This window comes from Eschrichtius robustus, chromosome 4, assembly GCF_028021215.1.
Source record: "Eschrichtius robustus isolate mEscRob2 chromosome 4, mEscRob2.pri, whole genome shotgun sequence".
In the NCBI taxonomy this organism is placed as follows: domain Eukaryota; kingdom Metazoa; phylum Chordata; class Mammalia; order Artiodactyla; family Eschrichtiidae; genus Eschrichtius; species Eschrichtius robustus.
Genome location: NC_090827.1, coordinates 145,181,522 through 145,253,610, shown reverse-complemented (window position 1 = coordinate 145,253,610; position 72,089 = coordinate 145,181,522).

Sequence of the window (72,089 nt, the reverse complement as noted above, 5' to 3'; positions counted from 1 at the left end):
GACCATCGAAGTGAAAAATGGTATTGAAACAAGGATTGAGTATATGATTGATTATCCCAATGGTGCTTACATCAGGTGTTAAAAAGGAAATCAGTAATGTGGATTAAGTCCCATTAGTCACTTGGGTAAGGATGTGCATGTCCTTGAGCCTAACAGTACCCAGGGTACAGCTATATCCTGTAAGTAAAGCCCAAATTCTTTGGCTTAAGTAGTTAATCCATTATTTTGTTTTTAGTTGGTGTTGGGAGGTGAAGCGAGTTCAGTAGTAGCTTGAACCACAGAGCAAGCAAGTTGGAGCCACATGACCTCACGGTAGGATAATTTCAATGATTTGAGGCACTTCTGTGTTACATATTATGTTGGAATGACCATTGATTATGTGGTTCCTCCATTTCATGACAATAGCCTTGTGGAGGATCTTCTTTTATACTCACCTCTTCTTATTCACAATCTAGAGGATTAATGAGGACATTCTATCAACCATTGGTTTATGAATCATGCCCTTGTGTTTCTCAAGCAATAACCCTAGCAAGAGAGTATAAATTCAGATATCATCTCTTGAGGTGATTTCTTAAAGCAAAGACCAAGTTTTTGTTGCTTGTAGCATTGCTACATGGTTGTGAGCCATAAAGTGGTGGCTTCTGTTCCTTCTGGGACCCACTTTCTCAATTCAACTGCCTAATGGAATGCCATATTTGTCATAAGAACCAGGAATAAATCACTTTTCTTTAATCTGATTTTTGAAAATTAGAAGATAAAATAAAAACCTAGCAGCCATTTTTCACAGGTAGAAATATTTTCTTTGATTTTTTTCTTTTATGCACTTAAATATTTATATATTTTATAGAATATAAATATATTATGGAGCAGAATGCAGAATTTATAAGACATGACACATAATGTACATTTTGTGCTTGAAATAGAGTGCTTTCATTATCCAATGCTATGGTGGATGTTTCAGTGGGGAATTATGTAGTAGGACTGTAGATGGAATTATTACAAATACAACTTCATGTCTTTTAGACTAGTCTGGTTAGGTAATAGTTGATATTTTTCATTCAGATTTCCCTAAATGGTGTTTTAATGATTTTTCTCCCATATCTCATCTTCCGTATCTTCCTTTCCTGCTCCAGAATCTACACACATATCCAAGGGAAGTAAAGGTAAAGAAATGAAGAAGATAGCAGACGTATAGATAAGACAGAAAAACAAAATTCGTGTTGCAAGATAGCAAGTCCAAACGGGGATGTGATAAATCCATTCTGTTTCTAGGCAGGCAAAAAACACCAGGAGTATCTTTAACTGGAGTGTTCAGTACTATTACAATCTAATTATCTTTGATGTTCCACAAAACTCTGGAATATCTTGTAGAACTTAATTTAAAGCATGGTATTTGGGGGAAGGAGGAGATGTTTCCCATGCCAGAGGCTTGTCTTCACTCCACACTAAAGTCAACCTATCTGCTCATGTGCCCAGTGATGCCAGGTGATGCAGTGAACGACTCAACTGTCAATCTGTGGCATTGACTTGTTTCTTAATCTGGTCCCTGGTGTGCCTTTCTGAAATGTAACTCTGTTTTTATTCACATCCTACAGGTATTGTTCAAACAAAATATGTGGAATTTGACATAAGGACCCTTGCTGACCTGCTCTTTGGGCCATTCTGATGCCATACCAGGTCACGATTCCTGAGAGAGGTAGGAAAATGTCTCCAGTCCTCTTGTATCTACACATAAACACCACTGTTCTACTCTACAACTACCACCTAATGACAGCAAGAGTCTTCTTTATTAGTCTTGCTTGTTTCCTGAACTTCACCTAGTGTCTGAGGCATGGGCTCTGACTACTGTAGTTCCTTAAAAATAAAAGTGGAATAAACTTTCTCCCCAGAACCTATTTCCAGGAAGTGGGAGAAGGGTGAAGTGTCCCCTGTAATATGAAATGGTCCTTTTTCTTTGATTTCCCAAGTCTTTGTTATTCGTAGTTCTGTGGGTCTTAATGCATTTAGGAAAAGAGAGAGCAGCAATTATAGTAAGAGTTTTCACTATTTGGTTTATTTCTTAAATATATCAGACTTAAATCTACATCCACGGCTTTTTCCACCCAGAAGTTAAATATTTCTCACATATGTCCTCAGGTCCCTCTCCAACAGCTTCCATTGGCTCATGCTTCATGACAAAAATGAAAAGTGATAGACAGATGGGTGGTGCTGGAGAAAAGAATGCTTCAGTTAACACATCACCATATTATCCTACCATACTGTATTTATTTTTCTTCTGTGTAAGATACAACATGTGGAAGGGCATGAATTCACAGGCTGTGTTTTCTGAAAATGATGGATGCAATAACTAGAATTATTAATAAAACTTACCAAAAGCACAACCCATTTTGAACGTTTTGTAGCTATGGGGAGCAGCATTTCAGTTTCTCTGATAAACTTTTCAGTGACATTCTGCTAACTTCTCATGGCAAAAGACTAGCTCTTGGCCGAAAAAGAAGATCCCAAGGGAAACAAGGATTTGTGTGCCTGTGGGTACCCAGCAGGAAGTTCTGCGGAAGCAATTTGAGGGCTGATCAGCATCTCTGCGCACATATTGGACTGGAGAGTAAGGTCAGAGAAGAAAGGGATGGTTAGGATCTCTCCGCAGATTTCACAGAGGATTTCAAGCCAAGAGGACACTGCCGGGCCCCTCAGTGTCAAGAGCACAATTGTGAATGGTGTCCGCTTAGCATGTTCAGTAATTTTAGCTCTAACCACACAGTTGTATTGCACTTTAGAACTTGTAGTACTATTTTCTTTCTTTTATTCCAGTTAGCATTCTATGCCCTAGTTTATTCTCTTATTATTTGAATTCATTTAAAATTTTTTTGCATATTTATCTTTTCCTTTTAATCTTTTAGTCCTTTTGTTTTTATAATCTCACAGTTAATTGTTCTTAGTTGATTCATCTTTTCTCACTCTTTTGTAAGACTTTTATCTCATGTTTACTTTGTTCTTATATTACTTATTTACCTAGTTTCTTCTTATCACCTTTAGGCTTTGTTTTAATTATTTCCTTTTTATGTTATCTATTTTTCATTGTAGTTTTATATTTTTTATTATCTTCTTTTCTCTTTCTTATCTTTATTTTAGTTTATCTTAATAAAACAAGCATAGAGCAGTAAAACATGTGGGGAGAGAAGTGAGCAGAGCCTCTCTCTGCCCCAAGGCAAGGGAGATTGATTGCTCCCTTTTCCCCTGTCCATTTGGTTGGTCCTATCTCTTCCAGGGGATGAGCATCTATTCTCAAACTTCCCATCTTGAAAGCCTCATTTTTGAAAGGCAGTGTAGTACAGTAGTTAAGGTCTCCGTCTCGGGAATAAAACAAAACTTGATTCACATTAGAACTGTTCTCTCAAGAATGTTATCTAGCCTGTACCACTTAAGGTTTTCTCTTCTATAGTCATAACAATAACTTTTGGATGGTGTGTAGATTAATCCACTTGAAGCATGTTTTCTAATTTCTCATTTCCCTACTCCACTAATAAAAGGACTAGGATATGAATAACACTTAGTCATGTTTCCAGAAGGGCAGCAACCACTGTTTGTTTCTGTATTACCCCTTAAAAACCAAAATCTATCCTGCATTAGTCAACTGATGTTGATCTCCGTTTCTGTCATTTCTGGGCCAAATAGACTATCATGGATGGTTTCATTCTTTCATTAACCTTCTGATTTTTTTTCTCTGACTCCTGTAACTGTTTCCTCACTTTGTCAAGGGAGAGTCTTGTCCTTTAAACAAGGTCTGAAACTCTGAATTTCTGTTAAAATAGCCTAAAACAGCCAAAATGCTGCCTAATGGCTGGTTCCTTTATTCTTGTAATACTTGTCCACTTAGATTGTTCACTGATTCCAACTAGTGCTCATTGAGAGCCATATTCCACTGACAGATTTTAACAATATCCTACATTAACTGACTGTGCTTTCTGCTTGGTCTCAGATTTCTTTGCTGGAAAGCTGTGGAATAAAATATTGAGGAAAATCTCCAACCTGTAATTTTAGAAGTTAATGCCCAGCTCTTACCTTTCGGCAGCATAATTATTAGGATAGTAGATAATATTGTGTGTGAGTTTAACTTGGTTTCCCATGGAAAATGAGGCTGGCATGAGTTCACTGGTATCTATCTCAGCGCACCAATTCTCAAAGTAAAAATATGGATACTATAAATATAGACTGAGCAAATTAATATAAATTATTTTTAGATCATTTAGTCCCAATATGAGCTTGTTTCAACATATGTTTCTTATCCCCATTAAAATAGAAGCTCTATCTTAATGTCTTTTACTTCAAGATATATTCATATTACCTAAAATGTGATTCTCTGGAAAAGGCATTAAGCCATATTAATGTAGCTTGGGAAAGTATCTTTTACAACATTCAACAGATCATTTGCTTGCACAGGTCACATGCATTGTTAATTAACATATTCTAAATAGCACTGCTTTACTTTATTAATTTGAATCTTTTTTTCCCCTTTGCCAAATAATTCTTAAGAAGAGTACAGATATTTTGCATACAATAATATTTGTAATTGTAAACTAGTATTTGGATTTTTCATATAAAGATGATATCCAGTTGGTTTTCCTCCAGATGCTGAGGTATGAGAACAATAATGTCTGAATATCAAGTAATCTGCTCCATAAACGATGCACATTCTTCAATGAATCATGATCAGGTTTCTTACATGAAGTGGAATTCAAGATCTTAGATGTCACAGTCAAATCCAGCTCTTGTATCTTAGTGCTTAGTCTCAGATATTGAATAGAATTTCTAGTAGTCAAGTGACATAGATACTTTCCGCTAACTGCTTTCCAAAAGTATTTGTCATTCTTCATTAGATTTTTTAAAAATTATTTTAATATAGTATCCTCTTTGTCTTTTGACTTCTCAACATTCAAAACTGTACAAAACAATTATTTCTGCATCTGTAGCACTATTCGTCACGTCAACTCTCTTGTCATTTACAACCTACTATATATGACAACTTTTCAGGGATACATGCTGACACATTTTTGAAACTTTAGAATTAAAGCTTTCAAATTATTTTTTCTTTTGGAAAACATTGTTCTGTAACTACAATATGAGAACATAGTTTTCCATTTTCATGAACTGAATTCCAGATATAAATGATATTAAAATGTCTTCTTTTAAGCACTTAGAGTATATCTCTAGTACTATCATGATGAATTAACTTTCTTGAGCTATTTTTATTCTAAGTATATTTCTTAAACTTAATATGCTCCCTTCACCTGATTAAATGAAATGAGTATGAGGTACAAAAAATAGAAAAAGCATTCCTAGACACAATTCTGCTTATTGAGGTTGAGCACTATAATTGCCCAACATGTGAGCAACTTTGAAACTTTTGTATATTTTGGATCCTTTTGGAATCTTTGGGATCTTTTTACACCAAGTGTAAAACCAAGATGGAATCAACCAAAAGATTTCTTTGTTCATTCTTGAATTATCCTAGCTTTGTAGGAGGTAGATAAATAACACTCGGAAAAACCTGTATTACAGTGATGTTTTCCATTAATGGATAACATTGTTTTTTTGATATGTGAGTTTATAGTTGACTAAAAAGTAAGATTAATTTAGCTTACTTTCAATTTTGTAAACATGGCAAAACAGAGCAGACTCATTAGCATTTTCAAATCACTCACAGCATTGTTCATATTTAGTAATTCAGACTTTAGTAGTACCCACATTTGAGAATGCAACTTGATTAAATAATTGTTTTTTTCTTCACATTTAATTCCATATCAAAATTTGAAATGAGAAAGACACCATTCAGTAAGACATAATGCTCATTAAGCTTTATGTGTTCATAAAATCATTTACCTTTCTCATTTGCTTTGGGCTAGAAGGCTCATGTTTATTGTGTTGAACGTCATTAATTTACAAGTAATATGATCTCATTGTCTTTATTTAGGCAGATCCTGGCCATAGAACTATTCAACAAAATTATTTCAATTTGAATGACAAAACTTTTCAGCTGCAATTCTTTTAGAAATTGTGAGACACATAAATAGAGCAGCTGATTATTGTTCTATTTAAAAAAGAAACTTTAGAGTAACAGAGGTGGGATCAACATGGTGGAGTAGGAAGACCCTGAGCTCACCTCCTCCCATGAACACATCAAAACTACAGCTACATATAAAGCAATTCTTGCTGAGAATGACCTGACGACTAACAGCATGGCTCTTCTACAACCAAAGCTGTAAAAAAATTTAAAAAGAAAAGAACCACACAGAGTCTGGGAGGAGGGGAGGAAAAGTGATCTAGTTCAGACCTGCACCCTTAGCAGGTGACCCAGAAGAAGAGTGGGATATCACCGGCTTAGGGGTCTCCCTAAGGAGCAAGGGGTTCAAGCATTATATCGGGCACCCCAGTCCTGGGGTCAAGCACCAGGAAGATGAGTCCCCTTTGATGGTTTGAAAACCAGTGGAGGTTCCCAGAGGGCTGTAAGAAACTGAGACTCTGCTCTTGAAGAGCATGCACACAGACTTGCTTGATCCCAGTTCCAGAATAGAGGCAGCAGATTGAAAACTGCCTGCTGCTTTGGTCAGCCTGCCAGGACTGCAGTAGCACAGTTCCCAGCCCTTACCAAGCTCCTGCCCCAGCCCATTCTGCTCCAGGATTGCTCTTTGCTAAGGCAGAGACTGCCGTTGCAATCATGTGCACTCTCACACTGGGAAAAAGTGGGACCAACTCAAAAGTTCAGCTCAAAGCCCTTGGGCCGTGGCCCTGCCTCCAACCAAATCTGAGATCACCATCGCCATCATGTGCATGCACTGGGGAAAAGCAGAGCCAGCTCAGAAGTGCAGCTCCAAACCCTCAGGACACCAACCCTACCTCTGACCAAGGTGGAGACCACTGCCATGGTTGCATGCACATAGTTGCAACAGAGAAAAAGTGGAGCCAGCTCAGTAATGCGACTCCAACCCCCAAGGCCACAACACCACCTCTGACCAAGGCAAAGACCAACATTGTCATTGCACATGTGCTGCACTGGGGAAAAGTAAAGCCAGCTCAGAAGTGCTGCTGCAGCTCCTTGATCCCTGGCTATGCCCCAACCAAGATGGAGATTTCCAGAGTCTGGGAGAAGCCCCAGCTTGCACCTGGCTCTGGCTCTCATCCCTATGACACCAGCACTACCTTCCACCAAGGGGCAGCTGGCCAGGGCTCACATCAGATCCAGCTCTCCCACAAAAGCCATCAGGCACATACAGACTGCATAGGCATACTCCCACCCAATGACATGCCTTCAAGAGTGGGATAGGTAACTGTTTTGCCTACTTTCACAGAGACAGAGAAAGTAAAAGAAAATGTGAAGACAGAGGAATATGTTTCAAATGAAAGAGCAAAATAAAACCCCAGGGGGGGAAAAAAACTGATGAAATGAAGGTAAATAATTTACGTGATAAAAAGTTCAAAGAAACAGTAATAAAAATGCTTACAGAACTCAGGAAAAGAATAGAGGAACAAAGTGAGAACTTTAAAAAAGAACTAGAAAATATTAAAAAAAACCAATTGGAGCTGAAGAACACAATAACTGAAATGAAAAATACACTGGAAGGAATTAACAGCAGATTGATACAGAAAAATGTATGTGACATGGAAGATAGAATAGTGGAAATCACCCAATCAGAACAGCAAAAAGAAAAACAAAATTTTTTAAATGAAGATAGTTTAAGAGACCTCTGGTACAACATCAAGTGTACTAACATTCACATCATAGGGGTCACAGAAGGAGACGAGAGAGAGAAAGGGACAGGAAATGTATTAGTTGAAGTTGTGGCTGAAAACTTCCCTAACCTAAAGAAAGAAACAGATATCCAGGTCCAGGAAGCACAGAGATTTCCAAACAAGATACACCCAAAGATATCCGCACCAAGATATATAATTAAAATGGCAAAATTTAAGGAGAGAATTTGAAAGACAGCAAGAGAAAAACAATGAGTCACATACAAGGAAACTGTATAAGGCTATCAGCTGATTTTTCAGCAGAAACTTTGCAGGCCAGAAGGGAGTGGCACAATATATTTAAAGTGCTAAAAGAAAAACAAAAACCTACAGCCTAGTATACTCTACCCAGCAAGGTTATCATTCAGAATTGAAGGAGAGAGAAAGAATTTCCCAGACAAGCAAGAACTAAATATTCTTTACCACTAAACTGACCTTACAAAAAAATGTAAAAGGGTCTTCTTTAAGTGAAAAAGAAAAGCTATTTCAAGAAACAAGAAAATATATGGAGGGAGAAAAATCACTCTTATAAAGGCAAATATTTAGTGAAGGCAGTGAATCAGCCACTTAAATAAGCTAGTACAAAGGTTAAAGACAAAAAGAATGTAAAATCAACTGTAATTACAATAAAGAGTAAAAGGATAGACATAAAGATGTAAAATATATAAAACCAGAAAGTGGGGGAAGGGAAAAGTGTAGATCTTTTAGGATGAGTTTGAACTTAAATGACTATCAGTTTAAAACAAGTTGATAAGTTATTTGTCAGTATATATGAACTTCATGGTAAACACAAATCAAAAACCTACAATATTTTTTTTTTAAAAAAGGAAGGAACCCAAACACAACACTAAAAAAAATCATCAAACCACAAGGGAAGAGACTAAAAGAAGAAAAGAACAGAGAAGAACTACAAAAACAGCCAGAAGACAAGTAACAATTACATACAATGGACTAAATGCTCCAATCAAAAGTAAGTCTTTTGTAGTCAGCATATATATGGGTCTTTTTTTGTTGTTGGATAAAAAAATATTTTTAAAAAAGACCCATATATATGCTCACTACAAGAGACTTACTTCAAAGCTAAAGACACAAACTGAAAACATGCAGCTAATGTAAGAGCACCTAAATATACAAAGCAAGTACTAACAAATATAAAGTGAGAAATTGATGGTAATCCAATAATAGTATGGGACCTTAACACCCCATTTCCTTCAATGAATAGATCATCCAGACAGAAAATCAGTAAGGAAACAGTGGCCTTAAATGACACATTAGACCAGATGGACTTAATAGATATCCACAGGACATTCCTTCCCAAAACAGCAGAATATACGTTCTTTTCAAGTGCACATGGAACTTTCTCCAGAAGAAATCACATGCTAGGCCATAAAACAAGTTTCAGTGAATTAAGAAGACTGAAATTACATGAAGCATCTTTTCAGACCACAACAGTATGAAACTAGAAATCAATTACTGAGAGAAAACTGGAAAAGACACAAATATGTGTAGACTAAACAACTTACTACGAAAAGACCAATGGGTAAATGAAGAAATAAAAAAAAACACACACATGAAAAGATGCTCAACATCACTAATCCTCAGGGAAATGCAAAGCAAAACCACAATGAGATATCACCTCACACCTAACAGAATGGCTACCATCGAAAGAAACACAAATAACAAATGTTGGTGAGGATGTGGAGAAAAGGGAACCTTATACACTGTTGGTGGGAATGAAAATTGGTACAGAGGTTAAGGAAAAGAGTATGGAGGTTCCTGTGATCCTGCAATTCCACTCCTGGGTATATATCCAAAATAAATGAAAACATTAATTCAAAAAATATATGCACCCCATTGTTCATAGCAGCATTATTTATAATAGCCAAGATATGGAAGCAACCTAACTGTCCATCAACAGGTAACTTGGTTCAGAAGAATTGGTATACATAATACAATGGAATATTACTCAGTCATAAAAAGAATGAAATTTTGCCATTTAAATGGACCTAGAAGTCCATTATGCTTAGTGAAATAATCTGGATAGAGAAAGACAAATTCTGCATGTGTTCACTTATATGTGAAATCTAAAAAATAAAACCAAAGAACAAATATAGCAAAACAGACTTAGAGATACATAGAACAAACTAGTGACCACCAGAGAGGCAAGGGGTGGAGAGAGGGACAAGATAGGTGAAAGGGATTAAGAGGTAAAAACTACTGAGTATAAAATAAAAATGTTACAGGGATATAATATACAACACAGGGAATATAGCCAATATTTTAAAATAATTTATATGCAGTATAAACTATAAATATATCAAATCACTGTTGTATACTTGCTGCTAATATAATACTGTAAGTCAACTATACTTCAATTAAAAAAGGTAAAAAAATATGAAACTTTATTTTTGCCTTCTTTGTGTAATAAATATAAAAGTTAATTTTAATTTTCATTTATATTTATATATATATATTTTGAATTTTATTTTATTTATTTTTTTATACAGCACGTTGTTATTAGTTATCCATTTTATACATATTAGTGTATATATGTCAATCCCAATCTCCCAATTCATCACACTACCCACCCCCCTGCCACTTTCCCCCCTTGGTGTCCATACGTTTGTTCTCTACATCTTTGTCGCTATTTCTGCCTTGCAAACTGGCTCACCTGTACCATTTTTCTAGGTTCCACATACATGCATTAATATACGATATTTGTTTTTCTCTTTCTGAATTACTTCACTCTGTATGACAGTCTCTAGATCCATCCACATCTCTACAAATGACCCAATTTCATTCCTTTTTATGGCTGAGTAATATTCCATTGTATATATGTACCACAACTTCTTTATCCATTCGTCTGTCCATGGGCATTTAGGTTGCTTTCATGACCTGACTATTGTAAATAGTGCTGCAGTGAACATTGGGGAGCATGTGTCTTTTTGAATGAATGTTTTCTCTGGGTACATGCTCAGTAGTGGGATTGCTGGGTCATATGGTAATTCTATTTTTAGTTTTTTAAGGAACCTCCATACTGTTCTCCATAGTGGCTGTATCAATTTACATTCCCACCAACAGTGCAAGAGGGTTCCCTTTTCTCCACAGCCTCTCCAGCATTTGTTGTTTGTAGATTTTCTGATGATGCCCATTGTAACTGATGTGAGGTGATACCTCATTGTAGTTTTGATTTGCATTTCTCTAATAATTAGTGATGTTGAGCAGCTATTCATGTGCTTCTTGGCCATCTGTATCTCTTCTTTGGAAAAATGTCTATTTAGGTCTTCTGCCCATTTTTGGATTGGGTTGTTTGTTTTTTTAATATTGAGCTGCACGAGCTGTTTATATATTTTGGAGATTAATCCTTTGTCCATTGATTCATTTGCAAATATTTTCTCCCATTCTGATGGTTGCCTTTTCGTCTTGTTTGTAGTTTCCTTTGCTTTGCCAAAGCTTTTAAGTTTCATTAGGTCTCATTTGCTTATTTTTGTTTTTATTTCCATTACTCTAGGAGGTGGATCAAAAAAGATCTTGCTGTCATTTATGTCAAAGAGTGTTCCTCCTATGTTTTTCTCTAAGAGTTTTATAGTGTCCAGTCTTACATTTAGATCTCTAATCCATTTTGAGTTTATTTTTGTGTATGGTGTTAGGGAGTGTTCTAATTTCATTCTTTTACATGTAACTGTCCAGTTTTCCCAGCACCACTTATTGAAAAGACTGTCTTTTCTCCATTGTATATCCTTGCCTCCTTTGTCATAGATTAGTTGACCATAGGTGCGTGGGGTTATCTCTGGGTTTTCTATCCTGTTCCATTGATCTATATTTCTGTTTTTGTGCCAGTACCGTACTGTCTTGATTACTGTAGTTTGTAGTGTAGCCTGAAGTCAGGGAGTCTGATTCCTCCAGCTCCATTTTTTTCCCACAAAACTGCTTTGGCTATTCAGGGTCTTTGGTGCCTCCAAACAAATTTTAAGATATTTTGTTCTAATTCTGTAAAACATGCCATTGGTAATTTGATAGGGATTGCATTGAATCTGTAGATTGCTTTGGGTAGTATAGTCATTTTCACGATGTTGATTTTTTCCAATCCAAAAACATGGTATATCTCTCCATCTGTTTGTATCATCTTTATTTCCTCAGTGCCTTATAGTTTTCTGCATACAGGTCTTTTGTCTCCCTAGGTAGGTTTATTCCTAGGTATTTTATTCTTTTTGTTGCAATGGCAAATGGGAGTGTTTCCTTAATTTCTCTTTCAGATTTTTCATCATTAGTGTATAGGAATGCAAGAGATTTCTGTGCATTAACTTTGTATCCTGCAACTTTACCAAATTCATTGATTAGCTCTAGTAGTTTTCTGGTGGCTTCTTTAGGATTCTTTATGTATAGTATCATGTCATGTGCAAACAGTGACAGTTTTACTTCTTCGTTTCCAGTTTGTATTCCTTTTATTTCTTTTTCTTCTCTGACTGCTGTGGCTAGGACTTCCAAAACTATGTTGAATAATAGTGGAGAGGGTGGACATCCTTGTCTTGTTCCTGATCTTAGAGGAAATGCTTTCAGTTTTTCACCATTGAGAATGATGTTTGCTGTGGGTTTTTTGTATATGGCCTTTATTATGTTGAGGTAGGTTGCCTCTATACCCACTTTCTGGAGAATTTTTATCATAAATGGGTGTTGAATTTTATCAAAAGTTTTTTCTGCATCTATTGCGATATCATATGGTTTTTATTCTTTAATTTGTTGATATGGTGTATCACATTGATTGATTTGCATATATTGAAGAATCCTTGCATCCCTGGGATAAATCCCACTTGATCATGGTGTATGATCCTTTTAAAGTGTTGTTGGATTCTGTTTGCTGGTATTTTGTTGAGGATTTTTGCATCTTTATTTATCAGTGATATTGGTCTGTAATTTTTTTTTTTGCAGTATCTTTGTCTGGTTTTGGTATCAGGGTGATGGTGGCCTCATAGAATGAGTTTGGGAGTGTTCCTTCCTCTGCAATGTTTTGGAAGAGTTTGAGAAGGATGGGTGTTAGCTCTTCTCTAAATGTTTGATAGAATTCACCTGTGAAGCCATCTGGTCCTGGACTTTTGTTTGTTGGAAGATTTTTAATCACAGTTTCAGTTTCAGTGCTTGTGATTGGTCTGTTCGTATTTTCTATTTCTTCCTGGTTCAGTCTTGGAAGGTTATACGTTTCAAAGAATTTGTCCATTTCTTCCAGGTTGTCCATTTTATTGGCATAGAGTTGCTTGTAGTAGTCTCTTAGGATGCTTTGTATTTCTGCGGTGTCTTGTAACTTCTCCTTTTTCATTTCTAATTTTATTGATTTGAGTCCTCTTCCTCTTTTTCTTGATGAGTCTGGCTAGTGGTTTATCAATTTTGTTTATCTTCTCAAAGAACCAGCTTTTAGTTTTATTGATCTTTGCTATTGTTTTCTTTGTTTCTATTTCATTTATTTCTGCTCTGATCTTTATGATATCTTTCCTTCTACTAACTTTGGGTTTTGTTTGTTCTTCTTTCTCTAGTTCCTTCAGGTGTAAGGTTGGATTGTTTATTTGAGATTTTTCTTGTTTCTTGAAGTAGGTTTGTATTTCTATAAACCTCCCTCTTAGAAATGCTTTTGCTGCATCCCATAGGCTTTGGATCATTGTGTTTTGGTTGTAATTTTTCTCTAGGTATTTTTTGATTTCCTTTCGATTTCTTCAGTGATCTCTTGGTTATTTAGTAACGTATTGTTTTGCCTCCAAATGTTTGTGTTTTTTACTTATTTTCCCCTGTAATTGATTTCTAATCTCATAGCATTGTGGTCAGAAAAGACGCTTGATATGATTTCAATTTTCTTAAATTTACTGAGGCTTGATTTGTGACCCAAGATGTGATCTATCCTGGAGAATGTTCTATGTGCACTTGAGAAGAAAGTGTAATCTGCTCTTTTTGGGTGGAATGTCCTATAAATATCAATTAAATCTCTCTGGTCTATTGTGTCGTTTAAAGCTTGTATTTCCTTATTAATTTTCTGTTTGGATGATCTGTCCATTGGTGTAAGTGAGGTGTTAAAGTCCCCCACTATTATTGTGCTACTGTCAGTTTCCTCTTTTATAGCTGTTAGCAGTTGCCTTATGTATTGAGGTGCTCCTATGTTGGGTGCATATATATTTATAATTGTTATATCTTCTTCTAGGATTGATCCCTTGATCATTATGTAGTGTCCTTCCTTGTCTCTTGTAACATTCTTTATTTTAAAGTCTATTTTATCTGATATGAGTATTGCTACTCCAGCTTTCTTTTGGTTTCCATTTTCATGGAGTATCTTTTTCCATCCCCTTGCTTTCAGTCTGTATGTGTCCCTAGGTCTGAAGTGGGTCTCTCATAGACAGCATATATACGGGTCTTGTTTTTGGATCCATTCAGCGAGCCTGTGTCTTTTGGTTGGAGCATATAATCCATTCACGTTTAAGGTGATTATTGATATGTATGTTCCTAAGACCATTTTCTTAATTGTTTTGGGTTTGTTTTTGTAGGTCCTTTTCTTCTCTTGTGTTTCCCACTTAGAGAAGTTCCTTTAACATTTGTTGTAGAGCTGGTTTGTTAGTGCTGAATTCTCTTAGCTTTTGTTTGTCTGTAAAGCTTTTGATTTCTCCATCGAATCTGAATGAGATCCTTGGCAGATTGAGTAATCTTGGTTGTAGGTTCTTCCCTTTCATCACTTTAAATATGTCATGCCACTCTCTTCTGGCTTGTAAAGTTTCTGCTGAGAAATCAGCTGTTAACCTCATGGGAGTTCCCTCATATGTTATTTGTCGTTTTTCCCTTGTTGCTTTCAATAATTTTTCTTGTCTTTAATTTTTGTCAATTTGATTACTATGTGTTTCGGCATGTTACTTGTTAGGTTTATCCTGCCTGGTACTCTCTGCGCTTCTTGGACTTGGGTGGCTATTTCGTTTCCCTTTTTAAGGAAGTTTTCAACTCTAATCTCTTCAAATATTTTCTCGGGTCCTTTCTCTCTCTCTTCTTCTGGGACCCCTATAATGCAAGTGTTGTTGCGTTTAATGTTGTTCCAGCGGTCTCTTAGGCTGTTTTCATTTCTTTTCATTCTTTTTTCTTTATTCTGTTCTGTGGCAGTGAATTCACCATTCTGTCTTCCAGGTCACTTATCCGTTCTTCTGCCTCAGTTATTCTGCTATTGATTCCTTCTAGTGTATTTTTCATTTCAGTTATTGTATTGTTCATCTCTGTTTGTTTGTTCTTTAATTCTTCTGGGTGTTTGTTCTTTAATTCTTCTAGGTCTTTGTTAAACATTTCTTGCATCTTCTTGATCTTTGCCTCCATTCTTTTTCCGAGGTCCTGGATCATCTTCACTATCATTATTCTGAATTCTTTTTCTGGAAGGTTGCATATCTCCACTTCATTTAGTTGTTTTTCTGGGGTTTTATCTTGTTCCTTCATCCGCTACAAAGTCCTCTGCTTTTTCATTTTGTCTATCTTTTTGTGAATGTGGTTTTCCTTCCACAGGCTGCAGAATTGTAGTTCTTCTTTATATTTTTATTTTTGATTATGCATCAGTTTTCTTCCTCCCTTTGTATTTTTTTTTTGTAGACATTTGGGAAGCTCATGTAAAGTGGCTCACACTGTTGTTAAAAAGAAAAAAATATTATACTTCTTTATCAAGGTGAAGATTTTTTATTTTCTTGCATCATCTCAATTTCCTTGTATCACATCAGGTAACATCTGTCCCATTTTCCTTCAGTCTGAGCCTTTTTCCTCCTTCACTTTTCTTTTCCTGTTTTCATCTACCCAGCCTTTCTAGTATTAGAAGCAAAGAATTTCTTATTTTGTTGTTGCTATGGCAACTGGTTCTATTTGATAAGACTAAATTTGGCTGTGAGTAAATAGAAATGATAGTTTTAAACCAATAACTAATTTTATTATTTACACATTATAAGAAGGCTAGAGATATTCAGACTGGGTCTGGAATAGCAGCACCAAATTATCATTGAGAATGCAGACTGTCCCTATCTTTCCACTTAGCCATTGAAGCATATGGCTTTGACCTCATGCTGAACACTTCTTGGTAACTGGTTGGTTGTTTCACTTATGGCATCAAATCCGAATTTTAGGTAAGAAGACATAAGTTAAAGAAGATCCAAGTTTCTTTGTTTATAGAGCTTTATGGGTAAATTCTGTTTATATCTACTCGGCCCAAAGTTGTTCAGATGACCACTCCTAACTGCAGTAGAATCAGGGAAATACAATTTCTTAAATGAGCACATTGACATCAGAAACAGCATCTAGTTTCTGCTAAGAAAGAAGGAGAAAAATGCCCACAGTGGAGCATATTTTAGTAATTTGGCTCTTTTAAATGTATAACTTTGCTTAAAGTGCTTTAAATACCTCCCTGACAAGAATGAATACATTTTGTTTGTTTCAGTTATTCTAAGATTAAATAGACTCATAATTTGCATAAAACTTCTGTAAATATGTTCACCCTGGATTTTTTTTTAAACCAAAACACCAACATTAAAAAAAAGAATGTAAATCTCTATATTTGTAGGTTTTCATCATGAAATGACTCTTTACAGAAAGTAAAAATAACTTTATACAGTGGTCACAATATAATTTCCACCAGCCTCTCACAAGAAACAGATCTTCCCTAAAATTTTCATTATCATCAGACTAAAATACATTTTAATTTAGTACAATAAAGAAATCTACATATGTCTAAAATTAAAGACCAAAAATACAAAGCAAACAAAACATAATTTTAAGAAGTAAAGAAGAATAAAAATCTATTGCTGAAAATTATGCTCAAAACTCAAATTAAATGATAAAGCCAGTGCCAAAATTAAATGAGTAATATCTGATATAGGGATGCTTCAACTTTTTTTTTAACACTTTGACAATGGGAATCCAAATTTTCCAATTTTGTGAATGTTCATTCTTCTGTGCCAATAGAAGAAATTAATACAGGCCAGCCCTAAAACTATGTAACCATTCCTTAGAACAACCATAAAAACAAAAGTTATGAAAGAAAAAACATGAAAACCAAACTGCATATTCATAACCAATATTTTTTTAACATCTTTATTGGAGTATAATTGCTTTACAATGGTGTGTTAGTTTCTGCTTTATAACAAAGTGAATCAGCTATACATATACATATATCCCCATATCTCCTCCCTCTTGCATCTCCCTCTCACCCTCCCTATCCCACCCTCCCTATCACACCCCTCTAGGTGGACATAAAACATCGAGTTGATCTCCCTGTGCTATGCGGCTGCTTCCCACTGGCTATCTTTTACATTTGTTAGTGTATATATGCCCATGCCACTCTCTATGGTTAAAATGTAAATTATGTCTTTGGAATCATTAGCAAAAGTTATTTTAGGCACCCCCTAAGTTTTCAAAAGTCTCTTCAAGGATCTTTTGCTTTGATATCACATTATTTTTGAGTAAACATTACTCTCCTAGGAGTTGTGGGCACATTTTATTGATGAAACAAAACAAATTTCTTTCCACATAAACAGCAAATACATATTTGCCCATAATCTTTCTGTTTCCTTTGCTATATTTCTCATGTCATCTCCTATGTGGCCAAGAAAGTAGAGTACTACATAGAAGATTTTTTTTTTTAAATATATTTATTATTTATTTATTTATGTCTGTGTTGGTCTTCGTTTCTGTGCGAGGGCTTTCTCTAGTTGCGGCAAGTGGGGGCCACTCTTCATCGCGGTGCGCAGGCCTCTCATTATCGCGGCCTCTCTTGTTGCGGAGCACAGGCTCCAGATGCGCAGGCTCAGCAATTGTGGCTCACGGGCCCGGTTGCTCTGCAGTATGTGGGATCTTCCCAGACCAGAGCTCGAACCCGTGTCCCCTGCATTGGCAGGCAGATTCTCAACCACTGCGCCACCAGGGAAGCCCCAACATAGAAGATTTTTAAAAAGTGACAACAGGCCCCAAATAGAGTCACTTGTCCTAAGGCCCATGTCATGAAACCAAGCCTTAATACTTAAACTAATTACATTTAGCCTCTCTCAAGAACGTAATCTTGCGCAGTCAGTCTGGAATTTCCTGGTCAAGACTAGCAAGGAAATCTGCTTGATAGACCCCCACTGTCCCCCAAAGGAAGGTAACCTAGTCTGAAACCATCGATTCTTTGCTAGAATAACTTCCTTGATCTGCCTCCTTTTGCCTAAAAGAGTCTTCCATTTTGTTTGGCTCCTTGGAGCTCCTTTCTGTTTGCTAGATGGAATGCTGCCTGATTCATGAATCATTGAATAAAGCCAATTAGATCTTTAAATTTACTCAGTTGAGTTTTGTTTTTTAAGGTAAGGCCTCCCTTGGTTTCTGGATTAATTTACTTACTCCAGATTTTTGGAGAAATGACACATAATTGTTCAAAGTTATGTCCTGCTAGAAGTTCCCTTTTGCAGTCATTTTGGGATTCAAGTTCCTTCCACTTCTGTAGCTCCTTTATCACCTAGTGCCTTGGAGTGCTCTGAATTTAGCCAGAAGAATAAAAAATAAAAAGAGAAAGAAAGAAAGAAAAAGAGAGAGAGAGAGTATAGAGGAGCCACAGCTAGCTAAATAAGCTAACTAAGGTGTGATAGAGATCACTTCTATTCCCATGGGGTAACCTGACACAGAATGGGAGAATAGATTGAGAAGTCAGGCATGTGCCCGAGGAGTCCTTGGAGAAGAAGCATTGCTTAACATGGGTATCAAATAATCATAAAGTAGCCTGAGGTGGTGGCTCTGATGGTGACCAAGAGCAACAGTTAATTGTTGGAATCACAGTATCTGCCTTCTCAATCTTGAATGGTCTACTCATTAAAAAAAAAAAAATTCTTTTAAAGTAAATAATCAAACACATAAATGAGAGGATTACATAAATAATAGCAATTGCATCGGTGTTGTGTTCATAGAAACAGCTCCTTTCCTAGTTTAATCATGGACTTAGGGGCATTAGATTTCTTGTGATTTTACAACAAACAGCAGAGCAGCACAGAGTATTGAAGTCTAGGTCCCAGACTAATATCTTCAATATTTGCAAAACTGACTAATAAAGTGGTATTTTCACACTTATGAAGACTGTATAATGCATCAGTTTTTGTTATTCTTAAGCTATTTTTACCAAATTAGAGTTTTAGCTTAGATTATAATAAAATTGCGTTTGATAAACTATGCTGTTTTATCTCTCACAGGCTGTTCTAAGAAATTGTCTTACATAATCACCTTCTATTGATCTTCCCTTAAAGACAGTTAAGGTACTAGAATTGAAACCTTTTTAGGATTCCAAGAGCCTTGAGTGAGTTCAGTACTGAGAAGGAGTTGTTTCCAGATTTTGTACAGTTGAACCAAGGGAAATCAGAAAGGCACATCTAGGGCTGAAAGTCCACCAAGAATCAAGAGACAATTTCAAAAAAGTATCCATCCAAATGGGTCAGGCCAAAAGGAAAAGCCCAGGTATGATGGATGGACCTGTAAGATGAAAGAATCTGGTTTAGGAGAAAAATAAGTTAGATTTCATAAAATACTAGAATATGAAGGGAGACGTGACTTTATAAGTAAATTGAGGTCTCCCTTATGAGAGAAATGATGCAGTTGTGAGTCACAGGCCAGCTTGGAAAATTACTGAGTTATATGTAAAAAACATTGTTGAGGGTTATGACAACTACTATTTGACTAAAAAGCAAAATTTATCAATAAGTGTTTCCTTATAACCGGGTAAAGAATACCACAGCATTACTTCTAAAGTCAGTTCATCAAGGTGGAAGTCAAGGTGACAATTGCTCCTCTGACAATCCACAGTATTTTGATATTAACTTAAAATTTTGACAAAAACAAATTTTTAATAAACTTAAGTAGTTTACCATTTCACTAGTGAAAAAGCACAACGTGCGAAATTGAGGAAATGGCTAAATTACTCCAACAAAATGAGAAATAATGTTTATAATAAATTAATTCTTCAGTAAATTGGAGAAGTATGATTATAAGTAATGAATTATCCTTTTTCTCATTAGATTTTGATCATCATCAGATATCCTGACAATAAAAGTTTATTTACTCATGCTTTTCTTGTTTCATTAATGGAAATGTTAACTATTAAAAAGAAAATATGAGATAAAATAAAATAGGAATAGAAAATCAAGACCAGAGAAAAGTGAATCTCATTTATGTTCCTGAGAAAGGCTATCATGATATATTTGAGGTTTAAATTGCTCTCAACTGAACAGCAAGCCTTTAGAGACTAATAATCTCTTCCCTATTTCAAAGTATCTGAAATAAGGAGACATATCTATTCTCTGTGGGGAAGAAGAAGCTTTTCCCAAAACTACATTTTTTTTATTTTTATTTTTATAAATTTATTTATTTGTATTTGGCTGTTTTGGGTCTTCGTTGCTGTGTGTGGGCTTTCTCTAGTTGCGGTGAGCAGGGGCTACTCTTCGCTGTGGTGCATGGGCTTCTCATCGCGGTGGCTTCTCTTGTTGCAGAGCACAGGCTCTAGGCACACAGGCTTCAGTAGTTGTGGCGCACGGGCTTAGTTGCTCTGCGGCATGTGGGATCTTCCCGGACCAGAGCACGAACCTGTCTCCCCTGCATTGGCAGGCAGATTTCCAACCAGTGCGCCACCAGGGAAGTCCCCAAAACTACATTTTAAAATAAATATATATATTCTTAGTTAAATATGTGTGTACTCTGTAGTGTGCGATGTCCTCAACATTTGTATAGTAAAAAAAGAAAATATAAAAAAGAACCAGAAGTAGAAATTTCATTTAATCAGAACATTATTTTGGGGGCTATAGGATGTTAAGGTGTGTATAATGTGTGTGACAAGTTGAATACATCTGCTGTGTATTTCTCTGCCTTCTCATTTTGCTTAACTTACTGTGTTTGGGGTCTCCTTTTCACAGGCTGCAGGTTCGTAGTTCCTGTTGTTTTTGGCGTCTGCCCCCAGTGGCTAAGGTTGGTTCAGTGGGTTGTGTAGGCTGCCTGGTAGAAGGGACTGGTGCCTGTGTTCTGTTGGATGAGGATGGATTGTGTCTTTCTGGTGGGCAGGACCGTCTCCAGTGCTGTGTTTTGGGGGTGTCTGTGACCTTATTATGATTTTAGGCAGCCTCTCTGCTAATGCATGGGATTGTGTTCCTGTCTTTCTAGTTGTTTGGCGTGTGGTGTGCTGCACTGTAGCTTCCTGGTCGTTGAGTGGAGCTGGGTCTTAGCATTGATGTGGAGATCTCTGGGAGAGCTTTCGCTGTTTGATATTATGTGGAGCTGGGAGGTCTCCGGTGGACCAATGTCCTGAACTCAGCTCTCCTACCTCAGAGGCTCAGGCCTGACACCTGGCCGGAGCACCAAGACCCTGTCAGCCACACAGCTCAGAAGAAAAGGGAGAAACAAAGAAAGAGCAAAAAAAGAAATAAAATAAAGTTGTTAAAATAAAAAATAAAGAATAATTATTAAAAATTAAAAAATTAAAAAGTAAGAAAAAAAGAAAAAGAAAGAAGAGAGCAACCAAAACAAAAAACAAATCCACCAAGGATAACAAGCACTAAAAACTATACAAAAAAAAAAAAAAAAAGGACAGACAGAACCCTAGTACAAATGGTAAAAGCAAAGCTATACAGACAAAATCACACACAGAAGCATACATATACACAATCACAAAAAGAGAAAAAATTAAAAAATATATATATCGTTGCTCCCAAAGTCCACTGCCTCAATTTTGGGATGATTCATTGTCTATTCAGGTATTCCAGAGATGCAGGGAACATCAAGTTGATTGTGGAGCTTTAATCCACTGCTTCTGAGGCTGCTGGGAGAGATTTCCCTTTCTCTTCTTTGTTCGCACAGCTCCTGGTGTTCAGGTTTGGACTGGCCCTGTCTCTGCGTGTAGGTCACCTGAGGGCATCTGTTCTTCCCTCAGACAGGCCGGGTTAAAAGAGCAGCTGATTAGGGGGCTCTGGCTTGCTCAGGCCGGGGGGAGGGAGTGGTATGGAATGCGGGGCAAGCCTGCGGTGGCAGAGGCCAGCGTGACGTTGCACCAGCCTGAGGCACCACGTGTTCTCCCAGGGAAGTTGTCCCTGGATCACGGGACCCTGGCAGTGGCGGACTGCACAGGCTCCCGGCAGGGGAGGTGTGGATAGTGACCTGTGCTTGCACACAGGCTTCTTGTGGCTGCAGCAGCAGCCTTAGCGTTTCATGCCCTTCTCTGGTGTCCGCACTGATAGCTGCAGCTCGCGCCCGCCTCTGGGGCTCATTTAGGCGGTGCTCTGGATCCCCTCTCCTCATGCACCACTTGCCTCTTAAGCAGGTCCAGACTCTTTCTGGGACTCCCTCCCGGCTAGCTGTGGCGCACTAGCCCCCTTCAGGCTGTGTTCACACAGCCAACCCCAGTCCTCTCCCTGGGATCTGACCTCCGAAGCCCGAGCCTCAGCTCCCAGCCCCCGCCCGCCCCCGCGGGTGAGCAGACAAGCCTCTCGGGCTGGTGAGTGCTTGGCGGCACCGATCCTCTGTGCAGGAATCTCTCTGCTTTGCCTTCCGCACCCCTGTGGCTGCGCTCTCCTCCGTGGCTCCGAAGCTTACCCGCTCTGCCACCCGCAGTCTCCACGAAGGGGCTTCCTAGCACGTGGAAACCTTTCCTCCTTCATGGCTCCCTCCCACTGGTGCAGGTCCTGTTCCTATTCTTTTGTCTCTGTTATTTCTTTTTTCTTTTGCCCTACCCAAGTACGTGGGGAGTTTCTTGCCTTTTGGGAGGTCTGAGGTCTTCTGCCAGCGTTCAGTAGGTGTTCTGTAGGAGTTGTTCCACATGTAGATGTATTTCTGATGTATTTGTGGGGAGGAAGATGATCTCCATCTCTTACTCTTCCGCCTTCTTGAAGGTCTCCACGCATATCTTTATACAGTGTAACACAGCAGCAATATTAGTAAAGCAGAAATCACAGATGAACATACAAACATCCTAAACATACAGCAATGAGTTGAAACATGTAATATTTTAATTAATATATCAATGTCAAAAATTGTTCTTTCACAAACATCAACCAGCCAGGAAAAGCTCCTAACTCACCTAATCAAGAAAAAAAAGAAAAAGTGGAAACTAAATATGAAATAATAGGGAAATGGTCATAGAAACAAGAAATTATAAGAATCAAATAAAACATTTGCCTTAAAATGTGCAAATAAAGTTGAAAACCTGTTTAAGATAGATAAATTCTAAGAAAATAAATTTCCTAAAACTGACCCAAGAAGAAAATAAAGTGTTTACATAATGATTCCTATAGAGAATATTGACCCAAAACAATGAAATAATACGAAAACTAAATGAAACAAACTGAATCAAACCTCAGGGGATCAGACAGTTTTCTGGGGTAATTTTAGTAAACCTCTAAAAAGCAGATAACTGAAATGCTATGAAAATATTTCCAGAGTACATAAAAAGAGAGCTTCCAAATTCATATTATGAATTGAGTACATATTAATACTAATGTATGACAATAATTTTACATAAAATAAAATCACAAAAATATCACATGAATATTGACCTAAAAATCAGAAATAAACAGATTTTAACAACACAAAGAAATAAATGCAACATGACCTAATAGGGTTTATTCCAGGAATTCAAGGATGTTTCAATATTGTTAACTTGATAGATATTTATTAAATCAATACTCCTAGAAAAATATCAGATAAATTTTTCATATGTAACAAAAAGTATTTGACTAAATTAAAGTCAGTTTTTGAAAATAAGAATTCAAGAAAATAAGAAATAATGAAAATTTTCTTGGAATGGTAAAAGAGATCTATCGCAACCTCAATTCCCCTCTTAAAAGGGTAAGATTTGTACTTGAGTTTCAATCGAAACAATTTAAAAAGGTAAATAAATTGCATGAAGTATAAAAAGTAGAAAAAACAAGGAAAATAGAATTATGTGTTTGTAAATGATATAACTGCATGTGTGTAAAATGTAACAGAATCAACTGAAATCAATCCCCAACACTAAGATAAATCAGTAATATTTTAAGCAATCAAATGTATAAACAGAAATAACCAGTGGTCCTTATACAGTCAATTACAATTTAGAATTTCTAACTATGTAAGGGAACCTATTTAAAACAGCACGAAAATCAAATATACCTATGAGTTACATTAAATAGGAAATACCTAAAATCCATCGGAAGAAAAATTTAAGAAGCTACTGAAGGAAACAAATTGATGCTCTTACAAATGAAAATTATATCACATTCTTGGATATTACAATGACTTTAATTTTCTGCCAAGTGAACTTATTATTATAATGCCATTTTCAAAAAGTTCACATGAAAAATGAGCAGACAAGTATAAAGAAGAAAACTCCAATTCAGAATGGACACTAGCACTGCTAGACACAAAACATATCATAAAGTGTCAACAATAAAGCAGTTTACTATATTAACTGCATAAAAAGACAGATGAATAGAATATAAGAGTAAGTCCAGAAATAGACTGGGTATGAGTTTTTAGGTGTAAAGGAGCCACCTCAAATCAGGGAGAAAAAATGGACTATCCAGGAAATGCTGTTCTGACTACTGTAACCATCTGGGGAAAAAAAGATACACTAAAAAAGTGCCAAATTGATCAAATATTTTAATGCAGAAAATAAGACCATACCAATACTAGAAGAAGACATAGAAGCATTTCCTAATAAGCCAAGAGTGGGAAAGACCTATGTCAACGTGATATAATTCAGAGGCAAAAAGAGAAATAATTGTTAAATTAGACCTTGAGTTATGAGATTTTCCAGGCAGAATGATGAAAGTTTCAGCAGTTCTTATTTATTGTGCATGAGTTACTACAAGAAAGATATGAGCTGAAAAATACTTGGCCCAATGCTGATAAGCAGAATTGAGAGGAAATTTAAAAAGGGCCCAAATATATGTTGACTGTTGTTTGCCACTAAGGTTTTGTGGTTGTTACCAGCATTATTATGTAACAAATAATTAATGCAAGATGTTTCTATTGAGGGTGTTCAGTGTGACAAAAATAGCTATTTGGGACCATGGTCAAAATGTGTTTGAAGCTGTATTCTCCCAAATACTTCTTTAAAATGTTGGACAAGTTACCAAACTTGTTTAAGCCCAAGACTTCTTGTCATGAGAATGAGGACAGTGGCTAGCAATAGTATCTATCTCATAAGGGTTGTTTTAAGACTTAAATGTGAAAATATATCAAACTGCAGAGCAGCAGTAGTTAACACATGGTAAGTGCTAAATATATTCTAGTTATTATTCTTATTTTCCTGTTCTTTTGAAACAATTTATAAAGTGTTTCTGTATAATTATAAAATAATTTTTAAATGAATTGAAGTTTAACATTAAAAATTATATGACATAAACAACATGGCAGGTGTTATAATTGAATATTTTTAAAAATACTTAAGTAAATGAAAAAACAGCCTCCATAAAATACTGTAATTTCTGTAAGAGCAAAGATAAAGTTACATTCGATTATTTTATTTCTATCACTTAGCACATTTACAGCCAGATCGTGGGTGCTTAGTATTTGTTGGATCAAACCTGTACATAATAACCTGGCACAAGGACTTCCTTTTTTGCTGCCATCATATTGAAAATACAATGAATGTAAGCTAAAAATTAATTTTAATTAAATAACCACATTACCTTACACATAGTGGCCTCTCACAAAGAATTTGTTGAATTGACTATGAAATCAAATAGAAAAATACACAAAGGTCATGGAAATTAGGTAATTAGCTTTTGAGAGGTGAATAGGGCAAAGTGAATCATTCAACACCATTCCTGTATTTCTGAATAATTGTTAATAAATGATTTATCAAATGTCAGCAAGACAACACCACTCAAATATGTAAGTAAACACTACTAACAGTGATCTCAGTTAGCCAATAATTTAAAGATTATGTAACAAACATAAAAATATATACTTATTTTCTTAATATGATTTTTTTCAGGGAAAAAAAAATCAAAATTTTGTTGAGTGCCAGGCATTTTACTACATGATAAAGAAAGAAAACAAGTTGAAAAGCAAAAATTTTATTTGGAGAAGTCACAACCTAATGAGAGAGACAAATCCTTAATCAAATAAGTATAATTCCGAGAAAGAGATGCAATATGATATGCCCAAAGGAAATGGAAGCACACGTATTGCAATGACTGTGTCAAAGGGATGGGGGTGGTAAACAAAGGACTTTCTTCACTTGACAGGCAATGCTTATCATGTAGAAGAGAGAAGAGAAGAAGACATATCAAAAAATACTATTATGAGTTAGTAAACGCACTTGGTGATATTTAATTGCAATTTCATCTAGACTATAATAAGACTGAAAGATAGATGTTATTATCTTTATGTGACTAAAATATTTAAAAGAAATGAAAATTTATATATGTTAAAGGATTGGGAATTAAATCCAGGGTCTTCAGGCTTTAAGGGCAATTCACATTCCACCATCCTAGGCAAGAGAATATATAGGAAGGCATAAAAGTGTGGAACAGCACTATTGAAAGTGGCAGGAATAGAGAATGTATTGCAGGCAGGAGGTATGCGGAGATGGCAACCAGTGAGACTGTAAATAAATGTAAGCACATATTTGGACACAAAGAACATCTATGCCATTCTAGCAGGACTGGACTTTCTTTCTAGATGTGACAGAGAATACTACTGAAGAAATGCAGAAAGGAATATATATAATCAACCTGTATGTCAGAAAGAGCTTCTGATGAGAGTTTGAAACATTTGAGGAAGGAAACTCAAAAAGACATGACTGGGAGTATCACTTAGGTAACTAATAAATAGTTAAAGTTCCAAGCAACTGACAAAGGATTAATCTCTAAAACATACAAGCAGCTCATACAGCTCAATATCAAAAAAACAAACAACCCAATCCAAAAATGGGCAGAAGACCTAAATAGACATTTCTCCAAGGAAGATACACAGATTGCCAACAAACATATGAAAGGTTGCTCAACATTACTAATCATTAGAGAAATGCAAATCAAAACCACAATGAGGTATCACCTCGCACCTGTCAGAATGGCCATCATCAAAAAATCTACAAACAATAAATGCTGGAGAGGGTGTGGAGAAAAGGGAACCCTCTTGCACTGTTGGTGGGAATGGAAATTGATACAGCCACTATGGAGAACAGTATGGAGGTTCCTTAAAAAACTAAAAACAGAACTACCATATGACCCAGCAATCCCACTACTGGGCATATACCCTGAGAAAACCATAATTCAAAAGGAGTCATGTACCACAACGTTCATTGCAGCTCTATTTACAATAGCCAGGACATGGAAGCAACCTAAGTGTCCATCGAGAGATGAATGGATAAAGAAGATGTGGCACATATATAGAATGGAATATTACTCAGCCATAAAAAGAAACGAAATTGAGGTATTTGTAGTGAGGTGGATGGACCTAGAGTCTGTCATACAGAGTGAAGTAAGTCAGAAAGAAAAACAAATACCGTATGCTAATACATATATATGGAATCTAAAAAAAGAAAAAAAATGGTTCTGAAGAACCTAGCGGCAGGACAGGAATAAAGACACAGATGTAGAGAATGGTCTTGAGGACGTGGGGAGGGGGAAGGGTAAGCTGGGACGAAGTGAGAGAGTGGCGTGGACTTATATATGCTACCAATTGTAAAATAGATAGCTAGTGGGAAGCAGCTGCATAGCGCAGGGAGGTCAGCTTGGTGCTTTGTGACCACCAAGCGGGGTGGGATAGGGAAGGTGAGAGGGAGACGCAAGAGGGAAGGTATATGGGGATATATGTATATGTATAGCTGATTCACTTTGTTATACAGCAGAAACTAACACACCATTGTAAAGCAATTATACTCCAATTAAGATGTTTAAAAAGATTTTTTTAATAAAATTTATTTGAATAAAAAGAAAAAAGATGGGTCACTGTTTTGTATAAAGATATGCGTAACTGTTTGTCTTCTGTGTGAACTTCAGACTTCAGCATCATGAGGCACTCTTTGACCTCGTGTAGTGGCCATTGGCCTGAATCCTACCTTATTTGATATTAAGGTTATAGTCATACTTCTTTTTTGCTTGCACTTATGTGATGCCTATGTTTCAGCTTTATGAATCACTTTTTACATATGTCTCTTCTATAAAGCATAGGTTTGATATTAAGGTTATAATCCTACTTCTTTTTTGCTTGCACTTACATGATGCCCATTTTTCATCTTTATGAATCACTTTTTACATATGTCTTTTCTATAAAGCATAGGTTTGTGTTTGCTTAGATCTCCAGTCAAGCTATTTTTTTAAAGATGGGTTAACTCTATTAGCCTTTATTGATATTACATTTTGTTATGAAGTTTTGTCCTAATTTTGTTATTTTTCTGTTAACATGCTTTCATCTCTCCTATATGATCTGTTTTCATTGATCCTTTGCTGGTTTTTTTCTGGTATCTCAGGCTCTGCTCTGCCTGCCTCTCTTCATTTAGTGAATTAAATGTTTCCTTCTCTCATTCAAAATGGAGTATGCCTGTGTGATTTCAGAATGAGGAATGGAAAGTGATTCTTGCCAGAATTTCCCAGTAATTCTTGAAAGCACACAGGTCAAGTTTTTTTTATCTTATTATTACAGTGAAGGATCAGATAAAAATATATGGCTGGCCAGGTTTTCAGGGCCACCACACTAGAGAGCTAGAACTGGAACCAGTGCTTTTTCTCTTTATCCTAAGAAGTTGTTCTGAAAGGTGCTTCAGTTAAATAAGATTATCTCTCAGCTGTGCCTGTACAAGCTTATGTTCTTTTTTATTCATAACAAAATAAGTATTTGTAACAACAAACAATTACCAATAATATGACGTCTAGCCATGTCTGTGATCTAACTCTCTAAGACTAAGATTTTCTTGATTGAGTTAACTTGTCTGAAACTTGGGTACATCCATAATTTTTTCCCGTTTTTCATTAGTTCAGGGAAAACCAAAGCTCTGCTTAGTTACATTGCACATATATTCAATTGATGATCTCTTAAACACATATTTATAATAATGTGTTAATTGTACACCACATTGTACATGGAATGTGAAATCCTCTTCCCCATTTTGAGCAGCCATGATTATCTTCCAGGGTTTTGCTGAAAAAGATGGTCCAAAAATGAAAGAGGCATGCTCAAAAATGTGGCATAGTTTGGTGCTTAGGTATAGTGGTGCAGGTGTTCTGATAACCTTCTGATGGGGTTAGCAAAACAGATCTCACATGGAAGACATATAGGGAATGCAGAGTTCAGGCAGGCAGAACACCTATAGAGAAACAAGTTTCTGCTTTGAGAAGCTCATATCTCCACAGTTGATAAGTGATAATCTGTTTGGAGGAACAACTCCAAAGCCAAACAGGCCAGGGATGGGCACATTCTATGCTTATGTGCCATATGTCTTCTCTTTGCGTTTCTATGTTTTGACATAGGAAAAAGATTTAAATACAAACACTCTTAACTTTCTCAAAAGTTTTCCTCTTGGAATGAAATCACACATATGGCAGATTTTTTTTTGAAGACTGTGGAATACAGCCATTAACATTTTGACTTTGAATCACTAGACTGCATTAAGGCACCTGAGAATGTACACAATAAATTTCTAGAATGATATTAGCAAGGGATTGAATTCAAGTAGCATTATATATTTAAAAAAATCAAAGAAATTGTGCTCATTTGTCCACAGGCTGATTAATAACTTTGGGGTTCATATTTTCACATAAATTATTTAATTTGTGTCTAAAATTCATATATTGTCCATTATCCTAAGTTGCAGATCACTGACTTAAAATTAGAATGTGACATTTTAAATAATGTCCCAAAAGTGTTATAGTAAGTAAACTAATATGTCTTTATTAGTCCTTGAGAATCAATTTCAAAAGCTTTTAGATTCTGATGAATATTATGCAAATTCCAGCATACTATCATCCTTACAGTTTATGTTAATTTGACATTAATGTTAGCTGCCTATCTCACTAACAATAATCCATCTGAACTAAATGTCTGGAATACCAATTACCGAAATGAGTGGAGCTCATCCTTGAAGTTTCTTTTCTCTGTTGCAAGTAGACATATGTCAGCACACAGGGAATAGCACAGATGTATCAAAGTCTTTCAAGTAACCAGGCATCTTTGTGTAATGGAGCAGGCTGTGGTTGACATACTAAAACTTAAAAAGAAGAAGTCACTTTGTATTGAGAACAAAAAGAGCTGAAAAAGAGAAAAACTGATGTGAAGATACCTATATTTTTTAGAGTCATTGTCAGAGAATGTTGACCAAGTAGGATCTCTGTTTTACAGTGGATTAGTTATGTATTTTGTTGAATTTGTTTGTGAACAGTTCAGGATACTAATTGGTTTTTTAAATGAGGGTTTTTTCCTGCCTCTTGATTCTGGCTGCTGAGCATGAATTACCTCAATTTGGCTTATAATGAAAGTAAAAGTTTTTAAAAAGGAAAATGACTTTTGCCATTCAAAACACATTGTTATTTGTCTTCAAAGGAAGAGTTAGCTGTAATCTATGAATTTTTGTGCATGTCTTTTCTTATAGTGATGGTATTTTTTTTATGTTAGACTAAATTGAATGACTTGGAAACTCCTTGAATAATTCCCCCAATTTTTCTTCCTCCATGTATTTGGGGAATACTAATGCAAATGATTCAAATAATATATGCCAAATATGAAGTCTCTTTGTAATCACTATGCTACCTGTTTTATGATAGTTAAGAGCTTATTGAAATATAATCCATTTGATATATTTACACATTGCACTGAGTCATTAGCTAAGTTTTTATGTGCATGTTTATGTGCATGTTTCTTTATTTTTCCAAATTGATTATAAGATTCTTAAGATTTAAGACAAAGTTTAATTCTTTTTGTTCCTTCCACTGTGCTTGTGGCAGTAAAAATTTAAGTATTTCCTATACTAACGTGCCACATTATATAAGAGGGCAAGGAACAGTTAAATACACCCGCCACAAAAATGCAGTAACACGTAGACAACTATTCTCACAACTGTATATAAAGAGTAGATGATTGTGACAGAGAAAAGAAAGAGTATAATGACAATTTAGAGGATATAGTTCAAATATCTGGACTGGAAAATTGATCTTGCTATAATTAAAGGTTAGAAAGAAGCTACCAATTAGGAACAGATCTACCAAATGGTAAAAAGGCTCCTGAGATAAGGAATATTCTTGCCATCACACACATTTTTCTCTCCAGTGACTGAATTTTACAGAGACGCTCAGTGATTGCACAAGAATGGGGATTAATTTCAAATTTATGTTGTGAATTATTTTGAATATAGAGAACATAGAGAATCATATAGTGAATATGCATATACCTTCCACCTAGCTACACAACTGTTTGCATTTGCCAAATTGCTTGAGGTATTTTTCGGTGAAGTATTTTAGCATAATTACAGACATCATGATAATTTATTCCTAAATATTTCAGTATGCATCACTAAAATTAAGGACATTTTCTGGTATAACAACAAGGCCATTTGCACAGTAGCAAAATAAATAATGATTCTCTATATTACCTACTATTCCACCTGTATCCAAATTTCAGAATGGAGATTTTAGTGCAATTGCATCTTGATGTGTACTATGGAAAGTCGTGTTCAACCATTTTTCTTTCTGTTTATGAGGAGAGCAAGCCTGTGTTTCTGATGGATGGCCCTGATAGTACTTTCTTAAAGAGCTGACCTGATGTATCATATACTTGAAAGCTGCCAAGAGAGCAGATCATAAATGTTCTTACCATAAAAAAGAGATAGTAATTATGTGACATGATAGAGGTGTCAGCCAGCTCTGGTGGTAACCATATTGCTATCTCTCTTTCTCTCTCTGTGTGTGTGTGTGTGTGTGTGTGTGTGTGTATCATATTAACAGTACACCTTAAACTTACACAATATTACATGTCAATTGTATTTCAGTAGGCTGTGGAAAAAAGAGCTGACTTGGCAGGGAGGGTTGAAAGGCCTTAAGATGAAACCACTGATGATATGAATGCACCTGCCCCCTCAGTAAGTGATGCCGGAAAACAGGCTGTAGCCTCTACTGCCCAGTTCTGGGGCTTCCAACATGATCGGGTGATCCCTGCTGACATTCATTTCCCTTATAAATTTACAAAGTGGCAGAAAATTAAGTTCCTCTTCCTGAAGATAAAGCCAAGCTACCTCTCCATAGGATAATGACAGATGGGAGACTTGGGACAACTTGCCCTTACCAGACTTCTGCCTTTAAGTTTCCCTAGTATATCTGCTTTGGATATGCATCTTCTGTTTGTTTGTTTTTTTTGATATTTACACATGACTTTTGCTCAAAAATTAAATCGAGCTGGGAAGGGGGAGTATAGCGAATAACACACCAGCTGTTATTGAAGGTATTTCTGGGGGTTACGCCAGTAACTGAAGAAATGGGAAAGTTATTGCTCTTCCTACAGATAGTCTTAAAGATAAAACAGAGATTCACGGATTCTTTCCATTTTAAAATTAATTCCAAATGAAAAACAAGAAAAAGCAGAATTTACAGGTTCTGAGATATACTAGGTACAGTCAAAGTGGGTACTGAAATATATAACAAAAAACATTACAAAAGGGATGTATAGGAATTAATGTGTAATTGGTTGTCATTGTTCCCTTGTGAAACAAAGAATGTTTTAAGGAAAGTATTTGCCTTTGTTCTCCCTGAGTAAATGTAAATTTCTTAAAGGAAAGCTCAGCTACAACTCCAATGAACACATTATCCTTTGCTCTTTGTATAAGCTAATGTCATCCTCCAAGTTCACGAAAGGGATGCATGGGGAAGGGAAAGGATATGAACATCAATCTTCTACAAAGCATTATTTAAATGGCCTCCTTTCTGGGGAAGAAAGATGAAAGTGTTGAAAACTGTCTGAAGATTTGTTGGTTGTCCTCTTTGAGTTAAGATCATACTTGCTCCTTCCTATCTGAGGTGCAGTGAGATGTGCTTAAGAGGAACATTACAGTATATCCCAATTGTTCAGATATAATTAGTCTTAGAATTAGGAACATTTTCTTATATTGCTCGAATTCTCGCCATCTGGTTATTTAGCCCTCACCAACCCCCTCCACCACAACCACTTTTATTTTTTCAGCTCTTAGGAAGGTTGGTGGCTGATGGTTCAAAGTCAATAGACTGAATGTTTGTGTCCCATTCCAAAATTCCCATGTTGAAACCCAACTCCCCAGTGTGATGGTATTACGAGGTGGGGCCTTTGAGAGGCAATTAGGATTAGATGAGGTCATGAGGATGGCTCTTATAAATGAGATTAGTGCCCTTATATGAGTCATGAGAGAGCTTGCTTTCCCTCTCTGCTCTCCACCATGGGAGGATACAGTGAGAAGTTGGCACTCTCAACCACAAATAGGACCCTCACCCTGATGTCATATTTCCAGCCTCTAGAACTGTAAGCAATAAATTTCTGCTCTTCATAAGCTACCCAGTCTATGGTACTTTGTTAGATTAGCCCAAAGTGACTAAGACACACTTTATAGAAATTAGTTTTCCCCACAGGGAGCTGACTTGGCCATGGTATGCATCTCCCTGGGGGATTACCCACATCCAATGTTTGGTTGATATGGGGTTCAAAAGTGCAGCCCCCTGTCTCAGGTAAGAAAACTCTTAGGACCATCTTAGTTTCAAAGCTTCCAATGGGGTTGGCTTCCTATGGCACCACATCACAGGTCAGTTTTTTTTTTTTTTTTTGCATCTTTATTGGAGTATAATTGCTTTACAATGTTGTGTTAGTTTCTGCTTTATAACAAAGTGAATCAGCTATATGCATACGTATATCCCCTCCCTCTTGCATCTCCCTCCCACCCTCCTTATCCCACCCCTCTAGGTGGTCACAAAGCACCAAGCTGATCTCCCTGTGCTATGCGGCTGCTTCCCACTAGCTATCTATTTTACATTTGGTAGTATATATATGTCAATGTTACTGTCTCACTTCGTCCCAGCTTACCCTTCCTCCTCCCCATGCCCTCAAGTCCATTCTCTACATCTGTGTCTTTATTCCTCTCCTGCCCCTAGGTTCTTCAGAACCTTTTTTTTTTTTTTTTTTTTTTTTAGATTCCATGTATATGCGTTAGCATACAGTATTTGTTTTTGTCTTTCTGACTTATTTCACTCTGTATGACAGTCTCTGGGTCCATCCACCTCACTACAAATAACTCAATTTCGTTTCTTTTTATGGCTGAGTAATATTCCATTGTATACATGTGCCACATCTTCTTTATCCATTCATCTGTCGATGGACACTTAGGTTGCTTCCATGTCCTGGCTATTGTAAATAGTGCTGCAATGAACACTGTGGTACATGACTCTTTTTTATTATTTATTTTTTTATTTTTATTTTTTAAACATCTTTATTGAAGTATAATTGCCTTACAATGGTGTGTTAGCTTCTGCTTTATAACAAAGTTAATCAGTTATACATATACAATATGTTCCCATATCTCTTCCCTCTTGCATCTCCCTCCCTCCCACCCTCCCCATCCCACCCCTCTAGGTGGTCACAAAGCACCGAGCTGATCTCCCTGTGCTATGCGGCTGCTTCCCACTAGCTATCTATTTTACATTTGGTAGTGTATATATGTCCATGACACTCTCTCACCCTGTGACATCTCACCCCACCCCCTCCCCATATCCTCAAGTCCATTCTCTAGTAGGTCTGTGTCTTTATTCCCGTCTTGCCACTAGGTTCTTCATGGCCTTTTTTTTTTTTTTTCCTTAGATTCCGTATATATGTGTTAGCATACTGTATTTGTTTTTCTCTTTCTGACTTACTTCACTCCGTATGACAGACTCTAACTCCATCCACCTCATTACAAATACCTCCATTTCATTTCTTTTTATGGCTGAGTAATATTCCATTGTATATATGTGCCACATCTTCTTTATCCATTCATCTGTCAATGGACATTTAGTTTGCTTCCATGTCCTGGCTATTGTAAATAGAGCTGCAATGAATATTTTGGTACATGACTCTTTTTGAACTATGGTTTTCTCAGGGTATATGCCCAGTAGTGGGATTGCTGGGTCGTATGGTAGTTCTATTTTTAGTTTTTTAAGGAACCTCCATACTGTTCTCCGTAGTGCCTGTATCAATTTACATTCCCACCAACAGTGCAAGAGTGTTCCCTTTCCTCCACACCCTCTCCAGCATTTATTGTTTCTAGATTTTTTGATGATGGCCATTCTGACCGGTGTGAGATGATATCTCATTGTAGTTTTGATTTGCATTTCTCTAATGATTAATGATGTTGAGCATTCTTTCATGTGTCTGTTGGCAATCTGTATATCTTCTTTGGAGAAATGTCTATTTAGGTCTTCTGCCCATTTTTGGATTGGGTTGTTCGTTTTTTTGTTATTGAGCTGCATGAGCTGCTTGTAAATCTTGGAGATTAATCCTTTGTCAGTTGCTTCATTTGCAAATATTTTCTCCCATTCTGGTGGTTGTCTTTTGGTCTTGTTTATGGTTTCCTTTGCTGTGCAAAAGCTTTTAAGTTTATTAGGTCCCATTTGTTTATTTGTGTTCTTATTTCCATTTCTCTGGGAGCTGGGTCAAAAAGAATCTTGCTGTGATGTATGTCATAGAGTGTTCTGCCTATGTTTTCCTCTAAGAGTTTGATAGCGTCTGGCCTTACACTTAGGTCTTTAATCCATTTTGAGTTTATTTTTGTGTATGGTGTCAGGGAGTGTTCTAATTTCATACTTTTACATGTATCTGTCCAATTTTCCCAGCACCACTTATTGAAGAGGCTGTCTTTTCTCCACTGTATATGCTTGCCTCCTTTATCAGAGATAAGGTGACCATATGTGCGTGGGTTTATCTCTGGGCTTTCTATCCTGTTCCATTGATCTATATTTCTGTTTTTGTGCCAGTACCAAACTGTCTTGATTACTGAAGCTTTGTAATATAGTCTGAAGTCAGGGAGCCTGATTCCCCCAGCTCCATTTTTCGTTCTCAAGATTGCTTTGGCTATTCGGGGTCTTTTGTGTCTCCATACAAATTGTGAAATTTTTCGTTCTAGTTCTGTGAAAAATGCCAGTGGTAGTTTGATACGGATTGCATTGAATCTGTAGATTGCTTTGGGTAGTAGAGTCATTTTCACAATGTTGATTCTTCCAATCCAGGAACATGGTATATCTCTCCATCTATTTGTATCATCTTCAATTTCTTTCATCAGTGTCTTATAATTTTCTGCATACAGGTCTTTTGTCTCCTTAGGTAGGTTTATTCCTAGATATTTTACTCTTTTTGTTGCAGTGGTAAACGGGAGTGTTTTCTTAATTTCACTTTCAGATTTTTCATTAGTGTATAGAAATACAAGAGATTTCTGTGCATTAATTTTGTATCCTGCTACTTTACCAAATTCATTGATTAGCTCTAGGAGTTTTCTGGTAGCATCTTTAGGATTCTCTATGTATAGTATCATGACTCTTTTTGAATTATGGTTTTCTCAGGGTATATGCCCAGTAGTGGGATTGCTGGGTCATCTGGTAGTTCTATTTTTAGTTTTTTAAGGAACCTCCGTACTGTTCTCCATAGTGACTATATCAATTTACATTCCCACCAACAGTGCAAGAGGGTTCCCTTTTCTCCACACCCTCTCCAAAATTTATTGTTTGTAGATTTTTTAATGATGGCCATTCTGACCGGTGTGAGGTGATACCTCATTGTAGTTTTGATTTGCATTTCTCTAATGATAGTGATGTTGAGCATCTTTTCATGTGTTTGTTGGCAATCTGTGTATCTTCTTTGGAGAAATGTCTGTTTAGGTCTTCTGCCCATTTTTGGGTTGAGTTGTTTGGTTTTTTGATATTGAGCTGCATGAGCTGCTTGTATATTTTGGAGATTAATCGTTTGTCAGTTGCTTCATTTGCAAATATTTTCTCCCATTCTGAGCGTTGTCTTTTCCTCTTGTTTATGTTTTCCTTTGCTGTGCAAAAGCTTTTAAGTTTCATTAGGTCCCATTTGTTTATTTTTGTTTTTATTTCCATTTCTGTAGGAGCTGGGTCAAAAATGATCTTGCTATGATTTATGTCATAGGGTGTTCTGCCTATGTTTTCCTCTAAGAGTTTTATAGTGTCTGGCCTTACATTTAGGTCTTTAAACCATTTTGAGTTTATTTTTGTGTATGGTGTTAGGGAGTGTTCTAATTTCATTCTTTTACATGTAGCTGGCCAGTTTTCCCAGCACCACTTATTGAAGAAGCTGTCTTTTCTCCATTGTATATTCTTGCCACCTTTATCAAAAATGAGGTGACACAGGTCAATTTTATTCCTGCCTAATCCTTCCTCTCTCCCTTACAGTGGTTGTTTCTGAGGGCACTTCCCAATAACCTCCTCTACCCAAGCACCTTTTTCAGAATTTGTTTCCAGGGAACACAGACTAAGTCATCTCATATTAGGTAAAGAGAGAAATGAAGATATGATTTTTTTCAATTTATTTCATTTAGTGTCAAGTCTATAATAAAGATAATAGAAACTCTCACATACATACATATGCACATGTGCACCACACATGCATAAACAAACATATATATACTTTTTCTAAACTCTGAGAGCAAGTAGTGTGTCTAAGTATGCTGAGTATTTCAGAGAAAGCTAAATATCCTCTGTATCATATCATGCCTTCCTTTTGGAAACAGAACCCCTATGTGTTAGCATAGCACATAGCCATACAAATATGGTTTACATTTCCCTTCCTCCCATGCAGCTGGATGCAGCCATGTGGCTAATTTGTCTAAAAAGGTATATGAGCAGAAGTGATGTATGTTGTTAACATGCCACATGCTTGAAAGGAAATTGCTTATTCTTCATTTACTTTGTTTGCCCCTTCGATTACCTGGAAATAGTGATGGATGGAATATACTCAGAAGTTATATATAGAGGACAGCCATGCCACTCTGCCAACCTGGACCACTCATATCGAGCCTGTTACCTGAGAGAATAATACATTTCCATCATATTAAAGCCACTGTGTTTTGGGTTCTCTTTTGACAGCAAGTTTCCTTGAAATTTTTACAATGGTATAGACTTTGGGGGTTGGAGCTTGTGTCCTTTATGCTTTATTTTTAATAGGTCTTAATGAATGGAATTCTGCCAGGTATGTAATTTTCCTGGATATAATTCCTATCCTGAACAAGTGGTCCGAAAATAGGGCCCTAGAACTTACCAAGTCATTATTTTCTAGTTATCTACAAAAATTTCAGTATTTCTCTGCAAATTAAATGTAAAAGAAACAAGGGATCTACTAGTATACATGTACTGACACACAATTAGGCATGTTTACAGGATGGTACCACCTTCTTGCTATGCTAATGTGCTGTTTATTAACATATGCTCCTTTCTATGTCCACGGGTTATATTAAGACTATTGCGGGAATGATTGTGGAGGCCAGGCCTGTCTTGAAATGTCTGTGGAGAAAGAAAAGACTTCATTAAAATGGAGAGCCTAATAATATGAAGAGCAGATAAGAGATTGGTAGTTTGACCCAACAATCAGAAAGGTGTCAGAAGCTTTAGAAGATGATATTAGCAGGGAGTTTTTATGCAATTCTGGAACATTTTCAAATGGCAGAGTTCCTGTGTTTTGTTGTATTTTTTTTTTTCTGTAATAAAAACGTCTGTGATGTATTTGATGGTATAGTTGCTTTTGAATTTCATGCTTGTGTGTGTGTGTGTGTGTGTGTGTGTGTGTGTGTTTAGAGTGAGGATCAGAAAACTCTCTTTTATTCCACAGCTGCAATTTATAATACAGGAATTCCCAACAAACAAACAAACCCAGCATCATTGTAAAGGAAAATAGAGTGAGTCATTGGACATTGTAAAATAAATGTGAACAGGTTAATCATATATCCAGCCTAGGAAGGTGCAGTGATTCTGGGATTTAGATGGTAGGAATTTACTTCCTTCATACCTACATGATATTAAATATGATTCTGTGCAAATTTTTCTGGTTATTGCTTGTTTCAAGTGATCCGGTAGGAATTCAGTAGTAAATGCAAGATTTTTTTACCTAGTGTGATAATGATATTTTCATTTGATTTGAAGTTTCCAAAAGAGACCTCCTACTCGTATTATGAGAAAACCATCTCAGTTAGCTCAAGGGTGTAAAGCAGTAAAGGGGAAAAGAGGAAAGCAAAGATAATATTCATGGCTGGACCAATCCTAGCTAAAAAAAGTGGACATGATCCTAGATGACCATATAATTCACTTAATATTGGTGATTTTCACTTTTCTCTTTTCTTCTTCCTCTTGGAAAAAGTAAGACCATAAGAACAATATGATGAGAGAAAATATTTTATTCCATTCTAGACTCTATTGCTGAGAAGGATTGTCTTCCACAGGCCAGAATTTGTTTCAGATTAAATCATTTGTTTTAGATTGAAATCATCTGATGGCTGATTAAGATGTAAGCATAAAGAGTTTAAACCAATTGCTGAAATTTGCATAATTAAAAGTGCCAAAGATGGATTTTAAAACCAAATCTTCCAGACTCCAACACCTTACCTTTCATTTGTTACCACAGCATATTGCCTCATAAATAATTTCTGATTGGATAATTGATTAATTATGACTAAGCATTAATGTTATATCATGCTAAAACTGAATTGGAGAAAATATTCCACACTCTTCTCTGGGAAAATTCCATTTATTTTACTTTTTATTGAATTATAGTTAACGTACAATACCATATTAGTTTCAGGTGTATAACATAATGATTCAATATTTATATATATTATAAAAGAATCACCATGGTGTTCTAGTTACCATCGGTCATTGCACAAAGTTATTACAATATTATTAACTGTATTCCCTATGCTGTGCATTACATCCCCATGACATTTATTTTAAAAAATTTTTTTAACATCTTTATTAGAGTATAATTGCTTTACAATGGTGTGTTAGTTTCTGCTTTATAACAAAGTGAATCAGCTATACGTATACACATATCCCCATATCTCCTCCCTCTTGCATCTCCCTCCTACACTCCCTATCCCACCCCTCTAGGTGGTCACAAAGCACCAAGCTGATTTCCCTGTGCTATGCAGCTGCTTCCCACTAGCTATCTATTTTACATTTGGTAGTATATATAAGTCCATGCAACTCTCACTTCATCCCAGCTTACCCCCCTTCCCCCTCCCTGTGTCCTCAAGTCCACTCTCTACGTCTGCGTCTTTATTCCTCTCCTGCCTGTAGGTTCTTCAGAACCTTTTTTTTTTTTTTTTTTTTTAGATTCCATATATATGTGTTAGCATACGGTCTTTGTTTTTGTCTTTCTGACTTATTTCACTCTGTATGACAGTCTCTGGGTCCATCCACCTCACTACAAATAACTCAATTTTGTTTATTTTTATGGCTGAGTAATATTCCATTGTATACATGTGCCACATCTTCTTTATCCATTCATCTGTCGATGGACACTTAGGTTGCTTCCATATCCTGGCTATTGTAAATAGAGCTGCAATGAATAGTGTGGTACATGACTCTTTTTGAATTATGGTTTTCTCAGGGTATATGCCCAGTAGTGGGATTGCTGGGTCATCTGGTAGTTCTATTTTTAGTTTTTTAAGAAACCTCCATACTGTTCTCCATAGTGGCTGTATCAATTTACATTCTGACCAACAGTGCAAGAGGGTTTCCTTTTCTCCACACCCTCTCCAGCATTTATTGTTTGTAGATTTTTTAATGATGGCCATTCTGACCACTGTGAGGTGATACCTCATTGTAGTTTTGATTTGCATTTCTCTAATGATTAGTGATGTTGAGCATCTTTTCATGTGTTTGTTGGCCAGCTGTGTATCTTCTTTGGAGAAATGTCTGTTTAGGTCTTCTGCCCATTTTTGGATTGGGTTGTTTGTTTTTTTGATATTGAGATACAGGAGCTGCTTGTAAATTTTGGAGATTAATCCTTTGTCAGTTGCTTCATTTGCAAATGTTTTCTCCCATTCTGAGGGTTGTCTTTTCATCTTGTTTATGGTTTCCTTTGCTGTGCAAAAGCTTTTAAGTTTCATTAGGTCCCATTTGTTTATTTTTGCTTTTATTTCCATTTCTCTAGGAGGTGGGTCAAAAAGGATCTTGCTGTGATTTATGTCATAGAGTGTTCTGCCTATGTTTTCCTCTAAGACTTTGATGGTGTCTGGCTTTACATTTAGGTCTTTAATCCATTTTGAGTTTATTTCTGTGTATGATATTAGGGAGTGTTCTAATTTCATTCTTTTACATGTAGCTGTCCAGTTTTCCCAGCACCACTTATTGAAGAGGCTGTCTTTTCTCCATTGTATATTCTTGCCCCCTTTATCAAAAATAAGGTGACCATATGTGCGTGGGTTTATCTCTGGACTTTCTATCCTGTTCCATTGATCTATATTTCTGTTTTTGTGCCAGTACCATACTGTCTTGATTACTGTAGCTTTGCAGTATAGCCTGAAGTCTGGGAGCCAGATTCCTCCAGCTCCATTTTTCTTTCCCAAGATTGCTTTGGCTATTCGGGATCTTCCGTGTTTCCATACAAATTGTGAAATTTTTTGTTCTAGTTCTGTGAAAAACGCCATTGGTAGTTTGATAGGGATTGCATTGAATCTGTAGATTGCTTTGGGTAGTATAGTCATTTTCACACTGTTGATTCTTCCAATCCAAGAAGATGATATATCTCTCCATCCGTTTGTATCATCTTTAATTTCTTTCATCAGTGTCTTATAGTTTTCTGCATGCAGGTCTCTTGTCTCCTTAGGGAGGTTTATTCCTAGGTATTTTATTCTTTTTGTTGCAATGGTAAATGAGAGTGTTTCATTAATTTCTCTTTCAGATTTTTCATCATTAGTGTATAGGAATGCAAGAGATTTCTGGACATTAATTTTATATCCTGCTAGTTTACCAAATTCATTGATTAGCTCTAGTAGTTTTCTGGTAGCATCTTTAGGATTCTCTATGTATAGTATCATGTCATCTGCAAAGACAGCTTTACTTCTTCTTTTCTGATTTGGATTCCTTTTATTTCTTTTTCTTCTCTGATTGCTGTTGCTAAAAATTCCAAAACTATGTTGAGTAATCGTGGTGAGAGTGGACAACCTTGTCTTGTTCCTGACCTCAGTGGAAATTGTTTCAGTTTTTCACAATTGAGGATGATATTGGCTGTGGGTTTGTCATATATGGCCTTTGTTATGTTGAGGTAATTTCCCTCTATGCCTACTTTCTGGAGAGTTTTTATCTTAAATAGGTGTTGAATTTTGTCAAAAGCTTTCTCTGCATCTATTGAGATGATCATATGGTTTTTCTCCTTCAATTTGTTAATATGATGTATCACGTTGATTGATTTGCGTATATTGAAGAATCCTTGCATTCCTGGGATAAACCCCACTTGATCATGGTGTATGATCCTTTTAATGTGCTGTTGGATTCTGTTTGCTAGTATTTTGCTGTGGATTTTTGCACCTATGTTCATCAGTGATATTGGCCTGTAGTTTTCTTTCTTTGTGACATCTTTGTCTGGGGTTGGTATCAGGGTGATGATGGCCTCGTAGAATGAGTTTGGGAGTGTTCCTTCCTCTGCAATTTTTTGGAAGAGTTTGAGAAGGATAGGTGTTAGCTGTTCTCTAAATGTTTGATAGAATTTGCTTATGAAGCCGTCTGGTCCTGGGCTTTTGTTGGTTGGAAGATCCTTAATCACAGTCTCAATTTCAGTGCTTGTGATTGATCTGTTTATATTTTCTATTTCTTCCTGGTTCAGTCTCGGAAGGTTGTGCTTTTCTAAAAATTTATCCATTTCTTCCAGGTTGTCCATTTTATTGGTATATAGTTGCTTGTAGTAATGTCTCATGATCCTTTGTATTTCTGCAGTGTCAGTTTTGACTTCTCCTTTTTCATTTCTAATTGTATTGATTTTAGTTTTCTCTCTTTTTTTCTTGATGAGTCTGGCTAATGGTTTATCAATTTTGTTTATCTTCTCAAAGAATCAGCTTTTAATTTTATTGATCTTTGCTATTGTTTCCTTCATTTCTTTTTCATTTATTTCTGATCTGATCTTCATGATTTCTTTCCTTCTGCTAACTTTGGGGATTTTTTGTTCTTCTTTCTCTAATTGCTTTAGGTGTAAGTTTAGGTTGTTTATTTGAGATGTTTCTTGTTTCTTGAGGTAGGATTGTATTGCTATAAACTTCCCTCTTAGACCTGCTTTTGCTGCATCCCATAGGTTTTGGGTCATCGTGTTTTCATTGTCATTTGTTTCTAGATATTTTGTGACTTCCTTTTTGATTTCTTCAGTGATCTCTTGGTTATTTAGTAGTGTATTGTTTAGCCTCCATGTGTTTTTATTTTTCACAGATTTTTTCCTGTAATTTATATCTAGTCTCATAGCGTTGTGGTTGGAAAAGATACTTGATACGATGTCAGTTTTCTTAAATTTACCAAGGCTTGATTTGTGATCCAAGATATGATCTTTCCTGGAGAATGTTCCATGAGCATTTGAGAAGAAAGTGTATTCTGTTGTTTTTGGATGGAATGTCTTGTAAATATTAATTAAGTCCATCTTGCTTAATGTATCATTTAAAGCTTGTGTTTCCTTATTTATTTTCATTTTGGATGATTTGTCCATTGGTGAAAGTGGGGTGTTAAAGTCCCCTACTATGATTGTGTTACTGTCGATTTCCCCTTTTATGGCTGTTAGTATTTGCCTTATGAATTGAGGTTCTCCTATGTTGGGTGCATAAATATTTACAATTGTTATATCTTCTTCTTGGATTGATCCCCTGATCATTATGTAGTGTCTTTCTTTGACTCTTGTAATAGTCTTTATTTTAAAGTCTATTTTGTCTGATATGAGAATTGCTCCTCCAGCTTTCTTTTGAATTCCATTTGTATGGAATATCTTTTTCCATCCCTTCCCTTTCAGTCTGTATGCATCCCTAGGTCTGAAGTGGGTCTCTTGTAGACAGCATATATATGGGTGTTGTTTTTGTATCCATTCAGCCAGTCTATGTCTTTTGGTTGGAGCATTTAATCCATTTACATTTAAGGTAGTTGTCGATATGTATTTTCCTATTACCATTTCCTTAATTGTTTTTGGTTTGTTATTGTAGGTCTTTTCCTTCTCCTGTGTTTCCTGCCTAGAGAAGTTCCCTTAGCATTTGTTGTAAAGCTGGTTTGGTGGTGCTGAATTCTCTTAGCTTTTGTTTGTCTGTAAAGATTTTAATTTCTCCATCGAATCTGAATGAGATCCTTGCTGGGTAGAGTAATCTTGGTTGTAGGTTTTTCCATTTCATCACTTTAAATATGTCCTGCCACTCCCTTCTGGTTTGCAGATTTTCTGCTGAAAGATCAGCTGTTAACTTTATGGGCATTCCCTTATATGTTATTTGTTGTTTCTCCCTTGCTGCTTTTAATATTTTTTCTTTGTGTTTAATTTTTGAGAGTTCAATTAATATGTGTTTTGTCATGTTTCTCCTTGGATTTCTTCTTTATGGGACTCTCTGTGCTTCCTGGACTTGATTGACTACTTCCTTTCCCATATTAGGGAAGTTTTCAACTATAATCTCTTCAAATAATTTCTCATTCCCTTTCTTTTTCTCTTCTTCTTTTGCAACCCCTATAATTCGAATGTTGGTGCGTTTAATGTTGTCCCAGTCGTCTCTGAAACTGTCCTCAATTCTTTTCATTCTTTTTTATTTATTCTCCTCTGTGGTAGTTATTTCCACTATTTTATCTTCCAGGTCACTTATCCGTTCTTCTGCCTCAGTTATTCTGCTATTGATTCCTTCTAGAGAATTTTAAATTTCATTTATTGTGTTGTTCATCATTGTTTGTTTGCTCTTTATTTCTTCTAGGTCCTTGTTAAACGTTTCTTGTATTTTCTCCATTCTATTTCCAAAATTTTGCATCATGTTTACTATCATTACTCTGAATTCTTTTTCAGGTAGACTGCCTATTTCCTCTTCATTTGTTTGGTCTGGTGAGTTTTTACCTTGCTCCTTCATCTGCTGTGTTTTTCTCTGTCTTCTCATTTTGCTTAACTTACTGTGTTTGGGGTCTGCTTTTCGCAGGCTGCAGTTTCATAGTTCCTGTTGTTTTTGGTGTCTGCCTCAGTGGCTAAGGTTGGTTCAGTGGGTTTTGTAGACTTCCTGGTGGAGGGGACTGGTGCCTCTGTCTGTTGGATGAGGCTGGATCTTGTCTTTCTGGTGGGCAGGACTGCATCTGGTGGTGTGTTTTGGGGGTGCCTGTGACCTTATTATGATTTTAGGCAGCTTCTCTGCTAATGCGTGGGATTGTGTTCCTGTCTTGCTAGTTGTTTGGCATATGGTGTGCTGCACTGTAGCTTGCTGGTCATTGAGTGGAGCTGGGTCTTAGCCTTGAAATGGAGATCTCTGGGAGAGCTTTCACTGTTTGATATTACGTGGAGCTGGGAGTTCTCTGGTGGACCAGTATCCTGAACTCGGCTCTCCCACCTCAGAGGCACAAGGCTGACAACCAGCCAGAGCACCAAGACCCTGTCAGCCACGTGGCTTTGGGAAGTCTGAGGTCTTCTGCCAGTGTTCAGTAGGTGTTCTGTAGGAGTTGTTCCACATGTAGATGTATTTCTGATGTATTTGTGGGGAGGAAGTTGATCTCCATGTCTTGCTCCTCCGCCATCTTGAAGGTCTCCCCACTTATTTATTTTATAACTGGAAGTTTGTGCCTCTTAATCTCCTTCACCTATTCCATCCATCCCCACACTTCTCTCAACTCTGGCAACCACTTGTTTGTTCTCTGTATCTATATGTCTATTTCTGTTTTGTTTTATTTGTTCGTTTGTTTTGTCTTTCAGATTCCACATATAAGTGAAACCACATGGTATTTATCTTTCTCTGTCTGAGTTATTTCACTTAGCATAATATCCTCTAGTTCCATCCATGTTGTCACAAATGGCAAGATTTCATTCTTTTCCATATATATATATATATATATATATATATATATATATATATATATGTCACTTCTTTATCTATTCATCTATCAATGGACCCTTAGGTTGCTTCCATATCTTGGCTATAGTTAATAATGTTGCTGCGGGCTTCCCTGGTGGCGCAGTGGTTGAGAATCTGCCTGCCAATGCAGGGGACACGGGTTCAAGCCCTGGTCTGGGAAGATCCCACATGCTGCGGAGCAACTGGGCCCGTGAGCCACAATTACTGAGCCTGCGCGTCTGGAGCCTGTGCTCCGCAACAAGAGAGGCTGCAATAGTGAGAGGCCCGTGCACCGCAATGAAGAGTGGCCCCCACTTGCCACAACTAGAGAAAACCCTCGCACAGAAACGAAGACCCAACACAGCCATAAATAAATAAATTTTAAAAATAAAAATAAAAAAAATAATAATGTTCCTGCAATGAACATAGGGCTCCATATATCTTTTAAAATTAGTGTTTTTGTTTTCTTTGGATCAATAATGCTGCTTTTTAGACTCTTTCTTTATCCTTATTACTTACCATTTTAATTATAATGTGTCTAAGTGTTTTTCTCTTTGGGTTCATCTTATTTGAAACTTTCTGGGCTTCCTGGTCTTGTGTGTCTATTTCTTCCCCAGAGTATCAAAGATTTCAGCCATTATTTTTTCAAATAATTTTCCTGGCCCTTTTCTCTCTTTCTTCTCCTTCTGGGACACCTACAATCCTAATGGTATTGCACTTGATGTTGTCACAAAGGTCCCTCAAGGTATCTTCATTTCTTTGAATTCTTTTTTATTTAGCTTCTCTCCCTGGGCGTTCTCCATTGCTTTGTCTTCCAGCTCTCTGATTCATGCTTCCATTTCATTCACTCTGTTGTTGAACCCCTCTAGTTTATTTTTCAGTTTAGTTATAACTTATGTATGCTACTTATATTTTCTGCCTCTTTGCTGAAGTTCTTGGTGTGTTCATCCATTCTCCTCCCCAGATTGGTGAGCGTCTTTATGACCATTACTTTGAACTTTTTATTGGGTACGTTACTTATCTCCATTTCATTAAGGTCTTTTTCTGAAAGTTTGCCACATTCTTTGGTTTGGAATGTATTCATCTTCATTTATCTATCTCTCCACGTGTCTATCTACATGTATTAGGTAAAATGGCTCTTTCCCTCATTCTTGAATAAGCATTCTTGTGTAGGTGCTGTTCATTGTGGCCCAGAAGTGCAATTTCCCCTGACCACCAGAGCCAGGCACTCTGTGGGTGTCCTTTATGTGGAATGTGGACACCTGCCAGATGTAATAAGGCTGCAGCTGCTGCACGGGGAGGGCAAGACTCAGGGTACTGGCCTGTTTCGGTTGCAGCTTGTCCATGATGCAGGGAGGATGGGGCTTGGAGTGGGTGTGGCCCAATAACAGTATTGGGTGGGCAGAGCCTGACTGCCAGTGCTAGCAAACTAGAGAAAGGACACCAAAAATGGCACCCCCCTCAGCTCTGTCACCAGCAGCTTAAGATGAGACTGCAAAAATATCATCGCCATCACTTCCATCTCCAGATAAAGTCCCTGAAGATTCCTGCCTCCCCAACAGCTGCTTTAAAATTAAAAGGTGTGTCTCCCTCACTTATTGTCTCGGCATTTTTCAATCTGTTGCTTTTGTGCTAGATCTCAGGGCAGGTAGTTTTGCCTACAAGCTCTTTAATAGCAGGATCTCTATTTCCTCCGTTTCTGTGATTCTCCTGGTCTTAATCCCCATTGATTTTCAACATCAGAAGGTTTGGGATCTTGTCTTTCTGGTTCCAGCTCCCAGTGGTGTTGTACCTGATGTGAGGCTCAACCCCTTCACTCCTCAAGTGGGAGTTCTGTATTTTTGGACTCCCTCCCAGTTGTGGGGGTCATCCTTGTCTCAGTGGGGTCCTGGGTGAGGCCATATCTCTACCTCTCCCACCTTTCTCAATGCATCTCTTCTGTTTTTTGGTGTGAGGTGCTGTTCATCTAGTTCTCAGGTTCTTTTCAGAAGAAAATTATTCCACATATAGCTGTAACTTTGTTGTGTCCATGGGAGGAGGTGAGTTCAGGGTCTCCCTTTGCTGCCATCTTGAACTCCTCTCTGCAATTATGCTCTTTTAATGGCCTTTACATTAGATAGTAATTGTTTCTCAAAGTTGAAAGTCGTGATTTTTGGAGCATATCTATTTCAATGACAGTTAACTGCTCAAAAATTAGCAATGTATGTGATATGACCAGAGTTTCTATTCCCATGACAAAGTCACTTAGTTATAAAATAATTAATACATTTATGGAAGTTGTTCATGAAAAGTCAGTTTCATCCAAAACAAGATATGGGGAAATGGTTGAAACAATTCTATTAGGTTATAAATGTTCTCACTCAGCTCTAATTCACAATTATTTTTAAAAAAAACAAAATAATTTCTGAAAAGAAAGCTAAGAATTCCATTTCTACTGCTAGCAGAGTGGTACCTGGTTGATAAAAAAGCTGAGATTTTCAGCATCTAAAATTTCACATCTCACATTATACATCTCTCTGCCTTTACATCAAGTTCAAACAACTTTTATTTTTAAAATATCCTCTACTTTTTCCCTCCCACAGCTCTTCTCACATTTCAGCCCACTCCTTATCTCACCCTCTCTGCTTTATGAAAGTATATTTCTTTTCACTGTGTTTTCCCATGATTAAAAATGAGCATTCTCACTTCATTAACTTATCTTCACGGACACTTCATTTACATGTCTGCCCTGGTAAATACTTTTTTCCGTAAACCTCTCCTCAAATATCTGAATTATTATGACGTTTTTGGACTAGTCCCAAACATTAGGATGTATCAGAGTGACTCTCAATTGCACTTAATATTAAACTTCTTTTTAAAATTGGTTATGATAATATGGTCTTAATACCAATGCTTAGTGAGTCAATAATTATAAAAAGTGTGATCAGTGTTTATTAGAGTCTTGTAATTTGCTTATGTAAAATGGAGGTTAAGTCATTAACCTTGGTGTTGACTTCAGGATTGTAAACGGGCTTGCTTAGGTTGTGAAGAGAATCAAGTGAGATAATGTAGATAAAGATTATTTGTATAATTTTATGTGTATAGTATTAATAATAATCTAAACTATTTAATCAGGTTTTCTAAATGAAAAATAGCTCTCTAGATAGTAAAGAATGCAAAGAAGAAAGGTAATACCAGTCTCAGCATAGCTGTGAATTTGCTTGTTTATTTTGAGTAGCCTTTTTTTTTTTAACTTCTAAGGACTTCCTTTTCCAGTCGTGGACTCAAGGAACACTCTTGTTCAATTTTCCAGTATGATCTTGCTACTTACTAGCTGCACAGATGATTCCTTCTTCAGTAACTAGGTACATCTCTCTTGCAATTTACCTGGACTTAACATATAAATAAAAGGTATTTGAACCTCACTGCAAGATTGTAACTTTGTATCATGTACATTCCACTAACTAAAAACCTAATCATGATTTTATATAGGAATCTTTTTAAATTTACATTTTGATTATAAAAGAATTTTGTTAGCTAATCTTTAAGCCAGATGCATTCAGAAGGCACCTTGCCTAGATACATAAAATCATCAACTTGGCATCATTTTAATCAAACCTGGCTTTCTCACAAGTGTCCAATCTTTGATAGAGAACAAATGTAATTTTGTTAAATGGATATATAATCATTTTGAAAAAAAAATGTAACAAAGTGGTTTATAAAGGATATATTCTAAGGTAAGAATTGTGTGAAAACTCTTCCATAGAAAAGATTTTTTTAAATTATCTTAACCAACTGGCATTTTGGTAAGAACCTTAAACATTTTTATCAGACTGTCATTTGAGTCTTTTTACTGCTTTCCTTGAAATTGAAAGTAGAATGGTAATATATCAACTTAAACTTCATATAAATGCTTATTTTTCATTTGGTATTGTTTGTTTTACAAACATGTCATAGCAGTTATAATTAAATTTGCCTAGTATTTGCACAATATTTTAAAACCAGATTTGGACAGTAGTAAAAATGGCTGAATTGTTTTCATTCTCTGGTTTTGACTGGTTTACTGTGGGAAACCAAGAGTATTTTAATTTGGCTAAGATGCCCTTTCACAGTGCTCTACCAGCTAAGTTAAAAAGCCTCAAACAGGAGGATTAACCAAGATGGCGGAGTAGAAGGACGTGCTCTCACTCCCTCTTGCGAGAGCACCAGAATCACAACTGGCTGCTGGACAATCATTGACAGGATGACCCTGGAATTCACCAAGGAGGATACCCCACATCCAAGGACAGAGGAGAAGCCACAGTGAGACGGTAGGAGGGGCACAATCAGAGTAAAATCAAATCCCATAACTGCTAGGTGGGTGACTCACAGACTGGCGAACACTTATACCACAGAAGTCCACCCACTGGAGTGAAGGTTCTGAGCCCCACGTCAGGCTTCCCAACCTAGGGGTCCGGCAACGGGAGGAGGAATTCCTAGAGAATCAGACTTTGAAGCCTAGTGGGAATTGATTGCAGGACTTTGACAGGACTGGGGGAAACAGAGACCCCACTCTTGGAGGACACACACAAAGTAATGTGTGCATCGGGACCCAGGGGAAGGAGCAGTGACCCTGGGGGAGACTGAACCAGACCTACCTGCTGGTGTTGGGGGGTCTTCTGCAGAGGCAGGTGGTGGCTCTGTTTCACTGTGGGGATAAGGACACTGGCAGCAGAGGTTCTGGGAAGTTCTCCTTGGCGTGAGCCCTCCCAGAGTCTGCCATTAACCCCACCAAAGAGCACGGGTAGGCTCCAGTGTTGGGTTGCCTCAGGCAAAACAACCAACAGGGAGGGAACCCAGCCCCACCCATCAACAGTCAAGTGGATTAAGGTTTTACTGAGCTCTGACCGCCACAGCAACAGTCAGCTCTACCCACCACCAGAGCCTCCCATCGAGCCTCTTAGATAGCCTCAACCACCAGAGGGCAGACAGCAGAAGCAAGAAAAACTACAATCCTGCAGCCTGTGGACCAAAAACCACAGTTACAGAAAGATAGAGAAGATGAAAAGGCAGAGGGCTATGTACCAGATGAAGGAACAAGAAAAAACCCCAGAAAAACAACTAAATGAAGTGGAGATAGGCAACCTTCCAGAAAAAGAATTCAGAATAATGATAGTGAAGATGATCCAGGACCTCGGAATAAGAATGGAGGCAAAGATTGAGAAGATGCAAGAAATGATTAACAAAGACCTAGAAGAATTAAAGAACAAACAAACAGAGATGACCAATACAATAACTGAAATGAAAACTACACTAGAAGGAATCAACAGCAGAATAACTGAGGCAGAAGAACGGATAAGTGACCTGGAAGACAGAATGGTGGAATTCACTGCTGCGGAACAGACTAAAGAAAAAAGAATGAAAAGAAATGAAGACAGCCTAAGAGACCTCTGGGACAACATTAAACGCAACAACATACGCATTATAGGGGTCCCAGAAGGAGAAGAGAGAGAGAAAGGACCAGAGAAAATATTTGAAGAGATTATAGTCGAAAACTTCCCTAACATGGGAAAGGAAATAGCCACCCAAGTCCAGGAAGCGCAGAGAGTCCCATACAGAATAAACCCAAGGAGAAACACGCCGAGACACATAGTAATCAAAGTGGCAAAAATTAAAGACAAAGAAAAATTATTGAAAGCAGCAAGGGAAAAACGACAAATAACATACAAGGGAACTCCCATAAGGTTAACAGCTGATTTCTCAACAGAAACTCTGCAGGCCAGAAGGGAGTGGCATGATATACTTAAAGTGATGAAAGGGAAGAACCTACAACCAAGATTACTCTACCCGGCAAGGATCTCATTTAGATTTGATGGAGAAATCAAAAGCTTTACAGACAAGCAAAAGCTAAGAGAATTCAGCACCACCAAACCAGCTCTACAACAAATGCTAAAGGAACTTCTCTAAGTGGGAAACACAAGAGAAGAAAAGGACCTACAAAAACAAACCCAAAACAATTAAGAAAATGGTCATAGGAACATACATATCGATAATTACCTTAAACGTGAATGGATTAAATGCCCCAACCAAAAGACATAGACTGGCTGAATGGATACAAAAACAAGACCCATATATATGCTGTCTACAAGAGACCCACTTTAGACCTAGGGACACATACAGACTGAAAGTGAGGGGATGGAAAAAGATATTCCATGCAAATGGAAATCAAAAGAAAGCTGGAGTAGCTATACTCATATCAGATAAAATAGACTTTAAAATAAAGAATGTTACAAGAGACAAGGAAGGACACTACCTAATGATCCAGGGATCAATCCAAGAAGAAGATATAACAATTATAAATATATATGCACCCAACATAGGAGCACCTCAATACATAAGGCAGCTGCTAACAGCTATAAAAGAGGAAATTGACAGTAACACAATAATAGTGGGGGACTTTAACACCTCACTTACACCAATGGACAGATCATCCAAAATGAAAATAAATAAGGAAACAGAAGCTTTAAATGACACAATAGACCAGATAGATTTAATTGATATATATAGGACATTCCATCCAAAAACAGCAGATTACACGTTCTTCTCAAGTGCGCACGGAACATTCTCCAGGATAGATCACATCTTGGGTCACAAATCAAGCCTCAGTAAATTTAAGAAAATTGAAATCATATCAAGCATCTTTTCTGACCACAACGCTATGAGATTAGAAATGAATTACAGGGAAAAAAACGTAAAAAACACAAACACATGGAGGCTAAACAATACGTTACTAAATAACCAAGAGATCACTGAAGAAATCAAAGAGGAAATAAAAAAATACCTAGAGACAAATGACAATGAAAACACGACGACCCAAAACCTATGGGATGCAGCAAAAGGAGTTCTAAGAGGGAAGTTTATAGCTATACAAGCCTACCTAAATAAACAAGAAAAATCTCAAGTAAACAATCTAACCTTACACCTAAAGAAACTAGAGAAAGAAGAACAAACAAAACCCAAAGTTAGCAGAAGGAAAGAAATCATAAAGATCAGAGCAGAAATAAATGAAATAGAAACAAAGAAAACAATAGCAAAGATCAATAAAACTAAAAGCTGGTTCTTTGAGAAGATAAACAAAATTGATAAGCCATTAGCCAGACTCATCAAGAAAAAGAGGGAGAGGACTCAAATCAATAAAATCAGAAATGAAAAAGGAGAAGTTACAACAGACACTGCAGAAATACAAAGCATCCTAAGAGACTACTACAAGCAACTTTATGCCAATAAAATGGACAACCTGGAAGAAATGGACAAATTCTTAGAAAGGTATAACCTTCCAAGACTGAACCAGGAAGAAACAGAAAATATGAACAGACCAATCACAAGTAATGAAATTGAAACTGTGATTAAAAATCTTCCAACAAACAAAAGTCCAGGACCAGATGGCTTCACAGGTGAATTCTATCAAACATTTAGAGAAGAGCTAACACCCATCCTTCTCAAACTCTTCCAAAAGATTGCAGAGGAAGGAACACTCCCAAACTCGTTCTATGAGGCCACCATCACCCTGATACCAAAACCAGACAAAGACACTACAAAAAAAGAAAATTACAGACCAATATCACTGATGAATATAGATGCAAAAATCCTCAACAAAATACTAGCAAACAGAATCCAACAACACATTAAAAGGATCATACACCACGATCAAGTGGGATTTATCCCAGGGATGCAAGGATTCTTCAATATACGCAAATCAATCAATGTGATACACCATATTAACAAATTGAAGAATAAAAACCATATGATCATCTCAATAGATGCAGAAAAAGCTTTTGACAAAATTCAACACCCATTTCTGATAAAAACTCTCCAGAAAGTGGGCATAGAGGGAACCTACCTCAACATAATAAAGGCCATATATGACAAACCCACAGCAAACATCATTCTCAATGGTGAAAAACTGAAAGCATTTCCTCTAAGATCAGGAATGAGACAAGGATGTCCACTCTCACGACTATTATTCAACATAGTTCTGGAAGTCCTAGCCACGGCAATCAGAGAAGAAAAAGAAATAACAGGAATACAAATTGGAAAAGAAGAAGTAAAACTGTCACTGTTTGCAGATGACATGATACTATACATAGAGAATCCTAAAACTGCCACCAGAAAACTGCTAGAGCTAATTAATGAATATGGTAAAGTTGCAGGATACAAAATTAATGCACAGAAATCTCTTGCATTCCTATACACTTATGATGAAAAATCTGAAAGAGAAATTATGGAAACACTCCCATTTACCATTGCAACAAATAGAATAAAATACCTAGGAATAAACCTACCTAGGGAGACAAAAGACCTGTATGCAGAAAACTATAAGACACTGATGAAAGAAATTAAAGATGATACCAACAGATGGAGAGATATACCATGTTCTTGGATTGGAAGAATCAACATTGTGAAAATGAGTATACTACCCAAAGCAATCTACAGATTCAATGCAATCCCTATCAAATTACCAATGGCATTTTTTACGGAGCTAGAACAAATCATCTTAAAATTTGTATGGAGACACAAAAGACCCCGAAGAGCCAAAGCAGTCTTGAGGCAAAAAAATGGAGCTGGAGGAATCAGACTCCCTGACTTCAGACTATACTACAAAGCTACAGTAATCAAGACAATATGGTACTGGCACAAAAACAGAAACATAGATCAATGGAACAAGATAGAAAGCCCAGAGATTAACCCACGCACCTATGGTCAACTAATCTATGACAAAGGAGGCAAAGATATACAATGGAGAAAAGACAGTCTCTTCAATAAGTGGTGCTGGGAAAACTGGACAGCTACATGTAAAAGAATGAAATTAGAGTACTCCCTAACACCATACACAAAAATAAACTCAAAATGGATTAGCGACCTAAATATAAGACTGGACACTATAAAACTCTTAGAGGAAAATATAGGAAGAACACTCTTTGACATAAATCACAGCAAGATCTTTTTTGATCCACCTCCTAGAGTAATGGAAATAAAAACAAAAATAAACAAGTGGGACCTAATGAAACTTCAAAGCTTTTGCACAGCAAAGGAAACCATAAACAAGACGAAAAGACAACCCTCAGAATGGGAGAAAATATTTGCAAACGAATCAACGGACAAAGGATTAATCTCCAAAATATATAAACAGCTCATTCAGCTCAATATTAAAGAAACAAACACCCCAATCCAAAAATGGGCAGAAGACCTAAACAGACATTTCTCCAAAGAAGACATACAGACGGCCACGAAGCACATGAAAAGATGCTCAACATCACTAATTATTAGAGAAATGCAAATCAAAACTACAATGAGGTATCACCTCACTCCTGTTAGAATGGGCATCATCAGAAAATCTACAAACAACAAATGCTGGAGAGGGTGTGGAGAAAAGGGAAACCTCTTGCACTGTTGGTGGGAATGTAGATTGATACAGCCACTATGGAGAACAATATGGAGGTTCCTTAAAAAACTAAAAATAGAATTACCATATGACCCAGCAATCCCATTACTGGGCATATACCCAGAGAAAACTGTAATTCAAAAAGACACATGCACCCGAATGTTCATTGCGGCACTATTTACAATAGCCAGGTCATGGAAGCAACCTAAATGCCCATCAACAGATGAATGGATAAAGAAGATGTGGTACATATATACAATGGAATATTACTCAGCCATAAAAAGGAACGAAATTGAGTCATCTGTTGAGACGTGGATGGATCTATAGACTGTCATACAGAGTGAAGTAAGTCAGAAAGAGAAAAACAAATATCGTATATTAATGCATGTATGTGGAACCTAGAAAAATGGTAGAGATGAGCCAGTTTGCAGGGCAGAAATTGAGACACAGATGTAGAGAATGGACATATGGACACCAAGGGGGGAAAACTACGGTGGGGTGGGGATGGTGGTGTGCTGAATTGGGCGATTGGGGTTGACATGTATACACTGATGTGTATAAAATTGATGCCTAATAAGAACCTGCAGTATAAAAAAACAAACAAAACAACTAATACTAAACTTTCATTGGGTTATTTGCATGGAAATATGTTAATATAAATGTTTCAGACATTACATGAAATTTCTAAAAATCTTATATGTTCTGGTATAATGTTATAAGTAATAATCCTAGTTATTACTTTAAAATGTATGTCTCAGAAATAACTAATTTTCTTGTCAACTGCATTATTATGAACTTTCATCAAATCTTTAACCGTGGTCATTTTTAAGTCTTTTGTCATTTACAGACAGTTCTGGGTGTACTCTGATGATTTTGCAAATATGTTCCTATAAAAGGGTTTCATCTTCAGGAAATTCATGGAAAAGACTCTGACAAGTACAGGTTTCTGGTAACTGACTGTACTGCTGAACTGAATGAATAAGCATTTTCAGAACTCTAATGAAAAACTGATGAACTCATAAAAGTGCTAACAAAAGATCAAGATGAAAAAAAAAATTAATTACATGGGACTGAGTGAACTGATGAGGATGAGTATAATTTTTGTGACTTTCTGTCTGAATTAAAAAAAAAAAAAATCCCACAAGGACTCAGAGGCAAAGAATATACAAATCAATTTTCACTGCAAAGTAAAGGAGCTGTTGCAGTGGAGGATTACTGGACTGAATGTCAATATTATGACATAGTATGAGTGTGTTTCATGTTTGGTAATTGCAATCATTGTTGCTTTTGTTGTGGTCATCCATGTACAATGCTTGGTGTCAGTCTATTTATCTCTTGTAAAAATAAAATACAGTGTGTGTGTGTGAAAAAAAAAATAATAAAAAATAAAGTAGACCTGAAAAAGTAAAAAAAAAAAAAAAAAAAAAAAAAAAAAGCCTCAAACATAGTATAAATAAGTTACACTACCCAATATCACCGTTCTTTGAGGAATGCATATGATTTATTCATGCAATAAAGATTCCTTAGTAATTTTTATTTATAAGGGAGGGATTGTGCTAGACAGTAATAAAATGGTGGGCTGCATAATATTCATCTCTTTATTCCTCATATTTATTGTAGTATCTAACATTCAATAAATGCATAAATGAAAAAATACAATTTAATAAATGAAACACTAAAATAAAATATTAATTATTAAAATGTACTTTAACTTCTCATCATATTTTTGGCATATAGACTAGAAGAAAGTCATATAAACAAATAATTGCCATCCAGGGAGATACATTGGAATAAGTGAATGCATAAATGGTAGTAGGGGTGTTGATTAGATCAATGCAACAATTGAGAAGTGAATCCTAACATTAAGTTCAGTTGCAGGTAACAGAAGCCCCAAATTATTAGTGTTACATGAGACAGATATTTATTTTTTGTCTCACATCAATAAAGGTCTGGAGGTAGATAGCCCAGGGCTAGCATGTTGGCTCTGTCTCTCTCAGAGCCCTGGGCTCATTCCATCTCTTCATGGCAAGGCGCAACACTGTCTTTCATCCCAGGTCTTTGCTAGGGTACCAGTAATCCCATTCTTGTTGCCAACATCATACTGATGTTCCAGCTATCAAGAAGGCAGAAGGGTCAATAAGGGTACATCAATCATCTTTTAAGAAAGTCTCCCTGAAGCTTCCAAATGACACTTTAGCTTATAGTTCATTCCCCAAACTTCATCTACCAACTACTAGCTTCAAATATATCTGGTAGGAAATACAGTGTCTATATCAGGCTGGCATGTGCCTGGCTTAAAAAAAAAAAAGGTTGCACTTCTATGAAAGAAGGAAATGACTGCAAGTCACTGCCAAACAAATAAACAACAACAACAACAAAAATCAAAAAGTTTTTCTGGAGCATGTAACATCTGACCTGCATTTTCAAGCAATATGAACTCGAGTAGTCCATCGCTGTGATGGTACAAGAGAGAAGACAGAATAATCTAAACACAGAATTTGCAGAGGTATAGTGGTCAGACACAGTGTGCTATGCTACATTACATTAAATTCTTCTGTATTATTAATTTGAACTTTTAGTGAAAATTTGGAAATACTGATGGATTTTGCAACTGAGTTACATTTGTTTTAAGCAGGCAAGTAATAAAGACACAGAATGGTGAACTAGCATGAGGAGACAGAAGGTGAGATCATTGAGATACTATTGTAATAATCCAGTTATCAAAAATATTGCCAATTATAATGAAGAGACAAAATATCTGAAAACTATATATATATATACTTTATATATATATATAGTTTATATATTTATAGTTTATATATATTTAGAGAGAGAGAAAGGATTTGATAACAGATTGGGTGTGGGATTGAAAGGGGAGAAGAGTCAAGCGTTAGCCAGGAGATTCTAACTTGGGTACTCAGGAAGAATAACTGAGATCAGAAATGCAATGCAATATGATAAGTAGGTTTCACATAATAAATACATCACCTTTGGACTTTTAAGTATAAACTGTCTATGAAGCACATGTATTTGTGAATAAGTGTAGAGTTTAAGGGAAATACATGAACTGATGATACTGTCTATGTAAATATGAAGAATCAAAATAGTCCAATACTATTAAAAATCTCATTTGTACTGTGGTTCTCTTAAATATTACATACTTCACTACATCAAATATATCTAGAAACCTAGATAATAAAATTCTTCTTCTGTGTGACAGGTGGATACTCTGCCTTTCATAGGAATGAGTGGTGTATGAAATAAAAGGTATATGATACATTCAAATGAAATACTGTGTACCCTAATGTTAGAAGTTCAAAGGTATTTTTAGTTACCATTATTTAACATTTTAAATAGTAAAGGGAGAAAAAATTCAATTATGGTATTATCTAGGGTTAATGATGAATGAATATACTTACATATCTAAAATACAGCAATTAAAAACACTCTCATAGATTTAGACTGGTTCTCTTCAGGGTAGTAATAGCTGGTTTAAGAAAAAAAATATTGAAACCCTCTCTGTGAATTATTACTTCTTAGTTGTGTACTTTTCTCAAGATCAAAATATATGAACTGAAGAGAATCTTATAAGGGGAGTTGAGAGAAGATGCTGAGAAATATATTACCCTATTAATGAGTTTGTTAAATAAGAATAAAAAGGCCAAACATAAACTATCAAATAAAAATTAATGTAAATATTATTTTAATAAAGAACTAGTAAATCATATGGCCAAATTGTAGAACAGATGCCATTTATACAACTACTTTAAAATCATCTGACTTAACACTTCATTTCATGTCTCCAGAGCATATTTCTAAAATATCTACCGTCTTTGACTTCAAACTTGTAACATTTCTGTCCTGAGAGGTAGATATTTATAGACCCTTATAAAGCATAAATGAATTCCCTTATTTTGAAATTTGTATTAAAATTTCTTAATTTAGTATAAGTCCTTTTTGCTTCTACTCTTCCTTTGGCTAAAAACTTTCCATTTTTGATTGTTGACCTCACTGTATCCCTGTTAGCCAGTGGAAAGAATGTTATATAAAAGTGAAATTATTTGCTTAAAGTTATTCAGCACATCTGAAAAAATAAGTATGATAAATCACATTTTCATAAGTAGAAACAATTCAATTCATAACAAAATGGCTCTGGAGATCTAATAGTTTTATATTTGGGGAACTTTGTAACCTATAAAATTACTTATTTGGTATGCAGACATATAAGAACTTGCTTCAGTATTAAAATCTTCATTTTTTACTCTTCTTAGGACACTTTCACTTCGTTCCCATAAGAGAGAAAAATGAGGATTTTCATACACAGGTATATTTTGTTTTATTGCTCTTGGCTTTATCGTGCTTCACAAATATTGTGGTTTTTTACAAATTAAAGGTTTGTGACAACCCTTCATCAAGCAAGTCTATCCACACCATTTTTTCTAACAGCATTTGCTCACTTCATGTCTCTGTGTCAAATTTTGATAATTCTCACAATATTTCAGACTTTTTCATTATTATTGTATTTGTCATGGTGATCTGTAATCAGTGGTCCTTGATGTTACTATTGAAATTGTTTTGGCATTTTTTAGCAATGAAGTATTTTTAAATTAAGGTATGTACATTATTTTTTAGACATAATGCTACTGCTAATAAACTACATTATAGTGTGAACATAACTTTTATATTCACTAAGAAACCGAAAAACTTGTGTGACTCACTTTATTTTGATATTGACTTTATTGTGTTCTGGAACCAAACCTGCAGTATCTTCAAGGTATGACTGTATTGGCAAATGCTTGTTCTTTTTCCAAAAAATGGCAAAATGCAAATTGTAAAAACAAATAAAAGTTATCTCTTGGGCCGTTTCCTCTTATCAGTAATAAATAAATCAGTATAAGGACTGACTAATCTTTTACGAAGTTATCAGTTTACTTAAAAAAAGCAGGTTAGTCCAATTTTTGTTTTGCTGTTATTTTTGTGACTATATAAATGTGTTTTATTTTTACTCAATGATACCTGTGAAATCAACTCAGTAGACTTCTTTATAGACCTGCAAACTTACTAATAGCTTTAATAGGAATAACTTCTGAAGAAATCCCCATAAATGAAAGGCACATTTTAAGAAATATACTAAGCTTTATGTTCAGCTGTTTTCAGGTTAATGTTCACGATAAAATTGGAAGAAGATAGTATGGATTTCCTTGAACATACAGATTGTGGCAATATTCCCATAATGTTAATAATTTTTCAATTAAATTAATAAAATGACATATAATGAGTAAGGGGGAAACCTTAAGAAATCTATTAAAATTAAAATTCCAGTTTTTAAAAAATGGTTTCTCTCTTAAAATTTAAGATATCTGTCTCTTAAAGACTGTTAAAACTTTCTCTTCTGCTATTCAAGTTATAGACACACATAAAGTTGTTTTTTGGCTTTCTGCTCAAACTGAATCCATTTGTATACATCTCCTCCTTCCCAACTATTATATTGATATGATAAAAGTAATATTCAAATAAAAATATCTCCCTGACAGCTCTAGGAAACAGAAAAGTTTCATAGACTAGAAACATTTAGGAAGTTTTGCAAGATGGAGCAGATAGGTGGAGGGGACTGGGGTGTGGAATTCAGCATCCGTGTCTGCAATTCCATACCTACCATTCACTATCAACTTTTCAAAGTTACTCTCTTCGTTAACTTTGTGGTAGTTTCTTTTGATTTTTCTTTTTAATAAATTTATTTGTTTTATTTATTTATTTTTGGCTGCATTGTGTCTTCGTTGCTGCATGCGGGCTTCCTCTAGTTGTGGTGAGCAGGGGCTACTCTTGGTTGCGGTGCACGGGCTTCTCATTACGGTGGTCTCTCTTGTTGCGGAGTATGGGCTCTAAGCACACGTAGGCTCAGCAGTTGTAGCACGCGGGCTTCAGCAGTTGTGGCACGTGAGCTCTAGAGCGCAGGCTCAATAGTTGTGGCACACGGGCCCAGTTGCTCCGCAGCGTGTGGGATCTTCACAGACCAGGGCTCGAACCTGTGTCCCCTGCATTGGCAGGCAGATTCTTAACCACTGTGCCACAAGGGAAGCCCTCTTTTGATCTTTCAACCTTGTTCATGTTCTCCTTTTGGAAACTGCTGGCATTTCCCAGTGTTATTTTCTCCTCTTAAAGTGGTGCCTGCTTTGTTTCCTTAGATAGTAACTATAAAATATTTGTTAATTTTAGTGGCCTTGACAAGTACAGGTTCTGGGGAGCTAATATAAAAGGCAGATAATGGGTGTGGCATTGGGGACAAATACACTGGATCAGTTAACATTAGCATATCATTTCCTATTCTTAAAAAAAAAAAAAAACCTGAAAAACAAAAACAAATATATACACATACACAAAAACTATCACCTCATTCGTGCAGCTCTAATTCATTCCAATAACTGCTAAGGCTATTCTAACTTTTAAGAAATTAGAACTCTTATAGATCTTAGTAACATTTTTAATCTATTCCTTAAAGATTTCATAGATTTTTGCCACTAAGACTTTGTATCCATTATTCTTTACATGTAGTTGAAAACACTTTCAGGATTTTCTCCAAGGCTATTGTCCTAATCATAATTTCTACTCTTCCTTAGGTATTTTGTTAACTCATACATTTTTAGTTAGACATCTACTTTATCAAATATTCAGTTGAATTTATTATATTTTTCCTTATTAATTCAACAAATGCTTTGGAGATTATTTTATTTTTTCTGGCTTTTTGAAAAAGAAAGTGCTTCATTTGTTTACAAATATTTATTAAAAAGTGCACTTCTGTTGATTCCTTTTTTCCTCTTGTGATTTGGAAAGCTTATATCCTATTTCTAATATATCACTAGTTACACACACCCCACGTAGAGTAAAATTATAGCTATGGCTTTATCTTTGTGCAAAATATTACTTTAATGATTATTTAGACCTACTATTAATTTGCAGCTTCCTAGCTTCTAAATATTTCTTTAGTACATTGAGGTCCCCAATCTTAAAATCTTTACTTCCTATCATTTTTCCCTGTTTGTCTTAGCTACTTCTACAAGTAATTGTTTTCAGAGGGTTATATGCTCAGCATATATTTTTAGAGTTTTGAGTCTGAAGATAACCATGTAATTGAATGGTAGTTTGGCCGATGGAGATTTCTAGAACCATGGTCCTTTTCTATTTCAAACATATACATCTCTCTTTTAGCACTTAGTTGTTGTTGTTTTTTTTTAACATCTTTATTGGAGTATAATTGCTTTACAACGGTGTGCTAGTTTCTGCTGTATAACAAAGTGAATCAGCTATACATATACATACATCCCCATATCTCCTCCCTCTTGCATCTCCCTCCCACCCTCCCTATCCCACCCCTCAAGGTGGACACAACGCACCGAGCTGATCTCCCTGTGCTATGCAGCTGTTTCCCACTAGCTATCTATTTTACATTTGGTACCAGCACTTAGTTTTGATCAGTGTGATTTTTATTCCATTTTCTGGTGGTTAAAAACATTCTGTCCAGAAACCTGCAGAATTTTAAAATTTAACTTTGAAATAAAACTCTTCATATGAATTTGTTTCATTGTGAATTTTGATTCATAAATTCTTTTTTTATTCTACTGTCTTTATGTTTTAAATTTTTATTTCATATTGGAGTATAGTTGATTAACAATGTTGTGTTAGTTTCAGGTGTACAGCAAAGTGTTCAGTTATACATATACTTGTATCTATTCTTTTTCAAATGCTTTTCCCATTTAGGTTATTACAGAATTTTGAACACAGTTCTCTGTGCTATATAGTAGGTCCTTGTTGGTTATATATTTTAAATATAGCAGAGTGCACATGTTAGTCCCAAACTCCCTAACTATCCCTCCCTCCCTTCCCCCCTGCTAACCATAAATTCATTCTCTAAGTCTGTGAGTCTGTTTCTGTCTTGTAAATAAGTTCATTTGTATCATTTTTTTTAGATTTTGCGTATCATATGATATTTGTCTTTCTCTGTCTGACTTACTTCACTTAGTATGATAATCTCCAGGTCCATCCATGTTGCTGTAAATGGCATTATTTCATTCCTTTTAATGGCTGAGTAATATTCCATTATATATATGTACCAATACTCTTTATCCATTCATCTGTTGATGGACATTTTGGTTGCTTCCATGTCTTGGCTATTATAAACAGCACTGCAGCGAACACTGAGGCGCATGTATCCTTTCAAACTATGTTTTTCTCCAGATATATTCCCAGGAGTGGGATTGCTGGATCATATGGTAGCTCTGTTTTTAGTTTTTTAAGGAACCTCCATACTGTTCTCCATAGTGGCTGCAGCAGTTTACATTCCCACCAACAGTGTAAGAGGGTTCCCTTTTCTCCACACCCTCTCCAGCATTTATTGTTTGTAGATTTTTGATGATGGCCATTCTGACTGACTTTGTTTCGTTGTGAGTTTTCATTCATAAATTCTTTTTGAAAATCAGTGGTCCCATTTAATATGCATATTCTAGTCCCTTCCTTAATTCAGTGAAAGTTTCTAGTATTACTTCTTGGATTATTGCTTCTCCTTCATCCACTTTGTTGTCACTTTCTGGAGTTCTTAACGTATGACGTGTACCAAATCACTGGAAGTGTTCTGATCTCCATAACTTTCCTTTCATAAGTATTTATCCCTTTTAAATGTCTTCTTTGCTTGGCAAAAATTCTTTGACTTAGTTTTCCAAAATGGGTTATTTAAATGTTTGTTTCATTTGCCTGGAATCTTGATAAACCAGATACTTACTTTGGACTGAATATTAGAGCATTTTCATATCCTCTGTAACTATTTTTCCTTCATGCTCTTCCCAGATCCATCAGATTAAAATGTTGAACAAACTGTATTTCTCTCCATTCACAGGATTTCAGGGCAATTGATTGGAGGGGAGTGTATGAGAGAAAACATTTTTTTTTCTCTTTCAAGTTGCCCTATGCAAATACTGCACAATGGGCCCGTGCGTAGTCTCACTCTACTTGTACCTGCAGCCTTTACAGCCAAAAGTCTTCACTGTACCAAATGTGTGGGTTGGGCTCATTCTCTAATGTCCAGTGCTATTACAGACTTTTTTCCTAATATATATATATATATAATTATATATATATATAATATACTATATATCATATATATTATATATGGTATATAATATATAAGTATATATATTTAGTAAAAAATGGAGTGTTCAAATATCTGTTCTTAAGTTATTTTTTGTTGAAACAAACTTCCAGACAAAAGAAAATATTGGAATATTAGTCTTACCTAAATTATTTTCACGTATTTTTTTCCTATGATAAATTAAATACCCTGCTTTGGGCAAGTAGCCCTTCCCACATCTTTGTGAGGGATATCTTACAAAGATCAAATGGACCTCTATTCAAAATTTGTTTGAATATTGAGACTGATGACAGCACGCATGCTAAGAAGGCATAAAAAAGTTATCACTTACACAAAGGGCCTTCTCTGGGACAGGTAGGAAAGGCCTCTAAACTGGGCTAAAAATGGCTTGAAAGAGTAGGGAAGGGAGACTGGCTGCGGTTTTTATTGTGGTTAAGGTGTGGAACTGGTGTGAGAGCTCTCAAACTTCATGAATTTAAGGGAGTGTGCATGCAGGGCCTTGTATACTTTGAATCTTCCATTGGCACCAAAGTAGGAAGCACCTGAGTTTTCTTTCAGCTTGTCCAGACGTGAGGCAGAAAGCAAAGATAGAGGGATGTCCTTTCAAAGCTGTCAGCAAGAATCAAGATACTAAGTGAGACTCCTTACTACATCCTTCCTATGGCTGTTTCTATGTTTTTCTTTAACAGTGCATCTGCCACGCAATACTGTTACTACCTACTTGTTTATTTGCCCCGAACTCTCTATATATTCTAGGTCCCTTGATAGAAAGCACTCTGCCTTGTTCACCATTTTAAACCCTGGACCTATCACAGTTCTCCACATCTGACCTTACTGAAAAAAATAGGGGACCTTAAGTATACTTTTAATGCTTATTGCAGTTGGCTAATTTATCTTTTGCTAAAATAGCAAATGGTGAATACAGAAGAATTTTGTTGTACTCCTTATTTAAATTGTCCTTCTTTGATTTTGTCTTAATATTCTGGAACATTTTATGAATTGACAATGAAATAATGTTTTGGGGAGAATTGACAAAGTTGGGTCAAATTGAATTTTCAGGAAGGCAAATCATATCAGATTTTTATAGGTATTAATAAACAGCTTGACCCTTTTTTCCTTCCTTCCGTCCTTCCTCCCTTCCTTCCTTCCTTTCTTCTTGTATTCTTCATCATTTCCTTTACTTCCCTATGACATTTATTTATTTATTTGTTGCAGGCATTTTGAGAGTGACATGTCAATAATCTACACAGCAATATTTTGTACCCCAGTAATTTCACTTATCATGTGTTATAGCAAACTAAACAGAGTGCAGTATAATAGTAATAATAACAGTAACAACAACAACAAAGAGTTATAGTCAGACAGCCTTGGGATTAAATACTGTCAGTACTACCCTTAGCCATATGAATCTGGGTAGGTGGGCCATGGTTTTGTAATTGTCAAATGAAAAAACACTGTCCTATAGGGTGGTAGAATTAATTAAATAAAATACTATACATAAACCCACCGATATGCTGGAATGGCATCTGGCAAAAACCAGTGAGATGACGTATAAAGATGTATACTTTTAGGAGAGCATAGCTGTTCTCTTATTTCTTTGTTATATTTGGACTCAGTACTTTTGAAATGAAAGATACTTTTGGTATCATCTAGCCTCCTGGTTATCAAATGTGGGTGCATAGAAAACACACATTTCTGTGCCTTGTGGTCAGTAATGGTAATATGGGATACATCCAGGAATCTGTATTTTTGTGAAGCTTTTCAAGTAGTACTGAAGCATAGCTGATTTGAGGAACCACTGATCTTCGTACAACCTGATCATTTTATATCTGAGGAACCGAGGACCAGGAGGCTATTTTCTCGGTGCTATAGAGCTGATTTATGGCTGACCTCATCTTTGCCAGTTCAGGTCTTTGTCCATGGTGACACTTCCACACACACTGTTTATGAACAAGGGCCAGGAGGCTTCATGAATTTAAGGGAGTGTATCTGTGGAGAAGCGGTTCCTAAGACAACCTTGATGACTGGATGGTAGCTGTGTATACATGGCTAAGGGGGAGTCTCTAAAACAAGAATAATGTGCTTGGGTCTGGGTATCAGAGCCCTGTGGCCTTGAGGCTTTAACCCATTTTTTTAGTTTGGTCATTTTTCAAAGACGATGATATTTAGGGGAAGGAAATGGATTGTTGTCTTGGATTCATCACTAAGAAATATAACTGCCCTATGCTTAATTTTAAAGGCAAGATCATACTGAGAAGAGCAAATTGAATATAGATCTTTGTTTGAACTACAGAGCAGTTATTGACTGTTAGTATTTTATTCTGGAGACATCTTGATATATTTTTTGATGAGTGAAAAATAAGATCACTATTTTATAAGCTTTATAATTTCATATATGATCATCTTAATCTTATCCTCACTCTTAGAATTGACCTTACTCTTATTGTTTAAGTGCACTGAGTGCATTTGGCTGAAAGTTATTATCATACCTTAGGAATCTTTTTTTTTCTCATATCTTCCCTTGATGTCAGAGTCTGGGATGCTCTGGGGCTTCTCATTGCTGATTTTGCTGTAAAATGACAGCTTGGTCACTTAAAATTGAAGGAAAATTCCAGTGAAATAATTAAGGAATTATAAACCTAGAAATCTGATGACTAAAACATAAAATAATCTGCATTTAATTTTCCCATTAATGCCTTCACCAGAAACTTATACAGTGGTCTTCTTTGATAGAGAGATAATATTAGCAGTTAAAACTGCTGTTTTAATTTTGAAATAAGTATACCATTTTCAGAACAAAAACATGACAACTGAATCTAGAGTATAGATAAAGTAAGAGTTCACTGAAGTCAAACATGTTTTGGATCCAATTTGGACGGTGACTTTTTGATAGAAAAACCCTCACATATCATACATAATATCTCCAGAAAGTAAGCCACAGTTTTCATAAATCTAAGGCAGCTCATGTTCTTTTATAAATCTTAAAAGAAACCTTCTTGGCAGATTCCTTTTTTTGATAGCCTGTCCAGCATTCAAGTACAAAACTACACAAATTACCATTTGTACCGAAGGTTTCTAGTTTTTCTCTTTATTTTCATTTTAAGTAGTAGAGCATTGAAAAAAATTGGGGGATGTTTACAGAAGCTTTTGTAAATGGTCCTATGCTAATAGATACTATTAATACTTAATAGCTATATAATGCTTTCATCTGCAAATCCCAAAGGGATTTTTGAGTGTTACAGTCTCCATTTTCTAAAAGACAAGAAAGAAAATTCTGAGATGACAGAAGTGTAGTTACCCCAAAGCTTTCCGAGCATGTAACTAATAATATACTGGAATTAGAATGGTTGGAAAGAAAACTGTCTACTTATGTCAAGAATTTGTTTTTATGAGAAGAATTGCCCCGTTTGGTTCCAGAAGGAGGAGAAGCTTGTCTTACTGAGACTATTCGGTGTTGGCTTTATTTTGGTTTGATTTTATTCTTCTCTTTACGTCTCCTGTTTCAGGCAAACTGTATCTGCATTTTTTTTTTCTCTCATGGTTCCCCTTAACCCACTATTAGATATTAGAGCTCACTTTCCAAAAAAGGTGGATGAGAAATGATTGTATCTATTATTTACTAGCCAAGCAAACAAAAAACTCCACTTATGTCACCTGTAGTCATTGGTCTATGGATGTTAATGGTTATATCCCAGGTTTAAACAATTTCAAGAGCTGAAACAATTTCAAGCGGCAGACACTGGATAAGAAAATACTTTTGAGCTGAAAGCTTTTTCCTTCATCTCTGAATTGTCTTTACCTTTCTGTTGAAAGCAACATTGATTAAGAAAATTGTCCATACAAGTCAATCCAGAGACTATATTTTCTTTATTTCTCTCCATTATATTGAAACAGTTCTACCATTATCTGTACTATTTACTATACTATTCTTTTTAAAGGACAACATGATTTAAGACAAATAAAAGGTAGATGGCAAGACAAGTTATTTAGTTATTAACTATTTTTACTGTGCCCTTACTGTTGTAGGAGACTTGCAAAATGGAGAGTTATTTTTACTTCTGCAATCTCTACGATTCTGATTTGGGGTCCACTTTCTTCAGGCAGCCTTCAACATCTGTCACGTTTCAGGGCAAAAAATGAGACATCAAAAGGCACTTCAGAGACACTCTATCCCCCTGAGCCCTCTGTTGGGTTAGAAGGTAAAGACACTAGAGAGAAAGGGCAGAGAGGGTGGTTAAGTGCAGGAGGTTGCAGAGGGCTAATCCGAAATGATAGAGTTTACCGAGACCAAGAGGTAAGTGGGTTTTAGGACCGTTTTCTCTGTTTGTGTCCTTATTTGTTTGAGAGTAGCAAATGGATGTCCGGCTCACCCTGTTGTGCTTATGTGCCTGAAGCATGTCCGTGCGCATGAGAACCAGAGAAATTAACTGAGAGAGTGTGTGGGGGAGTCTCCCCTCTGTCAGGAGCCCTGTTGTGAGGGCCTCTCGGCTCATCCAGAGCACCTGCGGGCCCCAGCTAGGAAAAGACTCCACTAGGTGGGCTCCACCGTGTGGGAGAAGGAGCAACGCGGATGTGAACCGCAGTGCAAGAGGGCTTGGGTCTACTCCTACGCTTTGGCGACACCTAAACCCTCCGGATTTTCATCTGATCCTGAGACGGGGAGGAGACCCTGATACATAAAGGAAATTGAATGTTCACTAGTAGCAAGTTGAGTTGGACCAAACTGAGAACCTGAATTAGGAAAAAGAGTATGAAGTTTATCTTTGCAGAAAAGGCATGTGGGAAAAGCCGTAATTAGTAAAAATATAGGCATTTTTGGAATTAAGATGCATTTGAAATCCAAACTTAAAGTTCTGAGAAAGAATGGCTTATCTAAATTATTTATTTAAATGGAAACAGAATTTATTTTAGCATGGTTTCCTGCTCTTAATTTAACTTTCATATTCCAGAGATTAATCATTTCTTACAACAAATTTATTTTTAAAGAGGTACAATTGAGATTTTCTTTTGAGTTAAGTAATAACAAGAACTCCAGCTACATAAAAATCAATAATATTTCTGGACTTCTGTAACCAGAACGTTTACAATAATCAAACACATGGTGTTTCTTGTTTTGCTGGAGAAGGTCCAGGTCTCCAAAATAAATGACCAATAAATAAATAAATAATTTTTACTAATGCCTGAAATGCTTTTTTTTAAAATTTATTTTATTTATTTATTATTTTTGGCTGCGTTGGGTCTTCGTTGCTGCGCATGGGCTTTTCTCTAGTTGCGGCGAGCGGGAGCTACTCTTCGTTGCAGTGAGAGAGGTTCTCATTGCGGTGTCTTCTCGTTTCGGAGCACAGGCTCTAGGCGCCCGGGCTTCAGTAGTTGTGGCGCATGGACCCAGTTGCTCTGCAGCATGTGGGATCCTCCCGGACCAGGGCTCGAACCCGTGTCCCCTGCATTGGCAGGCGGACTCCCAACCACAGTGCCACCAGGGAAGCCCCTGAAATGCTATAAATGAAATAGAAATGCCATTTTATTTTACATCCAAAAAAATAAATTTAAAATTATACATACATTAAACATAGATACATTAAATATATATATACAAATATGTGTGTGTGTGTCTGTGTGTGTGTATAAATGATATTTAACTTAATCCACAAAATCCTGAAAATCACAGAGCCATTTAACCTCGAGAGCACAGTTAATTGGGGGAAAGGAGTTGGGGGGAAAAGCTGAATTTAACATGAAAAAATAGAACTACTTGTTAATTTATCTTAAATCATTCTATTACATTAAAATGTGTCTTCCTTAAGGCTCTGAAATCAATGTTGTCATTTAAAATTGTATTTTAATAGTGGAGTCCCAAAATCATATTCAGCAATTCTTGCTTGCCTGCAGATACAGGCCACTCTGTTGCCTGTATAATAGCGGCTTTGTTTTATCCATATACAACAGTATGGACTTACAGTACCATTTTGCCCGGGTAGATTGTAGTGAAAAGGAAATAATCTTTTAAAAATTAATTTAAACAATTGTTTTCTTTGTGACTACTGCTTACCAATCTATTTTATGTTAATGAGGAAGCTACCAATCAAAAACAGAGTAGAAAATTATGTTATGCTACTGGTAATTTCTAATAAGTAATAATATTTATTCAGTGTTTACTATAAGCCAGACTTCATCCTAGACACTTACAGTCTCATGTAATACAGACAAAAACTCTTAGATGTAAATACTATGGTTATTCCAGTTTTTCCATCCGAAGAAACAGAGTTACAGAGAGCTCAAGTAACTGGCTGAAGATCACACAGCTGGTACAGGGTAGATCAGGAATCAAACTCAAGGCAGCTTGCCTCCAGAGCACATTCTCTTGAGACTATGCCACAGGGCTCTGCTAAGTTAGAAATAGCTTACATTTAATGAGGCCCCTTGTTGTACCAGACGTTTTGCTGTGCCCTTTAAATTGTTACACCATTTACTACTGAAAACACAACTGTGAGACAGAACCATTATTATTCACATTTCAAATATTAGAAAAAATTAAAGACAGTAAGTAACTTGTCTAAGTAAACATGAAAATAAATGTGGATGAAGAATGTAAGCTCAGTTTTTTCTCAGACTCTGAAGTGTGGGAAGTGTTGTCCCACAGACGTGTGCACATAACATTTTAATCACTGTTTTATTGCCAAGGACTTTGGGTAATAACTTTGTACTTCTATCTCATTTTGAATGGCCTGAATCATTAAAATGTCATTTTTGTAACTAGGGAAAAATAGCATCCTTAGTTAGCATCAAGAATCTTTAAATAGGTGATGTCTTTAAAATGTTGGTATCAATTGACCTGGTTATTTTTGAATTGGAAATCTGATTGTAAACACAGAAGTGGTTTTATAAATGAAAGCTATTTATTGCATAAATACATAGCAATACCAGCAAAAATTAATAACAACCTAAATACTAAGCAATAAAGAAAGAGTTGAGTAAACTGGAATATTTATTCTTGGTGGAAAATCATGCGTTCATTAAAATATTTCCTAAGAATAGGCAATAACATGGGAAACACTTATGGAGATACATTCAGAATAAAATTTGGATATAAACTCGTTCATATGGCAATGTTAAAATTATGTTTAGTGATTTTTCTTGCTCTCTCACTCTTTTTTTAACTCTTGTGATTTTTTTTTTCCAAGTATTTTTGTGGGAAGTAGGAAAAGATCTGAGGAACTGAGATGGTATGATCATAGTGTCAGAATGCACAATTATTCATTTCATTGTGCTTAGGAATTGACCTGAAATTAGAAGAATGTGCTTTGTCTGGCTTATGTGGTATTCAAATAGTTAATTTCCAAGGCTATACCATTAAAGGTCATTTAGTAAAGATGGTCGAGGCGATTAGCAGAGAGCAGTGGTGTTATTTATGTTAGAAAGGGATTGCCTGAGAACAGGATGAATAGGATACTTAACTTCGATCATCAGTGCTGAAGTGCACTTTTCTCAGCTGGTTGTAGAGAAAGCAGAAGAAACCTACTCCGATTGCTTTAATTTGATTAATATGGGTATTCCAACTGATACACTGGGCCCCTAATCCATTTGCTTTGGGTATCAGTATGATAGCTTCCCATGGAGAGTATGATATCAGGCTATAAACTAAGAATGCATAAGAGCATGTGGGGTAAGCCAAGCCCAGATGGCACACTCAGGGATAAATGGAATTTGGACTCTAGGTGTAAGTTTCCAGATCTAGGTTTGCATATGCCTTTTTCAGGATAATTAGCCTTCAGCAC